Source organism: Phoxinus phoxinus, assembly GCF_949152265.1.
Source record: "Phoxinus phoxinus genome assembly, chromosome: 5".
NCBI classification, from domain to species: domain Eukaryota; kingdom Metazoa; phylum Chordata; class Actinopteri; order Cypriniformes; family Leuciscidae; genus Phoxinus; species Phoxinus phoxinus.
The window spans coordinates 11,131,917-11,196,923 of record NC_136880.1 but is presented as its reverse complement, the minus strand read 5'-3'; the positions used below and the strand labels follow the sequence as shown (position 1 = coordinate 11,196,923).

At 40.2% G+C, this 65,007-nt stretch overlaps 2 protein-coding genes across 4 annotated transcripts; both read right to left on the bottom strand.

Annotated features, from left to right (window-relative positions):
- Positions 1 to 8,955: 8,955 nt before the first annotated feature.
- Positions 8,956 to 11,643, bottom strand: LOC306999112 (uncharacterized protein). Of its 2 annotated transcripts, XM_079613583.1 has the most exons (4): positions 11,241 to 11,643; positions 11,037 to 11,105; positions 9,396 to 10,888; positions 8,956 to 9,278 (listed from the first exon to the last, which is right to left on the bottom strand). In XM_079613583.1, the coding sequence occupies exons 3-4, from the start codon at positions 10,460 to 10,462 to the stop codon at positions 9,056 to 9,058; spliced, it is 1,290 nt and encodes a 429-aa protein (XP_079469709.1). In that variant the 5' UTR covers positions 10,463 to 10,888; positions 11,037 to 11,105; positions 11,241 to 11,643; the 3' UTR covers positions 8,956 to 9,055. The 2 variants fall into 2 exon arrangements, with proteins under 2 accessions (XP_079469709.1, XP_079469710.1); XM_079613584.1 differs by lacking the exons at positions 11,037 to 11,105; positions 11,241 to 11,643 and having other exon boundaries at positions 9,396 to 10,899.
- Positions 11,644 to 26,958: 15,315 nt separating this feature from the next.
- On the bottom strand, positions 26,959 to 42,022 carry LOC306999113 (uncharacterized protein). 2 transcript variants are annotated; one of them, XR_013797728.1, is made up of 5 exons: positions 41,847 to 42,022; positions 40,703 to 40,818; positions 29,750 to 29,880; positions 27,833 to 29,148; positions 26,959 to 27,729 (listed from the first exon to the last, which is right to left on the bottom strand). XR_013797728.1 is itself a non-coding variant. In XM_079613585.1 (4 exons), exons 2-4 carry the CDS (start codon positions 40,708 to 40,710, stop codon positions 28,202 to 28,204), a joined length of 1,086 nt encoding a protein of 361 aa, XP_079469711.1. In that variant the 5' UTR covers positions 40,711 to 40,818; positions 41,847 to 42,022; the 3' UTR covers positions 26,959 to 28,201. The 2 variants fall into 2 exon arrangements, 1 of the variants encoding a protein (XP_079469711.1); XM_079613585.1 differs by having other exon boundaries at positions 26,959 to 29,148.
- Positions 42,023 to 65,007: the final 22,985 nt, after the last annotated feature.

Sequence of the window (65,007 nt, the reverse complement as noted above, 5' to 3'; positions counted from 1 at the left end):
ATTGTGTTGTTGTCGAAAACTTTGCGGCAATGTTATTGAAACTGGAAAAAAAAAAATCATGTTCCAGCCATAGCAATTGATGAGTTTTTAGAAGAGCTGCACATCTTACGGAGTACTGGATCCCTTACTCTTACATGTGACAAATTCAAAGATCTGTTTCAGGAACACGTTGCCTTTGATGAGTAATTTATTCCAGAAATTGCTAAAATTGTGTGCGAGTCTAATCCATTGCATACAGCAATAGGCCTGAGTGGTCCCCTAAACACAGCTTATCTGCGCAAGGAGTTTTATAAAAGTAATTTCCATGTTGTGGAACCTGTTGAATACATCCTTGATGCACAAGAGCGAAAAACTTTTCAGTATGTCCCCATTTTGAGATCCTTGCAGCAGCTGTTAGCTAGGAAGGATGTGTCTGAAAAAGTAATGGCAAACCACATATACGCCGCCTTAACTAAACTATACTGAATAAAAACAAAAGTACAATAGTGGCGAACACTCCACGCTTAACTAACAATGATTCCTACCTCCCGTCCTATTTCGCGATAGGTGAAACTCAGTGCTCTAGATGTAATCGGATTAGCTAGGCATCTCTCAATGTGTATCAAAACTCAGGTCAGGCAGAAGTGCTTACTCAAATCAACAACAATAAAGGTAATAACATGAAGAGTGATAGTGGTTTCGACAACGTGCTCAGAACACGCAAGTTGGATGAGATCTGGTGAGGATCTGTCTTCATATTTGTGAATGGGCCTTTTAAACCCATGGCACAGCAGTGAATTGGTGGAACAGATGATGACGCGCCCACAATGACGACACGTGCCCACAAACAGCCAATGCCCGATCACCACCTGAAATCAATGAAGGGAGACACAGAACAGAAACACACACAAATACACGGGGCACGAAACAATCCTATCAAGATGGTAGTATCTTTAGGGAAAATGCTTTACTGTCGGGTGGCGATTTTACACTTATGTTAAGGCTGTATATTGATGATTTTGAGGTGTGTAACCCTCTTGGAACCTCTTGTAGAGTACACAAGCTCTGTGCCGTCTATTGGATTTTAGGCAATCTACCTTATGGCTCTCATTCAACATTGTCATCAATTTACTTGGCTGTATTGTGTAAAAGTGATAACGTGAAACAATATGACTTTAGTAAAGTCCTTGAACCTCTTCTTGATGACCTGGCACAACTTGAAGAAACTGGTATTTTCATTCATTCAATTGGTCAGTTTGTGAAGAGTACTGTTCAAGTTGTGATTGCAGACAACCTGGGGGCCCATAGCGTAGCTGGCTTTGTAGAGAGTTTTTCTGGTCAGTATTACTGCAGATTTTGCACTGGAAAGAGCTCGGATATTCAGTCAAATGAGGTTAGGTCAGATGTGTTTAGCCTTAGAAAGACCGAGAGCTATGATGTTCACCTCAAGTCTGCACAAGAGACTGGCACCAATTGTTTTGGTGTTAAGGCGAGACACTACAGGTGAATAGGGAAATATTTGTAACTAGCAGATATCACCATGAAACTTTCCCAGTTGATTACCTACATTAAGATGAGAAAAAAATGTATTACAAGTTTTCTGTAATTTACTGTTTAAATATGCAAATTAGGCATTATCTAATTAAATATGCGCTAATTTGCCTATATTTAAAAAAACGAAATCTCAGAATTGGATAAAGCCAGGTTCAAAATTCTTTTTTCATTGTGTTCACATATTAGATGGGAAAAAAATTACAGAGGGATTTATGGATATCTACTTTTGTTATCCTGTAAAACAGAATATACTGTCAATAGCCTTAAAAAATGTATTTTCGCCATGTTTTTTGGAATAAAATGTTATATAAATCAGGCTAGGAATAATATATTTACAAATCCCTCTGTAATTGTCTTCATAATATAACTAGGTACAAGACTGGAAAGTTTGGTGTGTATAGGTGCTACTGAAGAGGAGATTTCGGACTTGGAGTATGAGAGAAAAGTCATTTTGAGAAAAAGGCATTTAAAGATTTGTAATGTAAAAAATCATACTTTTTTAGTGGAAACAACTATTTACTGACACAATATCTTATCAAATCATTAGCAACAACAATACAAACGACCTAAATCACATCAAAACTTATAAACACAGCATTTATGGCCTTTAACTGAGCAGAAAAACAGTCAAAAACACACATCTGAGTGTCAGAGCGCGTCACGTGATGCATCTGAACGAATCAGGTTGTCAGAAATTGACATCAGCCAATGAGATTTCGCTTTTAGGGTTAAATGCCCATTTTACTTTCACGATTGGTTACTGATTAAAAGGAAATGACCATATTTGGATCCGACAGCATTGTACAGAAGAGAGAGAGCTTTCCAGACATGTGCGTGATTAAAAGGAAGCAGAGAGAGATCGCGGAGCAGCGCGTTGATTTAGAACGGCAACTTTTGTTGAATTTCAGAGAAATCTACTGACGCAAATAGACAAAGTGTAGTAAAATAAAGACCTAAATGTGTATTTTGGACTTTTTTCACCACAAGTCTGAAAGAAAACATGTTATTGAAGACAAATAGCCCAAAATCTCAAAATTGACCAGTGAAAAAAAAACAATGTTTTTGCCTGCCGTGTCTCGCCTTAAAAGAGAATGTGTCTTCACTACACACCTTTCTCATTTTCATGTTCTCTCTGGCTATCCCCCAGATGTCATGCATGCCATTTTTGAGGGTGTTGTGCCTCATGAACTTGCACACTGTTTAGCATTGCTTATATCTAAGAAGTACTTCAACTTTGAATTGCTCAATGAGCGTATTGTGAATTTCCCCTACAAATGGACAGACAAGACAAACAAACCCCATGCAATCCCTCGCTCCATGTTTAGTCGTAAAACTATTGGAGGCAATGCTCATGAGAACTGGAGCCTGATAAGATTGCTTCCGTTCCTCATTGGACACATGGTGCCAGAAGATGAACCAGCATGGCTGGTGCTTATGGACCTTAAAGATATCGTCGAGCTTGTGGTCTCACCGGTTCACACTGATGAGTCAATTGCGTACCTTGGTTGCAAGATTTCAGAACACAGACAGAGGTTCCAGGAAGTTTTCCCTAGTGTGAGGTTAATACCTAAACACCACTTCTTGGAATATTATCCTGCACTTATTAAGTCATTTGGTCCACTTGTGCATCTTTGGACCATGCGCTTCGAAGCCAAGCACAGCTTTTTCAAGCAAGTTGCTCGGCACACCAATTGTTTTAAGAATGTCCCCCTTACACTAGCAACAAAGCACCAGTTCATGATTTCCCACTGTTTGAAGTCTGACAGTCTTGAAAAATCTGCACTAGACGTATCGAGTGTTTCAACAGTTCCTCTGACTGTCTTAAGAACAGAAATAACACAGGCCATCAAAAACAAGTACCCAGAGATTGAATTTGTCTAGATTGCCACAAGTGTCACCAGTAAAGGGTTCTGTTCCAGAAATGGCATGGTTCTTGTTTTCCGCACTCTAGACGGGCTCCCTGATTTTGCAGAGATTATTCAATTGTGCATTGTTCAGAAAAGGTTGTGTTTTGTTGTTAAAGGTCTGTGTGGATGGTATAGGGAGCACTTTAGGGCCTTTGAACTCACTACTTCACCCGCACAGGAGATTTTCTTTCTTGAACTCTGTGAATTGGCTGATGACTACCCACTGGCTGACTACAAGGTTGGCTGTCTTCGTTTGGTGTCATTAAAAAGACAAATTCATGTGTAACAGGTGCTCTTTTGGTCTTTGTTTTTTGTTTTGAATAAATTTGTGTACTTGACAGCTTTAACAAATGTTTGTTTTCTTTTTTTTGGTTCCAATAGTATTGTCAAAGTGAAAATGACCTCCCCTGTCATCTTGCGGATAATCCTGGGAGAGAACAATGCTCAGATATTGACACTTGATGCATGATGTCCCTTGTTCTATGGAATAACTTATTGAAGAAATCAAGACACAGTGTGATTTGAGGGAAGAAATTAGACTTCAATTTATGGACACTGACTTTAATGAATTTATAAATCTGACATCTACAACTGATGTACAGAACAAGAGCACCCTCAAGGTGACCAAACTGTATGAGTCTACTACAGCATTATCGGCATTGTGTGACAAAGTCATACAGTCTTCTTCTACGTCGTCCGTGAGATTATCCTCTGAACTATCGCCTACTCTCTCTCTTGAAGCATTGTGTAGTTCATCTCTAGGGTCAGCCTCAAATGCCAAGTCTTCCTGGCCAACCACTTTTGTTGTGCCCCGTTTCTCTTACTATGCAGAAATTAGACTGGGACAAGGCAATGTAGCTCACAGAACAAATGGCTCTTTGCTGAATCCAGATCCCAAGCTCAAATCAGGAATTTTGGACGGACTTGCTGAAGAAATCATTAAATTCAAAGTTTATCTGTCAGATTCAGAGTTCAGTGAAGTGGCTGAAGCTCTTATAAGACAGCACCCTTGCCTCAAAGAACCGGGATCGGTAACAGGCTGGAGCAGCTGGAAGACCAGTCTTAAGTACAAAATGGCAAATTGCCGAACAAAGTTGCGGAATCTTGGTTGTTCTGAAGTGACCATTAATTGACCCTTCGCTAAGCCATGCCCGAAAACCACCACTGGCCAATTGTGGCTTAGCAACCGTAGTTGCCCGTTATTTTTTTCCTTCCCGAAACCTAGAACCCAAGGGGAGAAATGCCGGACGTGGATCAAGCAGAGTGGGAGACCCCATGCACAACTAAATGTCGACAGGGTTAACAAAAACTTTGCTCCAAGGTAAGAACGCGCTAATGTTAGCTACTTAACGTTAGCTAATTCAGCACAGCATTGCTTGGAAATAATGACGGTTCTTTGTTCATAATGTATATATTTGAACGTAAATTAAGATGATTAAAGGCAAAACGGAGATTCACTGACATACTTTAAAATATATTTCAGCATTTTGTTAATCGACGGCCTACCCCTGAGTACCCCAATCCGATCGCGGCTCTCCCGGTGTCAGTTTTAAGGAGGGAACATCAGGGGGCTTGCCGGAGATCTCCAAAGAAAAGGTTGGTATGCAAACTTAATCAGTTCATTAACAGTAATTTAGTCACTTATATGCTGTCACATACCTGTTTACTACCGTGTAGACTTTATTTGGGCAGCGAGATTTATTACAGAACATAACATACTCTCATGCTTTATACAAAGTGCATTTTATTTGTTTCTTGTAAGAAACCAATACAGGATCAAAACAAAAGTGTAATAAAAATGTATTCCATGGGTTTGCTAAATTTGAATGATTTCATGAAGACAACTAAACAATTTTTAAACTGATTGTTTACTGAATCATGTGTGACAGGAAGCTAGCACCTCAAACTCAGCAGGAAGCTAGCACCTCAAACTCTACTGAGGACACATTTCAAAGCACCTCACAACAGAGTGACTCTACCTATGGTAAGTTTAAACTGATATTTGTATCTGTTTTTAATTACTGATTGCAACTGGGAAGGAAGTAATCAAAGAAAAGCTGCCCTATTATTTGGTAGTAATACACGTGGGTCTCCTTTAGCTTGTAACCACCATCTGCCTGTCTTTGGAGATAGGGACAGTCTTGGCAGCTGTTCTTTGCTGGACATTTAATTTCCAAAAGGCCAAAGCTTGTACCACCAAGACCTTCCGGTCAGGGGATTTGCCAAGGTGTGGAGCATTGGGGTTCACTACAAAGCCACAAGGGTATACTAGATTACCTGTTACTTTCAAGTACTGCTGCGCTGCCACCGATTCTAGCTCTACCCCTCTCCTCATTGCTTTGGTCTGCATTTTGGATGTGCCCTTGATTCTCACAGCCAAGGTGTCAAAGTCAGCTCTCCTAGAGCATTTTGTCTTGAACACACTTGACGTTATTCGGGAAGCCCGGACAAGATGCCAGATGTGATTTGTATCTTGTTGTCTGGTCTCTCTTTCTAAAGCTAAAGACTGGGATGGTGTGATTGTCAATTTTCTGTAGCTACACATGTTTTGTTCATGCAGCACTGCACAGAAATTTGACGGCTGTGTTGGCAGGGGAAAATCCGGGAAGTCGTTTGACGGCTGGTTCGCAGATGATGGTCCTGCAGAGTCAAGGAGAGGAAGCTGTAAAACAGAAGAAAATAACATAAATTAGTAACATTCCATGTCTTCTTTCTCTTTTTTGTCTTTTACAGAAGAACATGATACAGGCGACCATGGAGAGGAACTGAGAACTCTGCAGGACGCAATAGCCAATCACAAGCAGGACATAAATCTGAAGCTTCAACTCGAGGCAAAGGATGGCCAACTCCATCATCTTCAAAAGGAACTTCAGTATGCACACACCTCAGCTTTAAACCCAGAGATTTTAAACCAAAGCCATGTGCCTGATTATTTCCACTACTGCACAGGGTTTTCTTATGAGCAATTTAACAGCTTGTGTGAATTTTTTAACATTCCAACTGACCCAAGTGCACCACAAACACACATCCCTCTCTCATACAAACGTGTCAATAATGAAATCAAACAACTTTCACTGCGTACTCAATTGTTACTGACCTTAATGAAATTAAGACAAAATTTGAACCACAAAGACCTAGCCTTCAGATTTAACATCCGTTTACAGAGTGTTAGCACACTGATCAACTCCTGGGTGGACTATATGTATGATAGTCTTGGCAAATTGTCTATTTGGCCACACAGGGATGTTATTTCTGAGAACATGCAAGCAAAATTTAAGGAAGAATTTCCAAATACATTTGCTATCTTAGACTGCACTGAACTTAAGATTCAGAGACCAAGCTCACTATTGTTTCAGAGTCAGACTTACTCCTCCTACAAATCTACTAACACCCTTAAGTCTCTAGTGGCCTGCGATCCACGGGGTGCAGTCATTTATGTGTCTGCCCTCTTCACCGGAGCAATTTCTGACAAGAAATTTTCAATGTGTGCAACATCCTTGACATTTTGAAGGGGTACATTCAGTGTGGCTATCTCAATGTAGGAGATGGATTGATGGTTGATAAAGGCTTTCTAATAGAGAAGGAAGTTGAGGAGATTGGTTTGCAACCTAACATTTCACCTTTTGCAAGAGCAAACAGACAGATGCCACATGCAGATGTTGAAATGACCAAAAGAATAGCCAAGCACAGGGTTCATGTTGAAAGAGCTATTGCAAAGATAAAGAAGTTTAAAATTGTGTCAGGCCAAATCCCGATTTCCCGGCTTGTGAACATTAATCAAATATGGTATGTAGTCAGCATGCTGTCTAACTTCCAGCCACATATCATCAAAGATTAAGGTTGTCTGTGTGTAGAAGAGCTAAGTGGTCAAGGAAGATCACGCTGACGTGGTGCAATGTCCTGTACTGCCCTGTACATTACATTTTTGATGACAGATTTTTAATTTAGAAGTGAACTATCCGTTTAAATAAATAAATACATTTATATGTGTCCCTTTAAGGCTTGCTTTACTACTGAGTGTATTCCCAGCTAACAGTCTTTTGTCATAAGAACGTTCTCCAAATATTCAGTGTTGGTTCTGGGAACGTGAAAAATGTCCAGTTTTCTTGACGTTACAGGAACTTGTTTAAAAGGTATAATGTTCCTTTATAAATGTTCTTTCAACTTAATTTTCATTTCAACATTCTAGGAACATTGACTTCTAACATTCCAAGAACATAAAAATGTCCAGTTTGCTTAATGTTACTAGAATGTTATTTAAAGGTTAGTGTGATGTTAGTAATAAGTGAAGCTGGTAATGCTGTTTGTGGAGAAGTTTAATCAGATCTTGAGAGGGTTAATATCTCCAGTTCATCTAAGGCTGTGTCTCAAGAAAGTTGTAGTTTGTGTTCTTAAAGGGTAAGTTCACCCAAAAATGAAAATGATGTCATTAATGACTCGCCCTCATGTCGTTCCAAGCCCGTAAAACCTCCGTTCATCTTCGGAACACAGTTTAAGATATTTTAGATTTAGTGCGAGAGCTTTCTGTCCCTCCATTGAAAATGTATGAACGGTATACTGTCCATGTCCAGAAAGGTAATAACAACATCATCAAAGTAGTCCATGTGACATCAGTGGGTTAGTTTTTTGAAGCATCGAAAATACATTTTGGTCCAAAAATACGACTTTATTCAGCATTGTATTCTCTTCTGGGTCTGTTGTCAATCCGCGTCATGACTCTGCAGTGACGCTGCTGACGTAAGACGCTGCTGACGTGTTATCTGGTGCGCCCGAGCTTCGTTTACAGTCTGAGGGAGACGCACGCTATATTCAAGCTATTCTACATTGTTTTTATTTTGCTATTGCTATATTTACATGTTTGCGAAGATTGTTTTGTTTTTGTTGCTCGGGCGCAACAGATGACACGCAAGAAGCGTCTTACGTCAGCAGGGTCACTGTGGAGTCGACTTGCTTTAATCGGAAGAGAATACAATGCTGAATAAAGTAATAGATTTTGTTATTTTTGGACCAAAATGTATTTTCGATGCTTCAAAAAATTCTAACTAACCCACTGATGTCACATGGACTACTTTGATGATGTCGTTATTACCTTTCTGGACATGGACAGTATACCGAACATACATTTTCAATGGAGGGACAGAAAGCTCTCGCACTAAATCTAAAATATCTTAAACTGTGTTCCGAAGATGAACGGAGATCTTACGGGCTTGGAACGACATGAGGGCGAGTCATTAATGACATCATTTCCATTTTTGGGTGAACTAACCCTTTAATTCTCTCTCTTTCGGTGCTTGTTTACAGCAGGTGTTTGAATGATTGAAAGAATGTTTCAGGAACATCACACTAACCTTTAAATAACATTCATGAAACTGGGCATTTTTATGTTCTTGGAATGTTAGAAGTCAATGTTCCTAGAATGTTTAAATGAAAATTAAGTTTTAAGATTTTTCATGTTCCCAGAACCAACACTGAATATTTGGAGAATGTTCTTATAACAAAAGTCTGTTAGCTGGGTTTGTGAGTAGGCTGAGCTGTTGTCTGTGTGCATGTGTATGTGAGGCTCTGTGTGTGTTACATTGCCATCATATTGACCGTGTTAATACTAATACTGCATCCTAGTGAAGCAAATTGTCATAAAAGCTGTGAAAGTCCTTTGGGATGACTTCCTTCAGGTCTTGGAGGTCTTTGAATTTCAGCTCTTTGATCTTCAGGCGGTCTGAATAGAGTGGGGTGACTGTGTGGCTGTCTGAGGTGGAGTTTCGGAGTTGGTGACTCGGATGTGGATGCCAGGCATCAGAGTGGTTGATTTTGAAGTCCATCGTTCCATTGTTGTTGTACCTGCACAAAATATAACACAACAACATAATCACTGTAAGATTTCATAAAACAACATGCAACATCATAATGTCATGCCTACAGTATATTGTAAGACATAAGATTTACATTGGTAATTACCTGATGGCTCTGATATCATGGACAGTTGGGTCACCAGGCCCTACTCCAGGGCGCAGAGACTTGCAGAGCCTCAGCTTGGTGAAGTCCTGGAAGAAGGTGTGGTCGATGTACTTGACTTCATATGGATGAGGCTTCACACGGGCCCTCTTCATCAGGTTAACATACTCCGCTGGGAGATACACATCCTGGTCCCTCAGACGCCTCTCGATGACGCTGTGAACGGAGTCGCATTCCATTTGAGTATGCCCCTTCTCAAGGTACTTCTGAATGACGACTTTGTTTTTCTTCATGGAGAAAAGAAGAAGTGCATTGCTTAGAACTGCATTCCGGTTCTGAGACCCGCAGCCGTCACTCCACAGAATAAATGTGTCAGGCTCAGTCTGTGCAGAGAGGTAGTCGACAATGCATGAAACAAACTCACTGGCAGACAAGGATCCCTCGCCTTCATGCCAGACATAACATGTGGCACTGTGTGTCAGCATGTTGTACACAGTAAAATTGTGAACTGCAAGCTTTGTTTTGTAATACAAGGCAGAGGCTTTTAGCTTTGGGCACAAAAGGAGGGCTTGTAAGTCCATACATACAACCATGATGTTGTTGCTGGCCTTGCTTTTGTCAGACAACTTTTCGTCGCGGGCCTCTTCTTTTTGAAGGAGGTGGTGCTGCCACTCATCATCAGGTAAGTTGCCGGTCTTGAAAGCACAACAAATGTTGCACTGGTCCTTTTTTGGGTGGTAAAGGCCTAGGTTGAGACGCTTGAACTCATCTGTGAACACTTGCCTTGACAAAGGTGTCACATTCTTCTCTGCTGCAGCGCGACAATACACGGCATACAGATCAGCCATCGACTGAAACACAGGTTCCAGATACTGTTTGGATGTTGTGGATCTGCAGTCGTGTGAGGGCACCTTTGGGAGATCCTGCAAAAAGCTGTGAATTAATTCATGGCCAGCCACTGAACGACGTGCGTTGCTGTGTGTTTGTCCCTCTGTGTCTGCTTGCATGTGTCCCTCTTTTGCCCAGTTAAGGGCAGACCACTCGCCTATTCCTAGGGTAGACAAAAACATACTTTTGCAGACACGTCTTCTCTACCCGCTGACCCGTAAAAAAAAACACAGGGAATTTGATCTTCGTGAATTTTCAGCCCCCCTTCTCCTTTGCACGGGGACCACATCAATTAGACCATGCACATAAATCCTCTTCTCCTCCCAGGTCATATGTTGCCAAAAGTCATTGAAAATTGTATTCCTCTCAGGCTCGCGAAATTGCACTGCAGTGATGTTTAGCTGACTTGGCACATGCTGCTGATGAACATCTAGGCCCTATAGCCTGTGTCTCCCTCATTATTTCCGTCTGCTTCTGTTTTCCAACGTATGACTTCCCAACCATTCTTCTTTTCTTGTTGATGACTTTCTTCCAGGTGTTTTCAGCTCTCAGTCTTTTCCTTGGAGGTGCGTCTTCCTCAGCATTTGAGCACGAATTCTCTGCTGCATCTTCATTTCCACCATGGAAAACATTAATACACACACAAACCAAACGTGCATGAATGAGTTGCATCTTTATAAACTGTCAACAGTGAGGGCTATAGTAGAAGAACCTTATCTAATTTAATGAGAAATTGTAGAAAAGCATCTAACCTACCCGTGTCAAACTGTACCTGCTCTGGAGCCAGCAGTGAGGCCTCCTCTACCTCCAGACCACCAGATAAATCTTTTCGAACACATGATACAATTAGTGTGAATAATTTTTTTTAACAAATGTCTATTGTTGTGAAATTTGCATGAAACATCCATTTTGGTATGTAAAATCATTATCTCTCATGATTATTATAGAAAGTAACTATACCAGCATGTATCACTGTGTCCTCCATCTCTTCCTCTCTCTCTACACTCTCCATCAGAGCTCTCACTCTCTATTAGGGCCCTTGCCTGATCATATGGCACATTGACCATCTTACATTGTTCCTCTAAGGACACAGACATGGTTGCTGCAAAACATAAAATGAATAAAGGTCAAATGATCAACTTTCCCTAAGTTTTACAGCATGTTTACGTATGAAAACGAAGCAAGAAGCCACACTGCAAAAAATGCTTTTCTTACTTAGTATTTTGTCTTGTTTCCAGTCCAAATACCAAATCAAAAATGATTAATTCAAGATGCCAAACACAAACACAGCTATTCCAAGGATATTAATTTTGATTCATTCCCCCGGAAAACAGGACATAATATCTTATAGTATTTTACTCATCTAGTAATGCATCTTGATTTAATAATTTTTAGATATTTGGACTGGAAACAAGACACAAATAGAAGAAAAGCATTTTTTGCAGTGCAGCAGATAGCTTGCTTAAAGTGAAGAATATGACGGCAAAGGCAGTTACTTGTTGAACATGACGGCATGCCTTGACATTGAAAGCTACAATCCTGACATAGTACATTACATTAACGTTATTATGTTGTTCCTCAGACGAGTGCCAGAACTAGCGGGGGTCGAGATTTTTTTCTTTAAGCCCCACGGAAATCATGTTAGCTATCTCACCAAACATGACGACAAAACCAGGCTAACTAAGTCAACGGCAGGATATTTTTGTGCTTTAAATTCATTATCCTCGTCAGAAACAAAAACATGGAAGATTTCAATCAACAAGATAGCTAACGTTAACGTTACAGTCCAATGCTAGACCTAGCAGAAAGAAAAATCTAGCATCCTCAGAAACGATAAGCTACAGATGGTACTCAACCAGAATGCCTATTACCGCCGCGACAGGCACCGCGGCAAAACTACCGCGGTAAAAATAATCCAGTCGCATTTCAAAGTCATTCGCGAAATGACCGCCAGGTGGCACAGAGGGACATTGTACAAAACAGCAGCTATTGCCGTATTTTGAAATGTAAGCGGGGTTAATGTCAATTAACAGATGAAATAGGCTACTATAGAACATTGTTTAGGACAGAAAAATAGAATCATAATTTAAAAATAGAGACGAGAACAATATAGCCTTTATTTCATATTGTAGCCTACGCCTAGACGTCGGTGGGCGACATAAGCCTATTGCCCGTTGGGAGCAGCGTGATAAAATAATAATAATAACAAAAATAACGAACAAAAATAAATTAGGTGCAAAGAAGCTGATTATTTGTTTACTACTCTATTGAGGAATGAGACGAATGATGAGCGCTTCCCTGGAACAGATTGGATAAACCGGGCTTTTCTAAATGAGTAAATTCATGGCCGAGTGGTAGAACTTACGTATCGATTATTTGGATGACACGGGTTCGAATCCCGTACAAACAGAGATTATTGTACATTTTATATTAGCCTATTAATGCATGTCATAGCCTATTATTAATGCAGACAATCAAACAAACAAAACATTTTTTTTATACAGGATAGCCTTTTTTTTGTGGTTCATATAGAGTTTGTAAAACATGGTTTTAACTAAGCAAGGTGCGATTTTCCAGGGGGACGGGGATTTCCTTCTGGTCTAAACATCCCTGCTTCTGCTGAATTATTTTAATCCCCCCTCCCTCCACAGTAATCAATGCTATAAATTACTTCACCAATAGACCATTTAAAATATATAAAATAAAGATATGCAACAGGCACGTTTAAACGACTAACAATAAAATCAGAACCAGTTTCAGTTCATGGTTCCAGTGCCTTAATGCATGCACGGCTTTCAAAATGTCACAAGCGTTTTGAGATTATTTTGAATGAAATATTGAAGTTTATAATTAAGTATTTTGGCACACCACGCCAAATGGCGCTATCCATTGTTCTAAAGTCGGGTTTTATTCTGGCATGTTGAATTAGTGTTTGACAGACGCGGCTGCGCATTCATTTGGATTTATTTTTCTCATAACAGACAGCTAAAATAACTTAGGCCCAAATAGGCTACTCCGTAGTTTTTTAGTCATACAGATCAGAGTAGACTAGAGTAGCCTACATCGTTCAAAACTGTAAACTTTTATTCATATTCAAACCTTTATTCAAAAGTTTATCTGTCATCTCTGTCTCCGGGAACTGCGCGTCACAAAAATGAACCGAAAGCCACTTTCCTCCGCTCAGTCACGATAAGAAATCGGCTATGTCTAAAGCCTTTACATGTCTAAATATTTAATAAATGTTATCTGATTAGGTAATCCGTATGAAACCGAGAGGTGCAGATCTAGCCTACTCAAAAGCTGTGAGCGCTTCCCAATGATGAACGGACAAGGGTGGAAATATCGCTATAATTAAATGTCTAGGCTAAATCGCCCTGAATTAAATTGTAAAAAAAGATCAGATAATTTATTTGTTGAAATGTTGCGATATTGTTTCACTTAAGTTCATAAATATTATATAAATGTTATTTAGTTTAGCAGCAGCACAAAGCACTGTGGTTCGAGATTTATAAATAAAAAAATAATAATAGCTAATTCACAAATCGCGCACCCTGGTTGTAAGGATCCAAAGATCCCCGTGGAATTTAACATTGAGTTGAACATTGTATTCATGACAACAAATGAACGTGCGTTTGAACAAATGAACATGCGTTTGTATTTAGGTTTGCTTGGAAAAAGCTGGCCCAAACCGAGGTAGTGTTTTATTTCTTCAATTATTGAAATAATTAAATGTTTAATAATAAACTTTTATGAGAGAAATATTAGCCTATTAGCCTACATGTAGCCTAAATAATTAAATTATTTTATTATCAACACTTTACTAGCCTAATGCTATGTCTAGAATTAAGTGTGAATTCCGACTTCTCTTTGTTTTAAGTCGGTCTCAAACTCAGATAGCCTGTGGGGGGTTGGGGGTTCAGGAGGTGTTAATGTTCTGTCTTTCATATGCAGAGTGAGCCTGATGACCAGGCAAAGGCAAAATACTTTTAAAGATATATCTCTCGATGTGTCCAAATGTAGGCCCTTAAATTATAAATATTGTAGTTTTATGTATTGTATTTAAAGAGGTTTCACACACACTTTCAGTTTAAGTGTTCAATCCGTTTGTTTCAACTGGTTTTGTAGAATTTTAACACGTTTGAGTAGTGTGTGTGTCAACAATCTGGCATTATCTAAACATGAACTATCGACGAAACGCGTTCTTGCCAACTAAACGAATGCGATGAGCAGCAGATACAGAGCGCTTATTTGCGATCCACCTCGTTTTATTGTACAGTGAATTCAACCAGGCATTCTGTTTGAAATCATGTTACAGTTTTTTTTTTTCGTGATTTGTATGGATGACACACAGCGACATCAGTATTATCAGCTGTATAATGGGGTTTTACCCTGAAATCTTGTTTAATGTCGAGAGAGACCCGGCGCGCGCAGTGCAGGGAGAATAAATAAACTAAAATAAAAGAGATCCAGCGCGAGAGAGAAGCAAAGAAAATCTTAATTTATGTTGCTTTGAACTATTTTCGTTTTGTAGACTATAGCCTACTGTTTTAATTGTTTATTTAGCTGCAATTTCTTTGGCAATACAAATGTAAAATGTCGCAAGAATAAGATTCTGTTTCTTACTTAATAAACTCTAACTCGATGCAACCCTGTTTTAAATAAATAAACTGCCCCCGACACTTTATTTAAACCTTGAAATGTCCAGGATCTGTTTGTAAAAATTTCTTCCTTTGCTATGGCGGGTATCAATTGTCAGTCATCTCAATTTTGTGGATGATTCACAAAACAATAATTTAGCAGATTAAAGATAGCTTCGTCATTTTCATTTTCTGACGCAATCGGCTGATAATCTTCCTTCATCAGGTTTGTCGTCTGTGCAGCGGCTCTACTGGAAAGTAGCAAATGTATGTTGTAATGTGCCATTGATAATTAAACAAAACGCTTGACTTCAATAAACAGTTACCTATCTAAGCATCAAGAATGGTAAAACATTTAACGCTGTCAGCCAAAGCTAGTGAGATTCGATCTCGGGTCGCTTGAAGCTCCGTGAAGCTCGTGCTGTTGCGTTGTCCACTGCGCTACCGTCGGTCCGCTGATGAGACATTGCTCTTGCAAAGCCTCATTGATGTAGCCTAATATTTTTCTATTGCAATGTTTTGTGTTGAAATGTTTTCATTATTTATTAAATGTATTAGGCCTACATTTAATTTCAGTCTTGTGATTATATGAATTCATTTAACTACATGTTTAACTTGAATTGATCTGTTTTACCACATTTCAATCACTCTCAATGAGCCGCGGCGCGGTGGCAGATTACGCAATAGAGAGAATAAACTGACACTTTTCAAAGTCTGCGATTGTAGCGCCTCTTAGCGGTCAAAGCCAGCAAATACACCCCCGCAATTTTACCGCCGCAAAAGTCTCATTCTGGTTGAGTACCATCTGTACATTAGGCTTAGCACTACCATTACTTCAAGATCGAGATAAAACTGTTATATATATTTATTAAAATTCATATAACTGAATCATGAATAACCAGTGTTTTGAGAACATTTACCTCAGGATGTGTTGCTCGATGAAGATCGTTGCGACTTTCAATCTTGAAGAAACAAAATGCCGCGAAGCTCCCTCCCGCGGAGTGAAGAAGAGGTGGAGTTACGAGGCTTCTCAGACAGTTGAAGTGTCCAATGGAGTTACGAGATTTGCTCTCAAGCTATTTTCAACACTTTAGATTGGTTAAAAATTTGTAAAAATAACAGACCCACGTGGGGACTGACCAATTGCATCGATTTGTGAAAAAATCAGAAATTGATTAAATTTGGACATACAAGGTTTCCGCCCGACAGTGACGATCTGTTAGTTAATGCACTGTGAACTAATTTTTTAATGAACACGTTCTATTTTATGCATCAGCAGGTATGCTCGTTTTTATGACTTTTTAGAAGGGTAATGTAAATTGAATTGTGCTCTTAAAGCTTTGAATGTGCTGCAAAGAATGTTTTAACATGTGAAAGGGTTTTAAAGTTTAAAATGTCTTGTATCCATGTTCTGTGCTGCCTTTACAAATATTTTGTGCATCTGCCTTTGGCTAAGTTAATATTAACTGACAATTTATATATATATATATATTAGGGCCGGGACTCGATTCAAAAAATTAATCTAATTAATTAGAGGCTTTGTAATTAATTAATCGCATTTTAATCGCATATAAATATTTGACCTGAGAACAGTGAGAAGTAATTTTTTTCACATGGATTATTAGTATACCATTGAATAATAAGCTTAAGCAACAAAATATTGTTTATTTTTGTTCAACCAAGTCCAGCAGACCAGTGCTATTTTTGCCATTAAGTGTAGCAATAGCCGTTCCGAATTCCTTGTTGCATAGCTTGCACACAACCATGCTCTTATCGACGCTTCCATCCGTTCGTTTTTTAAAACTTTATAACAAAATGTCCCATCCACGGGGCCAACCAAAGCGGTCTCGTCAGCTTCTTTGTTCATGTTCACTGTGGTTTGTTGTTGTCTGAAGTTATCGTTTAGTTAGAACTGTCTATGGAAGTTATGGGCGGTAGTTGGTGCTCCAGTATAATCGGTCCGCCTAAACTCATCCAGTGAGAAACGTTCCGCGGTGCAAAAATAAGTGCGATTAAAATGCGTAAAAAAAAATTAACGCGTTATTTTTTTGTGTAATTAATTCATCTTAATTAACGCGGTAAAGTCCCGGCCCTAATATATATATATGTATATGTGTATATATAATGTATATATATATATACATTGTCTTTCGTATATTACGTGTTTGTAATATACTGTAGAAAGGTATGACACCTTTTGTGAACTTTTTCTTACCCCCAGTAAATTAATTGTATACTATATTCCGTTTCTGTTGTCTTTTCTGAGTTACTGAAGAAAGAGAAAATTCTTACATTGTATTAACCTGACCAAATCGATTTCGTCCAATGTGTTATAGACATACAGACTAAACAAGAAGCATTAAATGTAGGATAACTTAAATAATTAAAGTAAACTGAAATCCATTAAATCAAGTGAACTAAAACCATTAATTCAAGTCCAGCTAAAACCATTCAAGTTAAACTAAAAACCATTCTTTCAAGTTAAACGAACACCATTCTTTCAAGTTAAATGAACACCATTCTTTCAAGTTAAACTAAAACCATTCTTTCAAGTTAAACTAAAACCATTCTTTGAAGTTAAACTAAAACCATTCTTTCAAGTTAAACTAAAACCATTCTTTCAAGTTAAATGAACACCATTCTTTCAAGTTAAATGAACACCATTCTTTCAAGTTAAATGAACACCATTCTTTCAAGTTAAATGGACACCATTGGTTGTAGTTGGTTTACATGGTTGATTTTACTGGGTTTTATTTGTTCCTGTTTTGTTAAGATTACTTGTTTTAATCACATGGAACCACTGTCCATGAATGAATCATGTTCAGTCAAAGAGCTATTTTTTTAGTGTAACAGGGGGGATGGAGAAGACCATTTGGCTTTCTTCATTTCTGAGCCAGTTTCTAAACTTCTAAAAACTTTATTTCCTTTTGATTTACCTATCTGGAAATGAGACATCTGTACCACTCACTTTGAGACATTCCATATGACATCAAACATTACACTTGATGATAATCATTCACATTAAACCACATACATATTCTTGTGTGAGTTTTTAGGTGTTTCTGTGGCCTCATCCACACTACTGCGTTTTAGTTTAGAAACGGAGAATTAAAACGAATACGATCTCTGTCCACACCAGCGTTTTAGCTGCGTATTAGAATTGATCTAATAATTTAGAAGACGTCCACATTAAGACGACTGAAAACAAGCATCACGTGACCATTCACCAACACTGGGCATGCGCGTGCCGGTGTAAACAGGCGCATGTAGACAGTTGTAGCATTGTAAAATGCAGAATTTACTTGCACAACAGCTGCTAGCAAAGACATCAACGTCAGTAACGCTTGTAATTCGTTATCCATGTTGCAGTCACTAACGTTACGTAGTGCAGGCTGTTTTTGTATGTTTTCTTCCCGGGGACAGGTCATGTGATGGGTGGCTGACGAATCAGGGAAGGATACGCCATGACTGATGACACCCAATCATAGAGCCTCTGCGTCATCGTTTGTCAAGTCTTCACCACTTCAGGAGGAGGTCTGGGCCGCATTCCAGACGAAACTGGACAAGTGTAAAGGCATCTGGTTGTTGAAACCACATATAAATTTTACTCTAAACAAAAATGCTAAAAATAAACGTGTGAGAGCGTGTTATAAGCTATATGTAATGTTATAGTCAGATATGACGACGCGACTGCAGCACTCATCACCGAAGCTGAGCATCGATTCATCAAGCCAACATGCAAACTATCGCAAATCAAAGTGAAAGTGAGTTGCTGACGCTTTACAAAGAATCATCTTCATTAAAAGTAAAGAAATTAAATTATCTTACCAGGGCTGTTGCCGCTCTCTTTTATTGCGGTCTTTGATTTCAAAATTTTAGCTGACGATCAATAAAATGCAGCTCATAACTGTTGCTTTCGGTGACTTGGACTCCATTAAATCTGCATATAGCGCGGGAATTGAAGATCGGATTTGTATCCGTTTTACAAAAACACATTTATGTAAATGGAATCGTTTTGATAGCTATCCGATCTGAGAAAACACATGAAGCGGCCAGGTGGCCTGATGTTTATACTTGTGCGCTGGTGTGTGCGTCGAGCCGGCAAATGTGTGTGTGTGGGGACTGTGTGGTAGAGCGAGGGAGAAGTGAGAGAGTGACGGTGATTAGCTTTGGAGCGAGTAGCGACTAGAATCATATTGAGAGAAACAAAGTGTCTTCTTTCTGACCACTGTGGGAAATCTGTAGCATGAAAAGTTAACCCTTTCCTTGATTGCTTTTTGTTTATGGAGAAGGAGAACCTTGAAATGAGTCGGGGAAAATTCAACGCTTCCAAGCCACGTGTATTTTTCGAGAGGTGCATGTCGGACGCATCATAAACAAAATATCGCAAAATTATCGCAAGACTTTCGATATAATATCGGGCGACGTGATATCGCGATAACAATATTGATGCGATATATATTGTGCACCCCTAGTTCAAACGTATCAAAAGGTCTTCATTTCTAAACGAAAACGCAGTAGTGTGGATGGGGTAGATTCTCCATCTAAATACTGCTGTACTAATGTCTCTTTTGGAACACGTTTTTTGGTTATCCTTTATCGTTTTAAATATCAGCTGGTCTACTGATGGCATTGAGAAGAGCCAATGTGGAGAGATTGGCAGAATCACCGTGGGACTAAAATCGATATTATTAATGGCTGTTTGTTGGGTCTGCTTGTCTATCGTTCATCCACAGCTTTCTAGATGTATCTGCTCATATTCCTAACAACTCCCCAATATTTCACTGGATGGTATGTAAAATTACCTTTAATACCTGCCTACTCTCCAGTATATTATATTTAGCTGAATTTCACGTATGTCTAATGGCGTTTCTCCCATTTCCCATCTCCCCTTTCTACCTGCAGTGCTGTTACAGGAGAGGATATAAAAGCTCCACAACATATTCTTCTGGCTTGGTTTTGAATCAACTCTATTCTTAGAAAGCATTGAGGCTGATGCTGAGCCATAATTTATTATGTCTTCTATACTACATGGCTTTTGAATGCTTGAATCGAATTTGTTGACAATCGTTCTAAGGTGTGCAATTATTTTCAGGGAAACGCACGGCTAAAGTACTTCCAGCAGGTCTTGACCGCATTACAGTTCCAAATCACTTCGCCAAATTATTTCAGTTATTTCAAAGGTCTTTACAGTCGACAACAGAAACATAACCAAATCCGACAACGACACTGACCAAGCAAATTAAAATAGTATATAGGATAAAAACAACCAATTATTTCCATGTTTTTTTGCCACTAAATTACGTTTTATTAAGGACAGCACATGCTCTTTTTTTCCCTCCCTCTCTCTCTCTCTCTCTCTCTCTCTCACTCAAACACACACACACATAGTATACAGTATGGACAGTCGGGGACACACTTGCACAGAAACGTGTTGTCAGCACTGCTCTGACAATTTTATCAGTAAAATTGTTTAACAACTTAAAAGCTACAATACATTTCAAACTAGCGATGTAGCCTAATAATGACTCTCTTCTTGGAACAGATAAAAACAAGTTTCGCTATTAGTAGAGAAGCTGCCGCTGAACACTGTTGAGAGACGCAAAGACTCAGGTAATTCATACACACATAACTACATTAATAACTGCATTAGTCATTGCTATCAGTGGCTCAAGCCTCCGTTACTAGCTCTAAAATTTAATTTTGGAATTAGCAATGGAGGCTTGGGATTAGATGCGTAAGAAAAAGGACAAAAACCTGAGAAATGTCTTGAAATACATAATCTGAACAATGTTTTGAGGTTTGGTAACCGTAGTATAAGCTGAATAATTGACTTTGGGCCGTCGAATTATTGAAAAATGATGCACAGCAGAGGTGTAACGGCCAGTCCATGTTAGAGTCCCATGTAACGGCCGCATTACCCCTGCAGGTGTGCAGTTAAGGATATACAGCTGACAGCAATCAGGGATGTTGAGTCCATGCAGAAAATTATGGAAAATTTAGTCCATGTTAGAATGATAATGAACAAGAGGGGAGTCCCCTCTGGTGGATATCAAGGGCACTCCAGCTAGTGACCGTGACATAGCCCCCTCCATAAGGAGCATATACACGGTGGAGGAGGAGGGATGAAGATTCAAGGTGGAGCCTGGGGGACCATTGACCATAGCGGAGCCGGGGAATCAGAAGACCAAATCAGAGATGGAGAAGGTAGAGACCAAGGCAGAGAAACAGTGGACCAGGGCAACATCACAGGCTTGAAGGGCCAAGGTGGAGCCAGAGGGTCAAACTTCCCAAATTATGGGTAGGTTTCCAATACTGTGATGGCCCAAGCCACACAGGATGAACAGCCGGTCAGTCAGGGTAATATCCAGCAATGGTAGTAATACAGCACACAAGCCATGTTTTATTAAGTTATTTTGCAGTTAGCCACACCCCAAACAATTAATTATTTTAAAACATAATCACATAGTTTATTTCAGATATAATATAGTTATTTGCTTTAGCCATACACTGTTTAAATGGAGTGCACACATTTCCACATTGTAGGGCTATGTAAGCATTTTCTGTTTTATTAATCATCGTTTCTTTTGTTACCATGTGGGAGAGAGATCTGTCCTGGGAGAAGAAAGGCGTGGCCAAGGGTGGAGGACTGTGATATCCTGTGGCCGGCCAATTAAGCCATACCATGTGCTGCCATGTTGGGGGGGGATTTTGAGTTTAGTTTGTTTTGTTTTGTAGTTGTTTGTATTTGTCGTCCATTTTGTTTTCCCTTTATGTGTAAATTGGTTTGGCCAAACCACTATATATGTTTCCTTGTGTCTCATTCAGTTAGGTCAGTTCATATTCTGTTTTGAGAATAGTTATATTTTGTTGACCTCTTTTATAGGCCTAGTTGTTACGTTTTTGGTTTCTATTGTTTAGTATTTTTTTGGATAAATAAGAAAAACCCTATTTTTCAACAAGAAACTTCTGTTCTCCTCATTGTCAGACTGTTTGGTCCCTGACAAATACCTATTTGCGAAAAACTTTTGTGATATTTTCTAAATGATGATTAAAAAAAACTATTGCGAAATGATGGCGTTTCATTAAAGGTCCCATGGCATGAAAATTTCACTTTATGAGTTTTTTTAACATTAATAGGAGTTCCCCTAGCCTGCCTATGGTCCCCCAGTGTCTAGAAATGGCGATAGGTGTAAACCAAGCCCAGGGTATCCTGCTTTGCCTTTGAAAAATTGAAAGCTCAGATAGGCCATTCTGGAATTGTTACATCCCCTTTCTCTGCTTTGCCCGCCCTGAGAATTTGGCCCACCCATGAGAAAATGAGCTACGACTGTGTGAGCGCGATATTGTTTTTTCCTAGAGAGACATCATGGCTTGCAAACGATCAAAGCATAGCAGTTGCTCAGTGTTTGGATGTACAAACGAACACAAAGGTATATTTTTAATTCCTTCATCCGAGCCAGTGAAGAACCAGTGGGTTAATTTAATTTTCTCTGCAAATTAGCTGTCACAACTTCCAAAAGTGTTGTATGTCTGCGCAAAACATTTCACTGAAGACTTGGGCCAATACAGAGCTGGCCTTGCTTAACGTCTTATACTAAAGTCTGGATCAGTACCAACTCTCCTTGGCTCAGTTACAGACCTTGGACAAGTAAGTCAACTACCGCTATATAATTTTGTTGCTTTACTGTATATGGTTACCTAGCTTGTTACCCTTAGAATGTGGCTGTAACCAGGCACGTGCACAGGCAGAAAAAAAATCAATGCTATCGGTCACCCTTTACGTCTGTCTGTCTGTTTTACAAATATTTAGCCAATGAAAGTTCTTAAAAAAAGCTTGTGTAAATCTTGTTCGATCCTCAAACTGTCAGTAAACATGATAACTCCGCCCCCTCTATCGTGACTGAATTAACTGAAGTTCCACAGCAGCCGCACAGCAGCGGAACAAAGTTTTGCGAAGGGTAAACAAAGATCTTGTTGTTTGAATAAGTACTAAACACTATGTCTATAAAAGCTCATATTTAATTTATTTGATGTCTGACTGAGACATGTGGGACCTGAGAGAGAGGTCTAGCATTTGCCATCTAGTCATAGCCAATACAGCCTACACTTAAATAGCCTGTGCATACAGTAGCGTTTCATCTTTTATTAAAATTATATATTATAATTATACTTCAGTACATTTTACTTTTGATGTAGTTAGTAAGTATTCTGGCATTTCTCTTTACTTTCATAATGTTGTTTCATTAGACTTGCCTTAGTAAAATTAATTTTGGCTGCAGGTGTCCAGGCAACTGTCTCCTGCAAAGATTTTGGTGTTGGGACATCCAATGCAGACCCTTTGTGCATGTCATCGACACCTATAAAGAGAGTAACCAAAATACCTTGTCTAGACCTCGATGAAGAGCTGGAGGACAATCCATTGGAGGGCAGCTCTTTAGTGGAAGCTTCAAAGGGACAGGATTCCACTAATGATCCTGACGACTCCATCACATTATCGTTGGACTCTACACTAAAGTCCTAAGTTACTGAGTGTGAAGATACAGTATATGTGTGGCTCACATTCTAACATAAAGGATTAGTCTCAGTGAGACCGTTGTTGTTTATAGCTTTACTTTTAGGATTGTTTATGTGCATAAAGATTATTGAACCAGCTGCGAACAGGGTGATGGTTTAAACTTTAAACAACAGTCCACATAAAAGCTCAATCTGTTTAAATCCTTTCTTTGTGGTTTGAAATAAAAAAAAATCATCCACAACAGGAAAAAGTACATAGTGTACAAGCACTGTATCATGGAGTTGTTTAATGTATGTCCAGTCTGCACACGGGCATGTGATGTGAGGACCGTAAGGCTGGGGACATTCCTGTCTGTGAAGCAGCGGTGCACCCATTGCACATTTAAAAAGACACTGGAATAGCCAGCCTATCCTTGGGAGCATGCCAGCTGAAAATCTGCACCTTTCAACCGCCGTGTACCTGAGTGGTGCATCTTTCATACAAGTCGAAAAGGTAAATGATGTGCAACTCTAGTTACTTTGACTGTGAATTTCTTCAATTTAGATCAAATTACATATATTATGTATCCCCCCACACCAACAAGTCTTTAAGGCAATGAAGCTACAGTTGTTTCGGTATGAAACATTTCGCCGCCATGCCAGAGCTTTCATTGAACCGGCAGTTATTCACCACTAGGAAGTCACATGATGTGAATCTGCAGCGGCCAAGTCAGGAGGAAAAAGTGATACTTGGTGGTGACATGAGAGCTGACTATCCAGGTATTGATACTTTACTGAAATAGTGTAGTTTATACAGGGCAGGGCTTGCAAAATCGCCCGCCCGACGTCCCGGGGCTATTGTGTTTTCCAGTCGGGCTACCAAAATGCATAACCGGCCTGCCCGACGGGCTATCTGAAATAGTGCTCGCTTCAGTCTTGTTATAATCAGATTCAGCGCGTTCTTCGTCTTCAATCCGCAGTGGCGCCGAACAGAGCGCACGTCAGAAACAGAGGACAGGATGTGTGTGTGTATGTATCTGAGCCTCATTGGTCTGTCACTGCTCGTCAATGTCAGAATATTAGAGATTACCAATCAAATCAAAGTAGGCGGGATTTATATTCACAGAAGCTGCTGAGCGCGAATATGAGCAGAGCAACTCGACGCTTCAGTTTATGGTCAAGTGCGATAACGTAAGTAGCTAAACTAAATATTTCACATTTTACTTTTTTTTTTGGTCATAAATGTTAAACAAATGACAAATTATCAGGCAAACGAATTTACTTGTCTAATTTGGCCATTTTGAACTGAAAATAGGCCTTTGTAACGTGACTCGTGGAATGTAATTCGTTTAGCTGCTACTGTCATTGTGAGGGGACGAGAAACAAAGCCGTTTTTATCTTGTTAGGCACAATATTAATAACGAATGTGTACATGTTGAGAATTAACATAGTACAATTTGTAGCCTTCAGCAAATTAAAAAAGTTCAGCTTTAGGAGGGGAAGAGACAGGGCAAGATGAGGAGACTGAGAGAAAAAGAAAGAGTGATGGATAAGAAGTGAGAGCAGGTATTGACAAATACTGCCCGCTGACATGGTTTTAAAGCTATTTCTTATCCTTTTTTTGGCCTTCAAACGTCTTGAAATGCACATATCAGAGAAATAAAAAATTTGAACCCCCTAACAACCTTACATTTAGGACCTATTTGATTATAAAGCCCTGTCTACGGCCCTGTTTTAAGATCAATAATGAATGTGTACATATTGTGAATAAATTTAATAAACTTAGTTAGGCTACCTAGCTTTCCTAGTAGCTTTCAGTAAATGAACGTGTCTGAGAAAATGATTCATAAATCAACCTATCAGCTGACCACAAGTTTACTTTCGTCATTGACAGACAAAAATGAAAAGCCTATCAGTCAAAGCTCAGCTTTAGGACGGGAAGAGCCAGAGCAAGAGAAAAATAAAGAGAAAAAGAGTGATGCTGATGAGGAGAGAAAAATAATCAGCTGTGTGACATGGTTTTAAAGCTATTGTTGTCCAATTTTTTTGGCATTCAAAACATCTTAAAATGCACATATGTAGATCAGAGAAATAAAAAATTTCTCGGGCCCCTGAGAAAATTATTGCAGATTGGCCCCCGAACACCCCTAACTAGTCTAGCTCACATTTGGGACCTCAGTGATGATAAAACCCTGCCATCTGCATGTTAATGAAACTAGTTAATTGTGAGCGTTAGACCCTAACCCAAAGTGTTACCTTTTTTTATTTTATTTTATCATACCCTCATTGGGGGCTGAGCCACAGACAGATTCATGTTCCATGCTGGTCACACACATTTCACTTCAGAGAACCAGATGTATATTTGTATTGATGATTCTAATTTTATTATTTTATATCCAATTGTTGATATTTGTGTTTTGAAAAAGGTTTTGATTCATGTTTTGACTCCAAACCAATTTTCTACATTAAAAATTTTCTTTTTATGTGGGCTAGTAAAATTCATTTCGGGCTACCAAAATCTGAAGAGTGCCTGCCCGAAGGGCTACCAGCGATTTAGAAATTTTGCGAGCCCTGCAGGGGTTAGATATTGTTTGAAGTTAAAAGGTGTGACCTAAATAAAATGTCAGACATAATATTAAAGTATTGAATAGTGATTTATACAATTATGTATAGTGTACATAATTATACAATGTTGTACAATGATGGATCTCAATACTAACACCATAGTGGACATTCAGTTGGTTCAGGTGAGTTGTCAAAATTTATTTTGTAAAGAGGTTATTGGTTGTAATTTGTCATTTGAAAATCAAAGTCTATTATGCATTTTCTATTAATATATTGTTTTTCTGTGTTAACAGAGCAACAAGGTTGGTGGTAGCTGCCACATGGAAAAAGAGGGCCTGACGAGGACTCTAGCATTACTGGAGTCGCGTGGCGTCAACCTTGATTGCATTGTCACTGATCGTCATCCACAAGTACAGAAGTTCCTCAGGGAGAGAAACATAACCTATTACTACGATGTCTGGCACATGGCAAAAGGTATATTGTCAGTGCCAATATGGAGCTGATTGACGTCCATAGTCCATTATACCATACAGAATCTTGTATGGTTAATGATAGCCTTTTGGTGAGAAGGACCTGATGTTATATATTTTTTAAGCTTGCGCAAAGCTCTCATATGGTGAAAAGACTTATCCTTACTTTGAAATTGTAACACTATGAGTAAATGGTAACAAATGCTTTGAAATTGATTATGAAATGCTACAATAGAGTGATCACTCAGTTTGAGTATCTTAACTAAGTGTAATGTATTTTGCTTTCATTGTAAAAATTTCAAAGAAATTGAAAGCAATCAGTAAGCAGAAAGACTGTGAGAAACTCAAGAACAACCACATATACTGGACTGCACCTGGCTCAACCTCCGAGCCAGAGAGAATTGCAAAGTGGACCGCGATCCTGAACCATGTTCAAAATGTCCATACACATGAGGATCCTCTTTACCCCAAGTGCAAGCATGCGATCCGCAAGACAACTGACAAGAGTAAATGGCTCCAAGCAGGTATTTCAATCAATCAATATACAGGCTAAATGTCAAAACAGTAAACAGACAACTTCACATACTTGAGATCATTGTTGTAATATTTTGTACTGTATTGTTTTCTAATATGATAATTTCTTATTGTCTGCAGCAACTCTAGCTTTCAACAAGTTGCTGGGAAAAAAAATTGTGATCAAAAAAAAAAAAAAAATTGTGATCAAAAAAACTCTGTCATCTTCTGTCCAAACGTACCAAGTCATCTTTAAAGAATGTACGGTAGTTTTGCTAAATACTCCTTTTTCTAATTGCCTGAAAAACCACCTAATGCAAGAGTAAAACCTTTTTTGCGATAATTTCAATTTGCGCAATTTCAAGGGTAATGGAAATGCAGCTTGTGCCACAAGTCTGAAGACCATGATTAATCTAAATAGCCAGGAGAACGTGGTATGCCAGAGCAGCCTGAGGACTGAGGAGCACCAGTAGAGCAGGAGGATGAGGTGTCAGTGAGCTGGACAAAACCAGTGGAGGAAGAAGGGAGAGGGAACTGGGCAGAACCAGATAGTCCAACTGACTGGACAGGAACAGCGGCAGAGGAAGGGCTTTATGGGTGGATGCAAGGGTGGGAACTAGCCCCAGGACGAAGAGGTCAATGAGTGCTGACCCCGGAATGGACAATTTTATGGGTGTTGTTGGCTTAAGGAGGGCCAAGACCACAAAGTGGATGCGAGCCTGACTCACATGGTCTAGGAGAAGCTAATGGGCATGTCGGAAAAGACCCCTGCAGAGTCAGTAAAGTGGAAAACCATGGTGAGAAGTCAAGAATGAAGCTAACAAAGTAAAAAACATCCTCAGATCTACACAAAACAATTCAATGTCAGAACTCTAAATTTTGCCAAAAGGTGACAAGTTTGCATGAATATTTGTGGAATAATTGTTTTAATAAAAAGTCCACCTCTGCCAGTGGCTTTTTTAACAGGACCGGGATCTCATTTAGATCACTTTAGTTAATGACTTTAATGCTGCGTTGATGTTAATCTGGTCAGCGAACTGTATGAAACAAACGTGACTCAACAACACAACGTTAAATGCGTTAATGCAAGTGTATGAAAAATCAAGACAAATTAAGATTTTAAACTTTAGCACATTTAGTTTTAAATTAATAAATGACTGCATGCCCCTTGGGTATGTTTTGGACATTTCTCACATTTTGAATCACAAATAACAGGATAAAGTAGAACAAGGACAATAATTCAGCACTTATTAATATATGTGTTTTTATGGTCTTCTATCTCCAATTGTACTGACATTCCTTTTAATTTTGGGCAGTACTTCTTACTGTGAATCTGTGCACTTCTGGAATGGCTGAATCTCTTGCCACATTGATGGCATTGATACGGTTTCTCTCCAGTGTGAATTCTCTTGTGTCCTTGCAGGCCTCCTAACTGCTTGAAACTCTTTTCACAGTATGTACACTTGTAAGGTCTTTCTCCAGTGTGGATCCTTCGGTGCACCTTTAACTCAGTGGCTGTAGTAAAAGCTTTACCACAATCAGAACATAAATACTCTTTCACACCGGCATGTATTTTCTGATGGTCTTTAAAACGGCCCAGCCATGAAAACGCCTTTCCACAAATAGAACACAAGTAAGGCTTCTCTTTTGTGTGAACTTTCATGTGGCCCTTTAAATCTGATTCCTGAAAAAACTTCTTATCGCACTGATCACAATCAAATTGCTTTTCTCCAGAGTGAATGAGCTTATGAATTTGAAGACTTTTTGGCCATTTAAAACACTTTTCACACTGATCACATGTGAATGGCTTCTCTTCAGTGTGAATTCTTATGTGTCTCTGAAAGGATCCTTTCTGTGAGAAACTCTTGCCACACTGAGGGCATGTGAACGGCTTCTCACCAGTGTGAAGTCTTTTGTGAATCCGAATGGTTGTTTTATATTTGAAACTCTTCCCACATTGAAGGCATGTGAAAGGTTTCTCTCCAGTGTGAACTCTTATGTGATCCTTGAGGCTTTGTTTAGTTGTGATGCTCTTTCCACATTGAGGGCATGTAAAATACTTTTTGGCTTCTGTTCTTTTAAATAGTTCTTGTCCTTTTATCCCTCCAGATACAGCATGATGAAGTTTCTGATACTGGCGTTTCTTCTCCATCTCATTAAATTCTTCACTTTTCTCTTGCATCACATCTAAAATGAAAATATAATTTAATTACATGTGAAGTTTAAATGTCTCTGATGAGTGAATGACTTAAATGTTAAAGGAACACTCCTTTGTGGTGATAACCGCAGCACCTGAGACATGTGCTCTGTTGGTTTTGTTGACAGAAGAAACAACGGCGCGTCTCAGGTGCTGCGGTTATCACTCCGCCCAAGTAGCAGTGCTTCGCCTTCAGAGAATATAGTTCCCAGTATTTATACGGTTAAAATATGTCTGTCTCATGTGACTTCGTTTTTTGTACACTCTGTGACTATACAAATCACAACATGTAAATAGGAAAATGTTTGCGTTATTTTGTCACTTATTTGGATTAGTATGCTAGCTGCAACCATTTACATCCAGTCTTTGTGCTAAGCTAGGCTAGCGGTGGGTGCGTCAAACAGACTTATAGCACGCACGGAGATGAAAAAGGTATGTATGGACTTATCTAACTCTGGGGGATACGGTGAATAGGCTAAAGTCCCAAAAAGTCGGAGTGTTCCTTTAAATGATTCTATTAATCAGTCAGAATTTTTTTTACATTCAGGTTTTTCAGCAGTCATTAATGAATAATTAAAAATGGACACCAACCTATCTGTTCCTCTGTATCTTCACATTTCACTTTGCATGTTTCTGAATTTCTCATATCGTCATTCTTCTCTTTAATAAACTCCATATTTACAACGTCACAGCTCATTGCTATGTAGTATGGAGGTCCAGATCTGGGGGGAAAAAAGTGATTATACAATACATTACTTCATACAATTAATTCCACTTAATTGTAAATAATAATCAATATTTTTGGTAAAAATGTACGTCCTGGCGAGTATTCATGTAAACACAGTCGGCTATGTCTTTAGTGAACGAAAACCGTTTGTAAAAATAAATCGTAAGTGTTCCACTGGGTAGCCTACGTGCAGGTCTTAAAGGGCCGGACCAGCTGCCTAATATTCTGTGAGATTAATGTTAATGAAACAACAACAGAAAATAGACAATCACCCAATGCTTGACTGAATAATTTATTAAGAATCAGTCGATGGTTCATTTATAGAGTGAAGGCTTTATTTTTTCAGCTACAGTACACTACTAGCCTATTTAACAGTAGCCTAGCCTTCAAAAAAGAAATTAAGCACTGTTTATTTTATTTGTCTCTTATAGTATTTGTCATATTGTTTGTAATTTTCTTTTTTGCTTATTTTTAATAGCAAATATAAAATTAAATGAAATATCTATATTGTAATTATAAAATTACATAAAAAAAAATATTAAATAACTCGTTTCATGAAATAAGATTTTGGTCATCCCAAACCTGTTCAGAATTGTGAAAGGTTAGCAAATGTTAACATGATTGATAATAATGTCAAGGTTGCAAACATCTTTGTAAGGACGTACACACTGGCATTTAATTATTATTGTATTTTATAAAGTGGAAGGAATGGTCAAAAAGCAGGGCAGGAACAGAGTTAAGTTTTTTTTTTATTCTGTAAGTTCTGTCATATTTTTCAATTACTTTTCCTGTTTTCGTTTTTTTCCCATGGTATCAATTCAGTATCGGTATCGAGGTATTTTAGTCTGGTATCGTATGGAAGTCATAATTTTGGTGACAACACTACCACGTCCGCGACTAACTTTGACTTGACAGGGACGCTCTTGCATGTACTTTATTAGACAGGTGAGCAAATGTACATAAAACGAATCAATGTTATATAGCTCAACTAGTCTGGCTATCACCAGACCAAGCTCAATCTTTTGAGATTGAACATTAGTCTTGGGAGCCTGCTCTGTATTTCTACTGCACAAGAGGCGTGATCAACGGGCATAGTTCAAATGACTGTACGCAATTGGATAGTCCTTCAACCAATCAGACCAACGAGCTATTTTTGCAGGTTGTGCAAAAAAAACATGAAAGTGAGTGATATTTACACCCACTCGAGCGATTTGTTTGCTAAACTAAAGAAGCCATTGAGCATCGTCGAGAAGTTAAAAGGAATTGGAAAAAAAGCTGCTTGCCGTCGCTTCTCTATCGTCATCGTGTTAAACCCGCCAATAGCACGCCAGGTGGATAAGCCAGTTTGTGATTGGTCCTCGCAGATTTGTAATGGAAAAAGGATAGAAAAATGTACAGGTTTCCAGCCTGAGCTGCAGATCGGTCTGGGTTTACCCAGTCTATAGCTCAACATGATGAAATGTTAGAATATGATGTGCATGTTATTCTAATGTTGATCTAGCTTACTGCTAGTCTCATACAGCCAACAAAATAACACATAGAATAACATAACTTTCACTACACTCAAATGCAGTTTAGTGTGATCGTGTAGACCAAGTGAAACAGCGCTGCGTTTCCTCACAAGTTTAATTCGTCAAATTTATTTATTTATTTAATGTTTATTTGACAGGGACAAATGCATAAAACATTCCTTTATAAAAAATACAAAGTAGATGCCATGCATTCAGGTTTATAGCCATGACTAATTCGCAACCCCTGTCCCTGGTTAGGCTTGTAAAATTAAAACAGAAGTTACAGAGTATTGAATTAAAATGTGTAACTATTAAAATACATACAATAAATACATCCCATACATAAAATAAAATATGGGCTTAAATGGATGTAGAAATCACTATAAAACAGAGTCTAGATACATTTAACAATACAACAACACAAAACACACAGTGTGCATACCGGTATGTTTGTGCATGCTAACATATGCATCTTTACGTTTGTATGCATTGTGTTGTATCCTGTATAGTCAGTGTTCACACAGTTGTTTCAGTTTTAGCCATTGCCTTAAATGTGTATTAAAAACTTTGAGTTCTGTCAATGTTTTAATTTCTGATGGTAAGGCGTTCCACAATTTTATGCCTCTTACTGTAAATGAGGTCTGACCAAATGTTGTCCTACGTTTTGCAGCTATACAGTTTCCACTTATTGTGCCTCTAGTTCTTATTCCGCTCTTTTGTTTCACTACTAGTTGACAGAATATTTCAGGTGCAGAGTTGTTCACACACTTAAAAAGTAGTTTTAAAAATTAATAATTTACAAAACTGTCAAAGCTCAAAACGTTATGCTTCCTTAGAATGAGGCAATGGTGCCATCTTACAGGTTTCTGGTCCATTACTTTTAATGCCTGTTTATATAACGACCTAACAGGTGTAATTGTTGTTTGATTGGCCTGACCCCAAACAGTAATGCAATACGATAGATGAGAAAATATCATAGAATGCATAAACTGCTGTGCTGCCTTAATGGGTATATATTGTCTTATTAATCGGAAGCAGTTTAAATTGGTCTTGACATTTCTGCACAGTCTCTTTACATGACTATCAAATTTAAGATGAGAATCCAGAGTAACCCCTAAAAATTTAAATTCATGTACCTCATCTATCTCCTTCTCATCAATCTTTACTCTAAAATTTTCATTGACCTTTCTTTTTATTGAAAAGCACATAGACTGTCTTATCATAGTTCAGGGTCAGATGATTATTTCGGAGCCACTGTGATACATCATCCAGTTCTTTCGAAAGCATCTCAGTTGCAATCTGAGGGGTTTATGCTGAGACATATATAATTGTGTCATCTGCATACATTTAACCCTTTTGCAACTGTCTGGAAGATCATTTATATATAAACTAAAAAGTAAAGGGCCTAAAATTGAACCTTGTGGAATTCCGATTCGACAAGTTTGAATAGATGACTGGGTGGAATTTATTTTAACACACTGCTGCCTGCGTTCTAGATATGATCTAAACCAAGTTATTGCATCATGTGACAAGTTACAGTTTTCTAATTTATTTAAAAGAATTTCGTGGTTCACAGTATCAAAGGCTTTTTTCAAGTCCTGAAATACGGCTCCCACTACATTACCTTCATCCAATGACTGTTTTATCATTTCAGTGAGGTAACAGTTTGCCAACTCTGTTGAGTACCGTGGTCTAAACCCAAATTGTTTGACATGTAGAAGATGATTACTTTCAAGATAATCAACAAGTTGTTTGGCAACTGTTTTTTCAAGAACCTTTGAGAGTGCAGGTAAAATTGAAATCGGCCTATAATTCGAGACCTGATCAGATTTTCCGGACTTAAGGACTGGGGTTATAATAGCCGTTTTCCATTGCTGCGGGAATTCATTTGCTCTTATAGATAAATTTACTACATGTGTAACTGGCATTAAGAGGAGAGAACTATGTTTTTTTATAAAAGCTGTATCCAAGCCAAAGTTATCCTTGGCCTTAGATTGCCTTAACTGTCTAAAAACTTCAGCAGTTTCACTCTGGTCTACCTCTTTTATACAGAAAGATGTTTTTTGGTCTCTTAGTATGTGTTTTAATTGTACTGATTGAAAATTGTCAGCCAACTCCTAAGCTGATTGAATAAAGAATCTATTAAATTGGTTTGCAATTTCAGTCCTTTCATTACTGACGATTCCATCTATATTTCATTCCGCTATTAATTTTTGTTGTTTAGGCACTCGATTACTTAAAATATTTAGGTGTTTTCAAAGTTCTGAACTTTTCCCTCCTGATTCAGCCATTAAATTCATAAAATAGTTTGTTTTTGCTTTGCGTAACTCCCCAACTACTTTATTTCTTAATCCTTTAAAAACAAATATATCTGTGTTAGTTTTTGTTAATAATGAATGTTTGAGTGCAAGGTCTCTTTTTTTCATCAGCTGGAAAATATCCTTATTTAGCCATGGTAAAGCCCTTCTACGTTGTGGATACTTCAGTAACTGGGTATATTTCTGAATCACATCTGTTAGTGTTTTCATCATTGTAGTACAGCAGGTATCTAAATCATGAGTTTGCTTAACGTTATTCCAATTTATATTCTGCAGTTCTTCTTCAAATTGAGTTATTTTATTCTTGGGAATACCTGCAAGTTCTAAATTATGCCGAATATTACAGAAGGATTGTAGACGGTTTTTGGAGAGCTTTCTAACAATTAAAATCATATTATGATCAGAAAGACCTGTGATTAAGTTGTACATTTTACTCACTCGCTCAGTTCTATTTGTGAAAATCAAGTCAATAAGAGTTTTACTGCTTTTTGTTAATCTTGTCGGTTCTTTGATTATTTGGTGGAAATTATGTTTTGAGTAAATCATTTTTAACTTTTGCCTATTACTCTTACTTAACCAATTTATATTAAAATCTCCTTGGAAGATAGTCTCACAGCGACAATTTAACTGTTTAAGTAAGTCATCTAAATCCTTGTAAAATAAAACACCATGTGAGGGGGGATTATATAAAGTGACAATATTAAACTTCATTTTTGTCGACAACACATTCAAGTGATGCCCACACATTCTAGAGGTGTGTCCAAATTAATTTGGACACATTTAAATGTTTCTTTAATATAAATCAACACACCGCCACCCCTGCCAGTTAGTCTGTCTTTTCTAAAACAAATATAACCAGGTACATCAATCATGTGTGTTAGAACATTGCTGTTTAGCCAGGATTCACTTAAACACAGATAATCCAAATTGGAGTCTGTCAGTAAATGTATAATCTGATCTATTTTTGATGTAATACTTTGAATATTCAGATGTCCTCCAACAATGCCCTTTGGTTTAGTCTTCGGATCCCATATAACCTTTGCATGATTCACAGTCTGAAAGAATCTAAATTGTCTTTGTTTACATACAGCATGACAAGTAGCCCTGATGGTAACTACACTGCTGCAGTTACTAGGCTTGGAGTTGGACCCATAGTCTGGCCTGGTGGTAGCTGGACTGCCGCTGCTGAGGCCCGAGCCTGGCCTGGTGGTAGCTGGACTGCTACTGCTGAGGCCCGAGCCTGGCCTGGTGGTAGCTGGACTGCTACTGCTGAGGCCTGAGCCTGGCCTGGTGGTAGCTGGACTGCTACTGCTGAGGCCTGAGCCTGGCCTGGTGGTAGCTGGACTGCCGCTACTGAGGCCTGAGCCTGGCCTGGTGGTAGCTGGACTGCTACTGCTGAGGCCTGAGCCTGGCGGTCGCTGGACTGCTACTGCTGAGGCCTGAGCCTGGCCTGGTGGTAGCTGGACTGCTACTGCTGAGGCATGAGCCTGGCCTGGTGGTAGCTGGACTGCTACTGCTGAGGCCTGAGCCTGGCCTGGTGGTAGCTGGACTGCTATTGCTGAGGCCTGAGCCTGGCCTGGTGGTTGCTGGATTGCTACTGCTGAGGCATGAGTCTGGCCTGGTGGTAGCTGGACTGCCGCTGCTGAGGCCTGAGCCTGGCCTGGTGGTAGCTGGACTGCTATTGCTGAGGCCTGAGCCTGGCCTGGTGGTAGCTGGATTGCTACTGCTGAGGCCTGAGCCTGGCCTGGTGGTAGCTGGACTGCCGCTGCTGAGGCCTGAGCCTGGCCTGGTGGTAGCTGGACTGCTATTGCTGAGGCCTGAGCCTGGCCTGGTGGTAGCTGGATTGCTACTGCTGAGGCCTGAGCCTGGCCTGGTGGTCGCTGGACTGCTACTGCTGAGGCCTGAGCCTGGCCTGGTGGTAGCTGGACTGCTACTGCTGAGGCATGAGCCTGGCCTGGTGGTAGCTGGATTGCTACTGCTGAGGCCTGAGCCTGGCCTGGTGGTAGCTGGACTGCCGCTGCTGAGGCCTGAGCCTGGCCTGGTGGTAGCTGGACTGCCGCTGCTGAGGCCTGAGCCTGGCCTGGTGGTAGCTGGACTGCTATTGCTGAGGCCTGAGCCTGGCCTGGTGGTAGCTGGATTGCTACTGCTGAGGCCTGAGCCTGGCCTGGTGGTAGCTGGACTGCTACTGCTGAGGCCTGAGCCTGGCCTGGTGGTAGCTGGATTGCTACTGCTGAGGCCTGAGCCTGGCCTGGTGGTAGCTGGACTGCTACTGCTGAGGCCTGAGCCTGGCCTGGTGGTAGCTTGACTGCTGCTGCTGAGGCCTGAGCCTGGCCTGGTGGTAGCTTGACTGCTGCTGCTGAGGCCTGAGCCTGGCCTGGTGGTAGCTGGACTGCTACTGCTGAGGCCTGAGCCTGGCCTGGTGGTAGCTGGACTGCCGCTGTTGAAGCCTGAGCCTGGCCTGGTGGTAGCTGGACTGCTACTGCTGAGGCCTGAGTCTGGCCTGATGGTTGCTAGTCTGCTGCTGCTGAGACCTGGACTTTGCTGTTTAGTAGCCATCAGTCCCAGGGGGAATATATCTGTTGGTTCCTTCCTTCCAATTGAATAATCATTCCAAACCAACACTGCTTTCTGAAGACAGTGTTTGGACAAATCACTGTTTAGATCTGGGTTAAGATTTACAGATGGGCCAGGATTTAATTGTATATCCCCACTTAGTAGCAGCAAAACTAGTAGAATCTTGTAATCATGCCATTTGCTTCTCTTTGTGTATTGTTTTCTATCTTTAGTAGCAATTCCAGTATAAAGATCTTTCTGCCAGAAAATAGAATAAGCAATATGCTGTCCATGTCCAAAGAAATTTTGTCTTGATATATCATTAAAAGGTACATGATGTGCAGGAACAACTGATTGATTTATAGCCAAAGAAAGGCCTTGAGCTGGTGGAACAAGCAGGAACCACATACAAAGCAGCATTGTCCAAATACATCCACTTTCTCTGTACCTTTTGGTTGATTCTCGTCTTTGATGCACGCGTTTCTTTGAGTTGAGGTATCTTTGTTGAAAAGCATTGGCTAAAACTATTACAATCTGATGTAAAATGTTGAAAAAAAGAATAGGTGTGGAGCCTAAAAAACCACACCTGTTCTCAGCGGCCATCTTGAAATAAACTGACCTGTGCGAGTAGTAATTATGCACTTGCGGGTAGTTTGATAGAATTAAATGGCCTCAATCTTTTATATCCGTGGGACTCGCGTGTGGTGCTGATATCTGTCTCTCATTAGCAATCGCGCCCTGCTTCATACCACAGTCATGATAAAAACATCAATGTTTTCACTCATCCATAAACATTATTAGATCAATTGGCATGACGACAAGTTCCATGATACCGCTTATACACTGCGTCACCAACCTACGCCTTTGTTATTGTCAGAGGTTAGCAACCCCTAGCGGCAACCAAAAATTACATATTGTAGCTTTAGGTGTCAATATTCAATTACTTTTACTGTTTTTGTTTTTTTGCCGTGGTATTAGAGCTGCACGATATATCGTTTTAGCATCGATATTGCGATGTGTGCATCCCCGATAGTCACATTGCACATCTTGCAGTGTATATGAATCGTAGCTGATCCGTATGGGCCAGCTGCTCCCCAGATCAGAACGCATGTGATTCGCGGATAAATTGCAAAGTTTAACCATCAATGAGTGAAAGTTTATCATTTGCATGTGTTTCCTGTCAGTTCTGTGAGTTTAAACAACTCAAGCACTGTATTCTCAAGCACCCCCCCATGAGTCAGACCACAGTTTATGAGCCACACATAAATAAGTACATACATAAATCATGTATACAAATTGTAGGGCTGGGTACCGAGTCTCGATACATTTTAGGTACCGACCGAATTGCCTCGATACTACCGAGTATCGAAAAATGACATGTTGTTCGGTTCCAGATTTCGATACCTAAGGATTTAACTCGTCAACGTCAGTGCTCAAACAAATACATATTATGAAATGCACAACGACAAACAAAGTCGCTCACGCACATACACACAAACTCTACACACACGAGACGCGCGGAACTTTCCGCGCACATACTCATATGAGACGGGAGCACACACACAAACTCTCCGCGCACATATTCATATGAGACGCGACCACACACACATAATACCTTAAAGATGTGGAAAAGTCGATCAAAAGTGTGGGTACATTTCTCCAGGCTCGATGCCAACAGCGCGCAACGCAGTATTTGCGGTAAAATAATTGCTGCAAAGACCGGTACCACGACAAATATGATGAAGACCTTGACAGTGCACGGAGTAAACATAAGAGCAGAAAGTTGCTCCGTCTTGGACTGGTAAATGAAGAGATACCTTGTTGATCACTCCAGTGTTTATATTGCAATAAATAATAACCTACTGAATGTACACTGCCGTTCAAAAATGTGTTGGTTAGTCAGAATTTTTTTTCAGTAAGGATGCATTAAAGTTATCAAAGGTGACATTAAAACATGTTTAATGTTACAAAATATTTATTCATCAAAGAATCATGAAAAAATGTATCATAGTTTTCAAAATATTAAGCAAACTGTTTTCATATTTCTGAAGGGTCATGTGACACAAAATCAAGTAATGATTTTGAAAATTCAGCTTTGACATCACAGGAATAAATCACATTTTGAAATATATTCAAATAAGATAATCCTGTTAACATGGATTTCATAAAATTGGTATCAAAAAAAGTATCGCTAGGAACCGGTATTGAAACTGAGGTATCGAAATTGGCACCGGATCGAAAGATTTTGAACAATTCCCAGCCCTAACAAATTGTCAATATTTTTGTATTTAAAAAAATATGATAGAAAGTCAAAATGTGTGCTTTTTCTACACATCCCCTCAATCCGTCTTCACGTCTCATCAGCTCTGGGGCGCTGGAGAAATCCCCCAGGGAGACTGTGGTCTGTGGAGCAGCTTAGCCAATTGCTGATTTAAGAAATTAATGTTTGACATAAACAGTAGCCAATCAGCGAGCTCAAATCTAGTCAGCTATGGGCGATTCTTTTACACAAGAAAGGCCTGGCTAGCTGGATGCTGTCATGCTAATGCCTTATTGTGCTTTCCGTGATTACTTTTTAAAACTACGGGGACAGATCCAGCACGGGCAGTGACCGGAGTGAGGGATATGCAGCACCTGTCTGAGAAAGTAACTAAACAGTTTGAGCTCAATTTCAAACGCAAATGGAAAGTTTGTGCAATATGTTTTTGAAGGAGAGAAGGGTGGATGCTTGACGAATGTCTTGAGGAAGAGCCACAATGCCAAACTATTACCAAACTATTAAAACTGACTGAATATGGCACAGCGGCAGCCCCACCTAAGATATTTTTCACCAGCCACCACTAGGGATGCACCGATACCGATACCTGTATCGGGCCCGACACTGAGCTTATGTACTCTTACTCGTAAAAATGCCCCGATACCAACAACCGATACCAGGTAGCGTGTGTACAGTGTTTGTGTCCAGACAAAGAAACACTGATAACAGAAATTATAATGGGGATAAAAAGGAAGGCTGTTTATGAAGTAAATATATCTTATTATTGAAATATTAAACAGAATATAGTAACGGCTATATAGCTGTGGTGCGCGAGCTGATAAGAGAAAAACGCGCAGTGGATTGAACGCGCCCCGGCACAGACGCGCGAGCTGGTCGAGCGCATCAGACGTCAGTGGAAAGTTTGTAGTTGAGTCGGATGTCAATGCCAAATAAAGTACAACGAGGCATGTAGCTTATTATTAACGTTAACTGACCATTAAGAGAGAGAGAGAGAGAGAGAGAGAGAGAGAGAGAGAGAGAGAGAGAGAGAGAGAGAGAGAGAGAGAGAGAGAGAGAGAGAGAGAGAGAGAGAGAGAGAGAGAGAGAGAGAGAGAGAGAGAGAGAGAGAGAGAGAGAGAGAGAGAGAGAGAGAGAGAGAGAGAGAGAGAGAGAGAGAGAGAACTTCTGTTGAATGCTCTTGATTGCCGATTGTTCACTCAGCAAGTGTTATTTGGATTAAAACTAAATCGTATATGTAAGTAAAACATGAACTGTTACCTTATTTATGTTTAACGAGTGGTTGCCTGCTTTATTACAGGACATTGGATGTTTGAAGTTCATGTAACTTCTTGACCTGCAAAGCGCGCGCCCCGAAAACCAGCGTCTCAACGCGCGAATACTGAATTGAAGTCTTTCACGTCTTGCGCTTGTACGGATGAATTCACACAAAACTATGTAAAAACGCCCATCTTGGCGAGTATCCTAATAAACAAAGTCTGTTATATCTCAAGTGAACGTAGACGGTATATTCAAATAGGGTCCGTGCGTTCGGTCTTAAAGGTGCAGTAGTTAATTAATCTGCTGCTGTGTTTTAATGTTAATCAAACAAAGGACAAATAAATGACTCACTGCTCTTGACTAAATAGGCTACCTTTTTTTAACTTACAAAAAGATCCATCTATATTTAATTTATACAGTAATGAATATGCAGTGCAATAAATATATATTTGATGAACAAATTAAGGTAAAATTTAATAAACAACTAATATGATTGATATTCTTTTGGTTTCTCTACCAATACATCTAAAAATTACAAATGCATGAATTAAAAATTAATTGAAAATAAAAAATACAGGCATCGGTTAAGGTATCAGTATCGGCGAGCACCAAAAATGAAAGTATCGGTATCGGACTCGGTCTGGAAAAAGTGGTATCGGGGCATCCCTAGCCGCCACTGGTTATTTCCAATGTCATGCAGCCCTACGTGGTATTGATTCAGTATCAGTATCGAGGTATTTTTGTCAGGTATCATATCGAAGTCATAATTTTGGTATTGTGACAACACAATGCCCAGTATATTCTTAGCGAATGTCCAGTCAATTGACAACAAGCTGGATGATTTTAAAAGCCTGAAGATTTCCAGCGAGACGTCAGGGACAGCAATGCTCTCTGTCTTACCGAAACATGGTTTGATCATGTGACCCTCCTCCACTCTGGCTCTGCGCACGAACCGGACCCCATCCAGACGATCATAAGTTTGCCTGCGACATGGAGGAAAACAACTTGGGTCCACACTGCAGAAAGAAAAACAATGGTTCAATTAATTGGAGATGGCTTGGATTTAAAAGATCCGATGAGCAGCAAAAACAAACCATCTGTAAAGAATGCCATAAAAACAATTGTGTCAAAAAGTGGAAGCAAATCAAATCTTTTCCAGCACTTACAACATCACCATAAAGTTAAATACGATGAGTGTTTAGAACTTGCTACAACCTCAGCTCATTGGAAACTTCTCTTACCCGCAGCGTACCTTACGAACAGAAGAGTTATAATCTCACACTTACACATCTCTGATGTTTGCACTACTTTGTTAAATAAATCATGTGCAATATATAAATGTAAATTAGCCACTATAAATGCATAACTGCTGTGATTGTACATCATAAATTATACAACTGCTGTGTACTGGATTATTTATAAATTATTTGATCATAACAACACTTTATTTGTGAGATAAGATTGCTGTGCATTTCATTTACCTCCATTTTTTGCCTTTCTCTTTTGTTTTTGATGTAATATTAGAAGCTATTGTTAACCATATTAAAATTCCTGTATGCATTTATTATACATTGCCACTACTTCATGGATTTTAGACTCTCTGCTTTGATTTAAGAACTTTTTAAGACACACAGAAATATATTATACATATATATTATTATTACATAATATTAAACGTTATCGACAAGATCCCAGATTATACGGAGAATTAATTTGTCAATATCACACATTTTTGCTCGCTTCCATATGTATTCATTATTTGCTTAAAAGTCATAATTTGTCATGCTGTTAAGTGGACCAACAGTCACGTGCACACTACAAAGTTTCGGTAATGAACTTAATTTATATACAGGAGTGAATTCGTGAAATCACTGTACACATCGAGTCTGTCACTGATCTTCAAATGCTCTCCTGAAGCTATGCGATTTCCAGACAGCACTGAGTCCACTTCAGTTACAGAGAGTCAAATATAAGTCATTAAAATGTCTCCCAAAATCAAGAAACTATAATAACAATAATTAATTGAACTAGAACCAGCACTTACCAAATGCTCCATACAATAGAACAAGAACAGAGGGCTGAACTGAAGAGTTGTTGTTGCTGCTGCTGGTGGTGTTGTTCTTTTTTCTTTTCTTTTTTTTAAGGTGTTCTTCTTCTTCTTGTGCTGTTATTGGCGGGTGGCAAAGAGATGAATTACCGCCCTCTACTGAACTGTAGTGTGGAGGTTGGAATAAAGGGCATATAATATAGGTTGCAACACAAATTATCACATCGTCGAGGACAGGGAAAATATAAAGAACATTTGGTTTTTATAAGATGTTAGTTATTTTTTAGATGAAATATGGTTTCTTTCTAGCGGACACCATTATTTTTTTTGAGAGCATTTTGTTTGAAACCTCAAAAGCCCACACGGTATCCTTTTTCCTAACAGAGCCCAATAGCAAGCCATTTTTACTTTTAATCCTTAAAACATACTAGGCATATTTTCATGCTACCACTTGTTTGTTTTAGATACGAATGATTAGGTAGGCCTACTGGTTGAAGACTTCAGATTTTTATAAAGTCGTCACTCACAAGGCGACCATATTTTGTTTAATCAGTTCTTTTGTCTTTAGGTTGTTATATTTCTGAAAGATTTCTGCTGGTTCTAAATCAGATACAGATAAAGTAGCACAGTAAAGATTACATTTATGCATTAGAGTGATTGCGTGTGAATTAATTAATTAAAACCAAGAAAACGCTTAATGATCGAGGCTTAATGGACCAACAGTTATAAAAAAAGACAAAATGCATTATACGTCATTAATAAAACACAGGCAGGTTTAGTGATTTGCAAAAAAACATAATCTTTACTCACACTTAGATTGTCATTTTCTGAGTTTGGTCTTTTAAAGGACAATTCCGCTGCAAAATGAACCTAGGGGTTAATAACACATGGGTACCAAGTCGACCGACAGGTTCATTTTGCGCCTGAATTGTCCGTTAATGTAAAAATTTTAGTACATTAAGCCACATTAAGCTTTTTTTATGATAAGCCTTTTTCGAAGGTCCCGAGGGGGCAGATGTCGTGACATCATCATGTACAAAATAAGTCCCATTTCATTGGCTAGGCACCAAGCAATAAAAAGACTCCTTTGCTCTTTCCCTCTGCCCCGCCTAATTAGTGTTGAGATTTCCGAAAAACAAAACACAACATGACGCCTGGATTGCAGCAGTTAAAGGAATGGTTTGGAGTAAAATCAACCTATGGTCCTTTGCACCATGACCTCGAGCCAAACATCTTGTAATTTAGGTTATTTATCTTGTAAATTACCCCACTAATAATGCCCGGGATGGTACCAAACTTCTACAGTAGTAAAAATAGGTTTTGTACTCATAAAACGAGGCATTGGAAAGTTTGTAAGTACATTAGGAGTTTATTTAAATACAGTGTTGTGTGTAACACGTTACAGTGACGCAACTACTTTTTCGGGTAAAAAGTAGTGTAACGCGCTACTACTGAAAATTTGGTAACGAAACGTAGTTCCTTTTTCAATTCGGCACAACGTTACTTTTCCCAGGGACAGATTTGACAGCGACACTGTCTTCTCAGCTGCGCGCTTGCAATAGCCACAAGCTCCACACGGTACGTGACAGAGGCTGGTAGCAGAGAAATCAATTCTGTGAATTACACTGCGCAAACCAAAGGTACAGTAATACTACCCACCGGATGAAGAAGGGTTGGCTCTCCACAGAACATGAAATATAAATTTTAATGTATTTTTCGTGTTCGCATTTATGAGGAAAAAACAATGTTACGGACGTAACAGTTCTTCGGCACTAAAAGACTGCTTTAAAACTTTCACAGAGACCTCAAACAGGCATTTAAAACACCAAATATTAATGATTGGCATATCAAGCAAAATAATATTTGATGATTATCTGTACTGTAGGCTAATAGGCCTACGTGTTGTAGCTTATAGTCATTAAACTTTTTTTTTTTTTTTTTTTTTTTTAAATAGACATGTCCCAAATTCTGAATTGCAACCATTCAGTTTGACGATGATGCAATGATGAAACTACATAATTCTGAACTGAATTAGAGAATGTTCAGGAGGCAGCTTAAAATGTCAATTTATTTTATTATTCAAAAAGCTTGCTTTTGTAAAAGAGTGTGCAAAACAACAAACCAGTTACTGTAACCGAAAACAAAAGTGTGTCCACCTTGGAGTTCAAAAAGATAATTATTTTATTTATAATTATTTTATAATCACAAAAACAGCTCTTCAATATGCTCAACTTTTTAAATGCTGAAACTTAATGTATTCAAAGTACATACGTGTATGCAAGAGCTATAGAAATTGCATTTACTGTGTAAATAAGTTAGGGCATGTGCCTTAATTCAGTCGATTTTAGTTTAAACTCTGAACATTTTTCAATTCATTGCACATTTCCTTGAATCTCCTCAGAGTATTAGATTTTGTAAGCATTTGAGCCATGAGTGTGTTAGATTTGTTCTCGGCCAGCTCAGCTAGTTGATCGGTGTCCTTCTGAAGGCTGGCGCACATCACCGTCAACACTCGCCTTTTATTTTTCAGTTCTTCCAGCTCATCTTCCAAAGCTTTTCTCTTTAGTCCACGCAAGGCACCCTCTCTCTTCCTCCTCTCCTCATCAAGGTAGATCCTGTATCTGGTCCTGGCTGAGGCTACAGAGGCCAGTAGTTCCTTTGTGAGGGACACTTTGAGAACCCCCCCCCTAAAGCACATACTTGGTCACAGATAAGTCTCTGGGCCTCAACAGTTTCTTCTTTTATGTTGCATGTCTCTACTTCCTTGTTCACGGAGAAGCCTCTCTCTACCGTAGCTTGCCCATGAGATAACAGCACGAGGCGTTGGAGGAATCTCCGAAGCTCAGGATAAGATGCGTTGAGAGTTTGGTGAAGTAAAGTATTATGTCGTTGCTCCATGAGTTTGAAAGAGAGGAACTCCTCACTTTTGCCATGTAGAGACAAAGCTGTCAAACTGTTCCACAACAGTATCACCTGTAATGGACAAACACAAAAATAAATCACATCAATTTAAATGGATAGTTATTTATATATACCTGGTACAGTATACTGATGTAAATATATTTATTTAATCTGAGTTTGAACATGAGAGGAAGACTAATGCATATAAAATATATAACATCTATTTATTTACTGTTTAAGCCCATATCATACTCCCATATGATATCATACTTTTTTGAAGCACTCACATTTAAAAACAAACTTAAACTAATCTTAGTTTAATGTTCTTAAGATCAAAGTACTGAGAACACAGCTTATGCATACTGCGCTGTGTGTAACCTTTATTTTCCTATAATATTCCTACCTGCTGAAATTCCTCCTGTCAACTGCTTGTCCTGCAGAAATCTTTTAACTAGAGACTTCATCTTTCCCTTGCACCATTCTGGGTCTCTGCTCATGACGGAGGGGTCTAAGCATACTATCTGCCTGACAGTGGGGTATTTCAAAGAGCTCTTTTCTTGCATTTTCTTAATGATTTTGGAGAGGCCCATTATGCAGTCCCTTATAAATTTACAAACACATAACAGAGAGCGTATTTCTATGGTATTTGAATTCAGCTTTGCTAATTGTACACAGCATCTTTGTTTTATAAAACGCGCCATCAGGCAACACTTTAAATGCAAACATTCCTCCTAAAACTCCATCCTTGTCCTTCATCATGACAGGGTGACTTGGTACGGCACACTCACAATAGCAGCCGCAACAGGAAGTCATTAAAACGAGGCAAAAAAAGTGCTGCATCAATTGCGTTACTTTTTTTAAAAAGCGTTCATCTCAAAGTAATCGTAAAGATTAATGTGTTAATTCCCCCATCTCTAATAGTAATATATCAGGTATGATTGCAATGTAGTTGAAAGTTTATACATATAAAACCATAACAATGCATTACCTTAAGGACCGAGAATATTTCAAAAAGGGAACAGATTTCTTTCACACTCAGGTACTATTACAATGGGGCCATTAAGGAGATTTTTCTCCATTTTTAATCTGCAGAGAGGTTAGATGCAGCAGGGCTTACTGGAAAAATAGTGCACTTACTGGAATATGGCCTGAACTACAAAAATAACCTTGTAGGCCAAGCGTACGATGGCGCTGCCGTTATGAGCGGTAAGCATTCAGGGGTTCAGGCAAGGATCAAAGAACAGGCTACATTTATTTTACAAAATAAATGTTTGTATGATTTTAAAGTAAAATAAAGTTTATAATCTTTAAATATCATTTTTTGCCATTTCTAATGTGCCCCTCAGGTTAAACACTGGCCCCTCCTTGGCCCCCCAAGTAAAATTAGTCTAGAACCGCCACTGATCACCAGATGAGGCTCTAAGAGGCCATGTACACCACCCAAGTGCACAATGTGGACATACTGACACTTTCTTGAAGAAGGCATACGAGTCGGTAGCCTATATAACTCGAGCAGAGAATACTATCTGCCAGCTGCTTCTTGTATGTAATAACACATTAGAGTCAGCGAGCGTTGACACTTCTATATCTCAGTTTTTACAGATTGCTCTGTTGACTATGGGAAATGTGACTCTGGAACTTGGGACAATTTCAGCAACCCTTCTAACAGCCCTGCGCCAGGAATGGCTTGTTCAGGCAAGGTTACCTGAAGATTGTAAGAAGACATTGGGAGATCTGCCAATTGTACTGGGACATCTTTTTGGCCCCAATGTTTATGAGGTATTGGAGAAGAGAATGAAGTTGTCAGAAGCCACATGACAACTAACTCAGGTCCCACGGGCACCACATTTTAGACTGCAACTGGCTCTGGCTCACCCACGCTACCCGGGCTCAGAGCAACGAGTGCGACAACAGAACGCTTCTCAGCTTCAGGCACCACAGCGACCTAGAGGGGCTGAGGTAGCCCAGGGACACCGCCCTTTTCACCGCCACCATCAGGGGAGACCACAACAGTGCCCCCCACAGGTCCTAAAGGCCAAGAAGCCAAAAACCCTGAAGCTATGGGGCCGGCAGTCGGTCATTTCACTGCGCAGAATCTAGATTACTGGAAAAATTCAGTGTCCGATCACAGTGCGAGGAAAAGCTGTCTCAGTATGAGAGTGATTTATCTAGCTTGGAGGAGATGGCATCAAATGGATCTAACACAGGTGTGAGGGCAAATGGACTACGAGAGAGATTTGAAAAGGAGAAAACTGCTTGGACTTTTTATGGCATTAGAAGTGATTGAGGAGTTAGAGTGTCTGAACAAGTCGCTGCAAAAACGGACAAAAACAATTGCAGGAATGAGAAGGTCAATAGAGTGTGTTAAATCTAATCTAAAAGGCAAAAAAAATGAGGACAGCTTTCAGGAGGTTTTTCAGAAAGCAGTGGCAATGGTTGACTACCTTGGGATTGAGTCTATTCAGATTCCTCACCAAAGACAGCCACCAAAACAAAGAAACAAAGCCAGCTTTATGGATATTGCCGGTGTGCCCGGAGTGGTCGGTGCTATAGACAGATCGACACATAGGCCTATTAAAATAATTGCACCACGTCAGGATGAGGACGTGTTTGTGAATAGAAAGAAAACCCACTCCATCAATACCCAGATTGTGTTCGATGCAAACTTCACAATTCTCGATGTTGTATCCCAGTGCCGAATTTCCCTTTTATTTTTTTTATTTTTTTCAGCACCAACTGGGCCAGCAGCAGTAACTGATCCTGCGTCAGTTGGGCTTTCTTTTCCGTTTTGGCGAGTTCATAATCCACCGTCATTCAACTATTACATTACTTCAATAGGAGCAATATTTCCTGCTTTAAGTAGTCTATTTAGGCTAATAGGATGTCAATTAACCAAGCAAGTGTTAAGTACCTGGGGATAAATATCTTTCCATCCCTGAAGGAAATTATCTCGAAAAACCTGAATAGTATTTTAGCAAAAATATCCTCAGACTTGGAAAAGTGGTCTCGTCTCCCTACTTCTTTTCATGCTCGTATATCTGTAATTAAAATGAATGTTCTTGCACGTATTAATTTCTTTTCATCTATGATTCCTCTTTCTCCACCTGCTGGCTTCTGGAATAAACTCAATGCATGCGTTTCCCGGTATATATGGGATGGAAAACGTCCTCGAATCAAGCTGACTACTTTACAGCGTGACAGATTACATGGAGGTCTGTCTTTCCCTAATTTTAGACTTTATGCTCAAGCCTTTACCCTCCGCCCTTTATCAGTCTGGTTTGATTCTGATGCTTCTGTTTCATGGAGAGCACTTGAGGAATCTATAGTTTATCCCTATGAACTGAAGCATCTTGTTTTTTCCGGGGTTCCACTGAGGCAGTGTAAATCTCAGTTTGGTCCCATTGTAACTCATCTTCTTTCCACTTGGAGGGAAGTCGAAAAGCAAACACACCAAGTTACAATTTGGCATAAGCATTCGCCTATTTTCCATAATAATAATCTTTTGTCTGGCAAGGTCCCTTTTCATTGTCCGCAATGGGGGAAAAAAGTAAACACTTTGGGAGAGATCTATGATGATATGGGTCTAAAATCATTTCAGAACATTAAAGCTCAATATAATTTACAAGGTACATCTTTTTATATGTATTTGCGAATAAGATCGGCCCTTCGGGCATATGGGGTGCCTTGGGTCTCCAATTTACCTATTCACCCACTGCGCAAATTAATCCTTCCTTCTGAGAGATCTCCCTCCTCTGTTTCAGTCATTTATCGGTATCTTCTTAAGGTATTCTTACAAACCCTTATCTATTACAACTGTTTGGGCCAAGGATCTTAATGAAGATGTGCATGTTTTATTTTCGGATCAGGTATGGAAAATGTTTAAGCTGTCTTCCAAGAACCCCAATCATCAAATGATACACTGGAAATTACTACATAGGGTTTACTTGACTCCTATGAAACGTTTCTATATGAATCTATCCTCCTCTCCCAAGTGTAATCTTTGCTCTCAAGGATCTCTAGGCACGTACTTGCACTTCTTTTGGGACTGTTTCTCTCTCTCACCTTTTTGGACCCAGCTGTCACAAGACTTATCATATCTGTTGGACACTGATATTTGTTTGACCCCACACCTTTTTTTTTGAATGATTTTAGGGTCCTTACCTTATCCATTCGACAAAGATATTTACTGTTAGCCGCTCTCACAGCGGCAAAAAAAATGTTAGTTAACCGCTGGAATCCTCCTCACACAATGGACAGACGAACATGGACAGTATCTTTGCTGGACATTATATCGATGGAACTCTCGACTTCTCGTATGCATGGATCCGATGCTAAGACTGTTGATTTATGGCAAGCTGCTTTTGATATTGTGTCAACTTTTTTAACATCCATGTAAGACATTCAATATTTGTACTTGTCATTTTTTTTCTTTATTATTATTATTTTTCTATCCCTCTTGTAGTCTACCAGGGGTGGGATGGGGTGGGTTGGTTCTAGATTTGTATAGTTGCTTTTTGCTTGGTATCTTTGTATTTCATGACTTTAAAAAAGAAAACTCAATAAACAATTGTTAAAAAAAAAATAAAAATAAAAAAATAAAAAAATAAATAAAAAAAAAATAAATTAAAATAAACCAATGTTCAAGCCTACGCAAATGCAAAGATGACCATCCTACCAAACTGTAGAGTGTGCAATGGTGTGTCCCATAATTGGAATTAGTGACATATCTAAGAACAGAGTGATAAAGGGGGTCAAGTTTAGACAAGGTGGACAGAGAGGCAAATCTGTAAATAGTATCCCCATAATCAAGCTGCGACAAAAAAAGGCTAACAACTAAGCGTTTTCTTGAAACCAATGAAAAACAGGACTTTAACCTATACAGAAAACCCACTGTAAATTTTAATTTCTTTATTAGATAATCAACATGATATTTAAAGTTTAAGTTTTTATTTATCCAAAATCCGAGATATTTGTAATTATCTACAGATTGAATGCAGACTCCATCCAGTGATGTGATGGAGAAAGATGGTTGCTTTTTTCGACCAGTAGAGAAAACCATAACTTTAGTTTTATGTGGGTTTAACAGCAGCTTCAGATCTAAAAGAGCATGTTGAAGGGTATTAAAATCTGCCTGAACATTTGAGAAAGCCTCCTCAGCTGTAGGGGCACAGGAGTACAGAACTGTATCATCTGCATACAGGTGATACTTACAAAATTTAAAATTATCACAAATGTTATTAATATAAACTAAGAAAAGCAAGGGTCCCAGAACTGAACCCTGCGGAACGCCCTTAGTTACAAGAATTATGCACACAATTCCAGCATCTTCCAATAATGAAAGAAATGTGATTACAACAGCAGCACTGACCCGAGAAAGAAAAGGACATCTAAGCAGAGTGATGCATCATCTATTCAGAATCATAGTCCCTTATGATTAGTGGTGACACAAACACAGTGTCTCGTTCCCTTCTTTCAGGGAACCAGTTCATGTGAACATAACCAAGACTTTCTCTTTCACTTCAGGAAGTTCGGCGTTGGGCCACCTGGATGACCACCTGGATTACGTCCATTAAGATGTATCCTCCTCGCCCCTCATGCTGAGCTCATCTCAACCGCTCAGGTCCCAATCTGGGATCTGGCCTTGGTGCTGAAAGCATTCACATGTCCCAGTTTAAATTTAAGTTGAATTTAAGATTTTTGTATTTGAATTGCATACAAAATAAGTTTTAACATAAGCAAACTAATAGGGGTTATGCGCAACCAACTTCCGTATTCTGTGAAACAGAACGCGTCGCTTCCGGTTTAGGTCCTCTGTACGAGCTACGTTGAATATGGCGCTGTTTTACTCAAGATGTCTTCAGGAGCTACCGAAGATGAGCATAACCGATGTCCATCGCATATGCAGGTTGACATCTAAAACTCCTGCCACCAAAATGGATAAAGGGTTTAAGCTATAAGTTTCCTCATACATATGCGACTACGAGGGTATGTACAATATCTATGAATGTTAGCTAACTTTTGATTGCTAAGTTAGCTATAGAGCTATTTCAGGGAGGTAGCTAGGCCTATTTTAGAGCTGTATATTCGTGATTATTTATCTTATATATATATATATATATATATATATATATAACCGTTTCCCAAGGCCGAGGGTCAATAACCACACTCCGGAGGAGCCGACACCAAAGAACCCAATCAGGCAGGACAACAAGTGATATAAAATCTCTTCTTTTTATTAATAGTTAAAAACACTTAAAACAACATCAGGATAACTCCAGCTTCTGCTCCACTCCAGGGCATCCCACTTGGGCCTCAGACGAGGGGACTCTAGCCAGCCAGGGATCAAGGGGACATTTTACATTTACATTTAGTCATTTAGCAGACGCTTTTATCCAAAGCGACTTACAACTGAGGACTACAGCAAGCGAGTCATCGTGAAGAGGCAAAAATAACGCAAGAAGTGCTCAAAATACAAAGTTCTGGCATTCTGCATTCCGGACGAGGGTAGGGAGATCATTCCACCAGCAAGGAACCGTGAATGAGAATGTTCTGGAGAGTGATTTTGTGGCTCTCTGTGATGGTACCACGAGCCGTCGCTCATTGACCGATCGCAGGCTTCTGGTAGGGATCTAGACTCGTAGGAGCGAGTGAAAGTAGGAGGGAGCTGAGCCTGTGGTCGATCTGTAAGCAAGCGTCAATGCCTTGAACTTGATGCGAGCAGCGAGTGGTAGCCAGTGCAGAGAGATGAACAGAGGAGTGACGTGGGCCCTTTTGGGCTCTTTGAAGACAAGATGGGCTGCAGCATTCTGGATCATTTGTAGAGGTTTAGTTGCACATGATGGAAGACCGGCCAGAAGAGCATTGCAGTAATCAAGCCTAGAGATAACCAGGGCCTGGGCGAGAAGTTGTGTTGCATGCTCAGTTAGGAAGGGCCTGATCTTCCTGATGTTGTGCAGTGCAAACCTGCATGATCGAGCTGTCTTTGTGATGTGGTCTGTGAAGGTCAGATGCTCATCAAATGTTACTCCAAGGTTTCTGACCGACCTTGATGGGGTGATTAAAGTTGAATCTAGCTGGATAGTGAAGTCGTGCTGTAGAGACGGATTGGCAGGGAGGACGAGAAGCTCAGTCTTTGCCAGGTTGAGCTGCAGGTGATGTTCCTTCATCCATGCCGAGATGTCCCCCAGGCAGCTTGAGATACGTGCAGCTTACTGTGGGATCATCTGGTTGAAATGAGAGGTAGAGCTGGGTGTCATCAGCATAGCAATGGTAAGAGAAGCCATGTGCCTGTATGATGGGTCCCAGTGATGTGGTGTAAATGGAGAAGAGGAGCGGTCCAAGAACTGAACCCTGAGGAACCCCTGTAGTCAGTTGATGTGCTTTGGATACCTCGCCACTCCATGCGACCCTGAATGACCTACCTGTGAGATAGGACTCAAACCAGTGGAGAGGAGTTCCTGTGATGCCCAGTGATGAGAGGGTGGACAGGAGGATCTGATGATTCACAGTGTCGAAGGCAGCAGACAGATCCAGGAGAATGAGAACTGATGATTTGGAGGCAGCTTTTGCGATCCGTAGGGCTTCTGTGACTGACAGCAATGCAGTCTCGGTTGAATGCCCTTTCTTGAAGCCAGATTGGTTTACATCTAGTTGGTTGGTCAGAGAGAGGAAAGATGATATTTGGTTGAAGGCAACTCATTCAAGTGTTTTCGCAATGAATGGTAGGAGAGAGACAGGTCTGTAATTCTCTAAGAGTAATGTGTTTAATGTCGGTTTCTTAAGCAGTGGAGTTACCCGAGCCTGCTTGAATGCTGTAGGAAAAGTGCCAGTGTGGAGGGATGAGTTTATGATGTGTGTGAGTGCTGGTAGAAGTGTGAGAGAAATGGCTTGTAGAAGGTGTGAGGGGATGGGATCTAGAGGGCAGGTGGTAGGGTGACTGGAGAGGAGAAGTTTAGATACTTCTTCCTCGGTTAGTGAAGAGAAGGAGGAGAGAAGGTGCTTGGGAGTGGGAGGGGTTGGACTGGGTTCCTGTATGTTTGGAGCTGAGAACTGACTGCTGATAGTTGTTGTTTTGTTGGTGAAGAAGTTAGCAAAATCATCAGCAGTTAAAGAGGAGGTGGGTGGTGGTGGAGGTGGACAGAGGAGAGAGTTGAATGTCTTGAAAAGTGTTCGTGTGTTAGCGGTGCTGTTGATCTTGTTGTGGAAATAAAAAGATTTTGCAGCATGAACATCAACAGAAAAGGAAGAGAGCAGAGATTGATACATACTAAGGTCAGTTGTGTCTTTTGATTTGCGCCATTTCCTCTCTGTTGCCCTGAGTTTGGTCCGGTGTTCACGAAGAACCTCAGATAACCAGGGGTTAGAGGGAGTAGTACGTGCTGGCCTGGAGGAGATAGGGCATATATTGTCTAAAGAAGAAGTTAAAGTGGAGCATAAAGTATCTGTTGCGGTATTAACATCCAGAGATGAGAATTGTGAGTGTGAGGGAAGAGAAGATGACACAGCAGAGGAAAGATGGGAGGGAGAGAGTGAGCGCAGGTTTCGTCTGAAAGTAACTGGTAGGGGGGTTGGTGGAGCATGGTTAGTGGATTGAAGATTGAAAGTAATGAGCAAATGATCAGAAACGTGGAGAGGTTTCACCAAAATGTTGTCTGTGATGTAGTTGCGTGTGTAAACCAGGTCTAGTTGGTTGCCTAATTTGTGAGTACCTGTGGTGATGAGCCGTTTGAGATCGAATGAGGCTAGAAGAGAGATGAAGTCTGTTGCATTCGGCTTCTCTAGATGAATGTTGAAATCACCAAAGATGACAAGTGGGGTGCCATCCTCAGGGAAAGAAGACAGCAGCACATCCAACTCCTCTACAAAGCTTCCCAGTTGACCTGGGGGGCGATATATGACTACAATATGGATCTTAATGGGAGTTGTAAGTGTAACTCCCTGAGGACCTGAGGAACCTGAGGAAAACAGCACTGAGAGGTAAGCAGCAGGTAAGTTACAGTGGCTAGCCAACTCTCTCCTTTGATCCAGGGCTTCTCAGTTCTCTAGATATAGCATTTTCCTTCAGGTCAGTCCTATATATTCATATATTAAAAAAAATCAGTTTGAATGTCCACTGCGATATCTTGTGCTTTTAACAGTTAAGGGGTTTCCCCGTGCCCATATAGTCATCTGTCAGTTGTGTCTTCCTTCTCCGTGATCACAAGTTTGAGTCCTTTCAATGTAAAGGCTTCTCTACTGACTGACTCACTCATAAAGACAGTCAGGGACTATTTTTTCCAGCGGAAGGAAGGCTTTTAGTGATTTTACTTCATGAAAGTTGCATAGATACATATTTTTCGGCTTTAGTAGTTGTATTGTGTGGTAACCGTTTTATAAAAGCAATAAGGTACTCGAGGCAAGTGCTGTATCGTGAATAAGTCACGTCTGAAGGGCGTTGTTAGGCACGAAGCGAAGCGGAGTCTCTCGTACCTTATTGCTTACATAAACAATGAGACAACTGTATTGGAAGCATGATCTGTCAATGTCCAACTTGTAAAGGGTCAGATGGAGAGCGATGTATTATTGAATGCAGTTTTGTTTTCACTTTTTTTTTTTACATAGTGTTACGTTCCGGCTCAAGGAAGTAACAAAATAAAGGGTTCAGAGTCCAAAACTATATTTAACAATATATTTATTTAAGTCTAGGGGTAAATAATAAAGAAAATAGTTGGTCAACAGTAAATAAACAAACAATTAAGAGAAAAACAATATGAAGGTCCAGCTCCTCAGCACAACTGCAGGATAGGGGTAGACGCTCCTCCCACAGAGGACAGACATCTTATATCCATCCACAAATTGAAGACAGGTGTGGATCCTTATCTGACAACCTATCAAAAGAAAGAAAAGACAAACAGAAAAAACCCAAAACAAAACTAATCCGTAACACCTCCCCCCTTAAAAAGGGAGAGATTCTCATTAGAAACTCTACCTTTATACAATTTCCAATCCCAAAACATACATAAGTTTGAGGGGGAAAAAAAAACAACCTTACCGGAGTTAACACCAAGTCATTAACCATTACAACTTTCCCAACTCCCCACATCTCTTGGTTTCGAAACCAGCAATCTCCCGGCGCCTGGAGAAAGCAAAATTAAGGAATGAAAACCAATGAAAGAGAAGAGGAAAATAATGGTCAAAAGACTTATTCTCCACCACATGGGGCACGGGACAAGGCGTCAGCTAAGACATTATCTACGCCTTTCACATGACGAATCTCCAAAGCATAAGGCTGTAAGAAAAGAGACCACCTAATAAGACGCTGATTCGGATTCTGCAGAGAGTGAAGAAATGTAAGAGGGTTATGGTCGGTGTACACCACAGTGGGCATAGTCCCACAAGACACATAAACCTCAAAATGCTGCAGGGACCAAATCAACGCTAACGCCTCTTTCTCGATAGTCGAATAGTTGGTCTGATACGAATTGAATTTCCGTGAAAAATAGCTGACAGGGCGATTGATACCATTCTCATCAACCTGCAGCAGAACAGCTCCTGCTCCAACCTGACTAGCATCCACCTGAAGTTTGAATGGTTTATCAAGTCGAGGAGCTGTCAGAACAGGAGATGACGTGAGCAAGCGTTTAACATTCTCAAAGGCGCTTTCACATTTTGGAGTCCACACAAATTTAGCCTTTGCTTGTAGCAAATCCGTGAGCGGGGCAACAACAGAAGAAAAGTTGGGACAAAAACTCCTGTAATACCCAGCCATTCCTAAAAATCTCATCAATTCACGTTTAGTCTGAGGGCTAGGAAACTTGTCAATCGCTATGACTTTAGCACGTACAGGTCGCACTTTGCCCATTCCAACAACCTTCCCCAGGTAAGTCACAGTAGCCCTGGCAAACTCACACTTTGCCAGGTTGACTGTGAGTTTGGCATCTGACAATCATTCAAACAGTGCACGTATTCGGATAAGGTGTTGATCCCATGTGTCACTATAAACCACAATGTCATCTAGGTACACAGCACAGCCCTCTAAACCAGCGGTCACTCTGTTCATTAGCCGCTGGAATGTAGCTGGAGCATTTCTGAGACCAAAACTCATTACGGTGTAAGAATATAGTCCAAATGGTGTAATGAAAGAGGAAATTTCCTGTGCTCGGGTGGTCAAAGGCACTTGCCAGTACCCTTTGAGCAAATCAAATTTACTGACAAAAGTAGCTGATCCAACTTGGTCAACACAGTCTTCCATCCTAGGCAACGGGTATGAGTCAGGTCTAGTTAGGATATTTACTCGTCTATAGTCAGTGCAAAAACGCTGAGTGCCATCTGGTTTTCCCACTAACAAACAAGGCGAAGCCCAATCTGAAAAGGAAGGCTTTGCTATGTTGTTTTCAAGCATGTAATTGACTTCAGCCTCCAATTTCTGACGTTTGTCAAATGATACACGATAAAATCGTTGCCGGACAGGTTTAACATCACCTACATCTATATCGTGTTCAATCAAGTGTGTACGAGAAGGAGTGTCTGAAAACAAAACAGAAAATTCAGTTAACATAGAATTTAACTCCGAACGTTGTTTGAAAGATAAATGTTCTATCCATCCTTCTAGATTAGCCAAAGTTTCCGAGTTTTTTAGACGAGGTTGTAAAATTACATCATCAGGTGACTTCACATCTGGTTTCACTTCACCTATTTGACTCAAACTAGCTAACGCTACGGAGGATGGGATGACTTCAGGAGCAACATTACGAGAATAAAAGGGCTTTAACAAATTCACATGGCACAACTGAGTACGCTTCCTGCGCTCCGGGGTAGAAAGAATATAATTTTGATCAGACACTTTTCGAAGCACTGTGTAAGGTCCTAAAAACTTCGCACAAAAAGGAGAACCTGGTAAAGGAAATAAAGCTAACACCTGATCTCCTGGACTAAACACGCGAATCTCAGACTTACGATCAAACCAGCATTTCATCTTTTCCTGGGTTTTTCCCAATTTTTCTCTTGCCAATTCCCCAGCTAGAATTAAACGTCGACGAAAACCCTGTATGTACTGAATCAGACTGTGGTGGCTCCTCCGGTAGGGCATCATTACACAGTACCGCCATTGGTCCCCGTACACAATGTCCAAAGACTAACTGATTGGGACTAAATCCCAAACTCTCCTGGATGACCTCACGTGTGGCCAACAACAACCAAGGTAACCCTTCCTCCCAATCACCTCCTAACTCCGTGCAATATGCCCTCAACAAAGACTTCAGCGTCTGGTGATAACGCTCTAGGGCACCCTGACTTTCTGCATGGTACGCACTTGATCTGTTGTGTCTAATGCCGAGCTGCCGCAACACCCCTTGAAACATGTTAGAGGTGAAATTTGATCCCTGATCACTCTGAACAACTTTTGGAATTCCAAAAATAGATATAAACTGGGATAAGGCTTTTACAACTGATCGAGTGGTGATTGAACGCAAAGGAAAAGCTGCAGGATATCGAGTGCTCTGACACATCACTGTCAATAAGTACACGCTACCAGACTTTGAAGGTGGTAAGGGTCCAACACAATCCACTAGCAGATGCTGAAATGGCTGTTCCATAACAGGTATGGGATACAAAGGTACAGGCTTTATGGTTTGATTTGGTTTTCCAGTCAACTGACATGTTGAGCAAGTCTTTATATACTGCCTTACGTCACTCTTAATACGAGGCCAGTAAAAATACTGCAGCAAATGTTGGTAGGTCTTATTTACACCCAAATGACCGGACAGCCCACCATGAGCAGATTCTAATACAGAATTTCGCAAAGAAATGGGCACAACCAACTGTATAACTGGTTCAGTCAAACCTCCCTCTATGTTAGAAGTCCACTTCCGCAATAGTACCTCATTCTCAATGAAGTACCCATTAGCGGAGCTCTCTGCAACATCTGGAGACAAAACAGCATCAAACAGAGAGTTCAAAGATGAATCTTCTTTCTGAACAGACACCCAAACCTGATGGGGAATAGAAGGCAAAGCAAGGAGACCAGGCACTACCCTCTTAGAGGTTAAAAAGTCCTTCAAACCTTTCAGTTTTGCTTCAGCTGATTGTTTACGCATTGCACGCGTGAGTGCACATGACACAAATACCTCTGGATACTGCTGGGAGATATCGGTCTCATCCAATGGAGCAGGGCAAGTAGCAACCACAGGTGGAGGTGGAACATCACGCCACACACGGTCACCCGCCAGATTATTCCCCAAAATCACTGAAACTCCTTCCATTGGTAGCGAAGGACGGACTCCCATCACAACTGCTCCATTTACTAAATCAGATTGGAGGAACATGTTATGCAGAGGTACAGACAATGTTTGCAATCCAATGCCGCGAATCAGCACACTGTTTCCTGTATTAGACTCCTGAGTGAAAGGGAGAACAGATTCCAAAACGAATGATTCTGATGCACCAGTGTCTCGAAGAATCCTAATAGGAACCTTCTCCGTACTTCCAAGCAATGACACATAGCCTCCTGTAATGAAGGGAGCATACCCAGCATCTCCAACATTGCAAAATACCGCTGGTTTCTCCAGATTCTGTAAGATATCAAGACAACAGTCAGAATTATCATTATCTATCTGAACAGATGAAACGGCAAGAGCAGACCTGGGTTCAGATTTAACACGCATCAGTTTTCCTTTAAGTGCTAAACAATCCTTTTTCCAGTGTCCCTTTAAATGACAATAAGCACACTGGTCATTTTTATCAGCATAACTTTTAAAATTCCTCTCACCCTTATTATTAGAAAAGGCATGACGGACAGTTACGCCCTCGGTCGGGCCATCACTAAACTTTAACCTACTTTTCTTGACTTCATATTTATGAGTGAGTACATACTCATCAGTAAGAATGGCAGCCTCTTCCATAGATGTAACATTTCGATCAGTCAGAAAGATGGAAACATGCTCAGACAAAGTGCTTTTAAACTGTTCTAATAGGAACAACTCATGAAGATCTTCACGACTAGTTACACCTGAAGCAGCACACCAGCGATCTAACTGGATTTTTAAGTCTCTCCCAAATTCACAATACGTCTGTTCTGAGGATTTTCGCATGTTCCTGAATTTCTGTCGATAGGCCTCTGGTACCAGCTCATAAGCTTTCAGTACCGCCTCTTTAACCCTTCGGTAACTTTGGCTATCACGAAAACTTAATGAAGAATAAGCTTTTTGTGCCTTACCGGTTAACACACATTGTAACATCAAAGTCTGTTCAGTATCTGGCCATTTCATAACGTCTGCCAAACGCTCGAACAAACTGAAAAATGTGTCTACATCAGTTTCACTAAATTTTGGTATCAGCTTAATATTATTGGCTACGTCCAACCCTTTTTTACCAGACCTGGGTGAACCACTTGCACTGTCCCCCAGTTTACCCTCACCAATTAGCTGAAACCGCATAGCCTCGACCTCCAATTTACGAATTTCAATTTCACGATTCAATTTCACCTTTTCTAGCTCTAAAAGCATTAGTTCTTTTCGTTGCTCAAAAGAGAATGTAGAAGCAGTAATGGAAGATTTTTCAGCGCTCTCATCATCATCATCATCCTCATCATCATCACCATCAACAACATCCAAAGCAATAGGCTTATCAGGATCAAAGACCTCTAACTTAACTAGAGTGGCCTTAACAATTAGCGCAACTGATTCTTTTAACCTTTTCTCTTTGGTGGTTAAACTGATGTCATACTTAGTGGCCAGCTCCAGCAACTGTTCTTTAGTTAATTGGTCAAACAATTTCTCACTAGGAGACTTCAAAAATAAGTCTAACTCAGTAGCCATTTCCTATTTTATTCAGCAGAACTCGAAATCGTTCACTCTGATTTACAAGCACAAAAAGTGATTATTCCCCCTACTCTCTCTCCTCCCCCTAAAATAACTCAACCCTAATCTTCATGCCTCCACCAAGAGTCGAGTATTTTTAAGCACTCAAATACCGTCAGTTGTATAAACCCACGGACAAACCAGTGAGACATACAATAGCGGCAGTGCTCTCAACTCAGCGTCAGCACAAAAACAACAAACTAAAAAAGATCAACGCGATGCGTTGCTAAACCTACCGGGGAACCTCACTATTTGTGCAACAAAATACAGAGTTCGCTCACAAATTACCTTTCAGCAATACTAGCTAACCGATCAGAGTACTAGAGTAAACATACCCATCAAAATCCTGCCAAAGCTATCCTATCAGAAGAAACAAAAGTTTTTACAACAGGAAATATTAGGAGAAATCAATACACTTACCATATATAATGGTCTATTTCGGTTTCCACTTACTTTCTCTTCAATTGAGCACCATGATGAAGAAAATCCACTGATTTAAAGACACCGAAAACTCTCGCGCACATTTCCCAACAAACACCCACTTTTTGCTAGCGCCAGAACGCCAAGCCACACGCAGGTGAATCAAATGGCAGTCAAATACGCTCCGCCTACACATACACAGGCGCTAGCGAAAAATTTACAAACAATATTTTTTTTTTTTCCTAATAGAAGCTGGACCTTCCGAATTCTAACCAAACAAACTATCCCGGACGAGCCCCCAATTGTTACGTTCCGGCTCAAGGAAGTAACAAAATAAAGGGTTCAGAGTCCAAAACTATATTTAACAATATATTTATTTAAGTCTAGGGGTAAATAATAAAGAAAATTGTTGGTCAACAGTAAATAAACAATTAAGAGAAAAACAATATGAAGGTCCAGCTCCTCAGCACAACTGCAGGATAGGGGTAGACGCTCCTCCCACAGAGGACAGACATCTTATATCCATCCACAAATTGAAGACAGGTGTGGATCCTTATCTGACAACCTATCAAAAGAAAGAAAAGACAAACAGAAAAAACCCAAAACAAAACTAATCCGTAACAATAGACAGTTGCATATAATATGTCACATACCTTGCCTGACTACTTAGTTTTTTCCCCTTTTAATTTTCTTGTCTCTCATGGTTGAGATTCTAAGCATGTTGTTTGTCTTTTCTCGGTCAGGGAGTGAAACCTGGGCCCATAAACAGCATGGTCATCACTAGACCAAGACTCAACCGGCTTATGGAAGGAGGAATCAGGTGATGTAGTGAGCTGTGATTACTGTAACTGATGATTTGATTATGTTTTGTTAATTTTGATGTAATAAATTCTTTCTTTTGAGTTTATTCCGCTGTGTCATCTCCCCTTAAGGTCACATCGTTGAGCCAGTTGTGACACAATCTATTGGGTCATAGCAGTATGGAAAATATTATTACTATAGCACACGCCACACACTCCGTTGTATTGTTAAAGGGATAGTTCATCCAAAAATGAAAATTATGTCATCATTTAATCACCCTCTAAAAAAATCTCATAACAAAAGCCCTGTCTGTGAATGGTGTCACTAGGGATGGGAATTGATAAGGATTTAACGTTTCCGATTCCATTATCGATATTGCTTATCGATCCGATTCCTTATCGATTCTCTCATCGATTCTCATTGGGTGAGGGAATAAGAACAAATTTGTTTGTTTGTATTACCTCGCTTTAATATCTGATCAGAAGACACAGCACAGAGCACATGTACACAAATTATGTGTAGCAACCTCAGAACAAACCTAAAAGTAGGTAAGCTACTTCTCAAAGGAAAGTCCAGGGACCTATAGCCGCAGTGTTTCTCAACCAGTATGCCATGGCACGCTAGTGTGTGCCTTGAAAGATTATCAAGAAGAGTGCCTTAGTGCCTTCGCATTCATTGGTCCAGACAAAAAAACGAACAAAAAAAACTGCCATTTATGTGCCATAAAAACGAAAAACACAGACTGAACAGTCAAGGAAGAGCTTGTGCCTTTTGGAATATTAACAGTGCTCATTTGGATTCAACCTGAAACATACATGTGCGCTAGTGAGTGAGCGAGAGTGTGTGCGCTAGTGAGTGAGCGAGAGTGAGTGAGCGCGCGTGTGTGTGTGTGAGTGAGCGCGAGATAGTGTGTGAGTGAGCATGTGTGCATTTGTGTGTGTGAGTGAGTGAGCGCGAGAGAGTGCGTGTGTGAGCGCGAGAGAGTGTGTATGTGCGCTTATGAGTGAGCGAGAGTGTGTGCGTGAGCGCGAGATAGCGTGTGAGCGCTAGTGAGTGAGTGTATATGTGCGCGCGCGTGTGTGTGAGTGAACATGTGTGCGTTTGTGTGAGTGAGTGAGTGAGCGCGAGTGTGTGTGTGTGCAGTGAGTGCGTATGTGTGCGAGTGAATGTGTGTGAGACGGCACGCGATGGCTGGTCGGAAAGCAACATGGCGTCCCGTTAAATGCCTCCTTATACTTCTGCGTCGAACTTCTGCCTCTGCCATGTTTGCCGCGTTCTGAATCAAAACAACGCAGCGCGTGTGTGACGTCATGACACATTTGCAATGAGCGGAACCGATACGCGGAATCGATACGCAGGCATGCTAACGGTTCAAAGGAATCGATTCACTGGGCACCGGTTCTGAAGAAGAATCGGTTCTCGGTTCCCATCCCTAGGTGTCACATTTATTAATGATACAAGATGAAGAACAGCGATGTTTGATGGTGGAAATACCCAAACGATGTGCTGTACTTTGACTACAAAACTCTGACAAATAATTACAGACTCCTATGAAATAAAAGGATTAGGCTTTGCCTTTTCTACCAAGCTTATCAAAACTTAATTTAATGAAAAGCACCACTGTGGCAAGCAGGGCGAGGCCGGTGGCGTGATTACTGGTCTTTAACTAAATTTCCCCTACACACATTACTGTCTTTTACAGAAGTACACTCTACAAGGGCTTGGTTGGGGACCCACTTGACATCTCCTTGCTACAGATTGGAGATGCGTTCGACATTACAGACAAACCTCTTGCAGGAACTATGGGCATCAGTGACAAGAAGACCCTTGTTGACACCACTTTTGGCTCAGCACAAAAGGGGAGTGTGCTCACTTGCCAGCAGCCTATATTGCCAACAAAGTCAGTCAAGATGCACCAAGATCCTCCACCTTACCCACCACTGCCTCTTGGGGAGTGCAGGGTTGCCCCAACAGAGTGTGTGCATGTGTTCACTGAGGAGGAGCACTTCCATCTGAAAAGCTTGATGGTCACACTGGACATGGCCTATAAGATTGAGGCGGCAACAAGAGAGCAGGCAGCAGACCAGGAGTGGCATCAGTTCCGTAGACCTAGGATCAGCTCCTCACGTTTTAGAGAGGTGTGTTTTGTGAGGGGAGAGAGCTCTGCAGTCTCTTGCAGAAAGAATACTGCAGGATGAAAGATGTCAACGACACGCCCTGTGGCCTCGTCATCCACCCTGATGCCCATTGGCTTGGTGCCTCATCAGATGGCTTGATTTTTGATCCAGTTGCACAGCCACCATTTGGACTAGTTGAGATAAAGTGCCCTAATGTAAAGAACTATGTGGACTGTAAATACCTTCGAATGCAGAATGGCACTTTGGCTCTCTGTGAAAGCCACTCGTACTACTGGCAGGTGCATCAACTGTTGATCACTGGCCTGAAATGGTGCAACTTTGTGATTTGTGCCCAGGAAGACATGCTGGTACAGCGTATCTATGTTGACCTGAAGGTAACATCAGTCATCAGAAAGAGAGTGGATCAGTTTTACTTCTATGTGTACATGCAGAAGTACCTGTTTGTCTCAAAGAGTTTACTGATTGATGCAACTGCTAAAGAGGTAACATGTTCGTCAAACGGTTACACGGGAATTGTTACATAAATAGGTACTGTATATTTTACAATGAACAAAGACAAAAACTATTTTTTTCACAAAGATTTATTTGTCATTGACAAAATAATTACAACATTAAAACATTTCATATACAACATGTCTCATTGTGATTATATGGTATGGTAAAACATTTATCAATAATAATCATTACAATTATAATAATAAATTATAGAATATGTATAAAAGGTGTATGAGGGGGGGCGCTAGAGAGCCCGAACAAGATGGCAGCATAGCGTGATGGCTCCCTAAAACATTGCACATGAAACAGCCCCAGACCTTTGCAAACCTGGTCAACCACACAATATAAATAATGCCTAAACCCCCAGTAGCAAAGGAGTGTGACATCTTCTCGAACGCTCGAAAAACAAGCTCACGAAGCGCGAAGACATCATCTCCGGTCGAGAGTGTCGAAGCTAATAATAGCATGGCTAGTGTAGCCGACGTGCTAACTGAGCTTAAATCACTCCGCTCCGAGTTCAGCTCGAAGCTGGACGGAATAAACAATCAACTGGGAGAGCTGACGAACTCTGTCTCGTGATGGAGAACAATTTAGGTGAAATTAAACGAGATGTAACAGCGAATGAACAACGAATCGAGGAGGCTGAAGCCCGCATAGAGGACAGAGGACGCGTTGGACAAGGCCGAGAGGGCTCTAGTTAAAGCAACAAAGCGGCTCACATAATTGGAGGAAAAGACCGAGGACCTGGAAAACCGCGGGAGGAGGAAAAATATCCGGCTGTTTGGTCTCAAGGAGGGAGCTGAGGGTAAGCGTCCTCTTTTAGACTTTATAACCGATATGTTACCCCAGTGGCTGGGCTGCGAACCCGACAGAGTATTCATACTGGAAAGGGCCCACCGTACCCTGGCCTCAGCAGTTCCCAACCAGAACCGAGCCGTCCTCCTTCGCTTTCTCAACTATCAGGATAAAGAATTCGTCCTGCGCTCTACAAGACAACGGGACATTGCACATGACGGATCCAAACTCGCATTCGTCCAGGATTTATCAGCGGAGATGATCCGACGAAGACGGGAGTTCAACGCTGTAAAAAAGCTGTTTGTTGACATGGGAACCTTCCGAGGATTTCACCTCCAACCGTGCAGGCTAAGAGTGCTACACAACGGGAAAATCCAGTTGTTTTCCTCCCCACAAGAGGCTGAGGAATTCTACCGCAAAACCTCTGCCAAATAGCCTACACATGACCAGGTTTGAATCGAATCGTTTTTCATATGTGGAGAGGGGTGAGTGCATTAACGCATGTGCAGGAGACAGGCTCACAATCGGGCCTGATGGCGACCACTTAAGCCAGGTGACTCTACAAAAGTGGGAAATATGAACAATTCACAGAAGGTACACACTGGCTCCTATCAAACAGACGCTTTCTGCAAACTTCTGCTTTATCTTTATTTTATTCTATTTTATTTATTTATTTTCCGTGAACACTTGCAGTCTCTGTTTATGACTGTAACTTTATTTCAGATATATGGGAAATTTTTCTAGCATGGTAAATAGTAGAGAGCAATGGTATTA

Excerpts from the sequence above, each read along its gene's own strand:
- LOC306999113 (XM_079613585.1), bottom strand. Across the intron at positions 29,149-29,749 it reads AGATACAGAGGAACAGATAG|ATGTGATGCAAGAGAAAAGT; the intron begins GTTGGTGTCCAT and ends TTTTCATTTTAG.
- LOC306999112 (XM_079613583.1), bottom strand. The coding sequence starts at position 10,462 with ATGTTTTTGTCTACCCTAGGAATAGGCGAGTGGTCTGCCCTTAACTGG. Across the intron at positions 9,279-9,395 it reads CATGATATCAGAGCCATCAG|GTACAACAACAATGGAACGA; the intron begins GTAATTACCAAT and ends TATTTTGTGCAG.